General features: G+C 40.5%; 2 protein-coding genes and 2 long non-coding RNA genes across 9 annotated transcripts; 2 read left to right on the plus strand and 2 right to left on the minus strand.

The window, feature by feature from the left end:
• Positions 1-3,117: 3,117 nt before the first annotated feature.
• On the minus strand, positions 3,118-8,712 carry Alg-2 (Apoptosis-linked gene-2). The gene is made up of 3 exons (XM_064685772.1): positions 8,552-8,712; positions 8,005-8,380; positions 3,118-3,959 (listed from the first exon to the last, which is right to left on the minus strand). Exons 1-3 carry the CDS (start codon positions 8,608-8,610, stop codon positions 3,858-3,860), a joined length of 537 nt encoding a protein of 178 aa, XP_064541842.1. The 5' UTR covers positions 8,611-8,712; the 3' UTR covers positions 3,118-3,857.
• Positions 8,713-11,722: 3,010 nt separating this feature from the next.
• On the minus strand, positions 11,723-26,949 carry LOC135430930 (uncharacterized). 3 transcript variants are annotated; one of them, XR_010436699.1, is made up of 6 exons: positions 26,775-26,949; positions 13,659-14,026; positions 13,427-13,593; positions 12,643-13,368; positions 12,391-12,542; positions 11,723-12,316 (listed from the first exon to the last, which is right to left on the minus strand). It is a non-coding gene; the product is annotated as an uncharacterized LOC135430930 (long non-coding RNA). The 3 variants fall into 3 exon arrangements; XR_010436700.1 differs by having other exon boundaries at positions 13,205-13,368; positions 13,444-13,593; positions 26,775-26,943; XR_010436698.1 differs by having other exon boundaries at positions 13,205-13,368; positions 26,775-26,937.
• On the plus strand, positions 14,268-16,075 carry LOC135430934 (uncharacterized). 2 transcript variants are annotated; one of them, XR_010436703.1, is made up of 4 exons: positions 14,268-14,466; positions 14,538-14,590; positions 14,648-14,752; positions 15,028-16,075. It is a non-coding gene; the product is annotated as an uncharacterized LOC135430934 (long non-coding RNA). The 2 variants fall into 2 exon arrangements; XR_010436702.1 differs by having other exon boundaries at positions 14,276-14,466; positions 14,685-14,752.
• shams (glucoside xylosyltransferase 1 shams) lies at positions 25,762-31,530 on the plus strand. Of its 3 annotated transcripts, none has more exons than XM_064685769.1 (4): positions 25,762-25,901; positions 25,958-26,079; positions 30,439-30,701; positions 30,845-31,530. In XM_064685769.1, exons 2-4 carry the CDS (start codon positions 26,019-26,021, stop codon positions 31,502-31,504), a joined length of 984 nt encoding a protein of 327 aa, XP_064541839.1. In that variant the 5' UTR covers positions 25,762-25,901; positions 25,958-26,018; the 3' UTR covers positions 31,505-31,530. The 3 variants fall into 3 exon arrangements, with proteins under 3 accessions (XP_064541839.1, XP_064541840.1, XP_064541838.1); XM_064685770.1 differs by having other exon boundaries at positions 25,788-25,901; positions 25,984-26,079; XM_064685768.1 differs by lacking the exon at positions 25,762-25,901 and having other exon boundaries at positions 25,984-26,079; positions 30,413-30,701.
• Positions 31,531-72,089: the final 40,559 nt, after the last annotated feature.

Consider the following 72,089-nt stretch of genomic DNA (forward strand, 5'->3'; position numbering starts at 1 on the left):
TCATCTTTTACTCTTAACTTATGGTTACAATATTATTATTATTATTCTTAGTATTATTATGATTGTAAAATTTTATTACTTCATTTTTCTGTCCTCTTAACCTATGATTGTGTGCATATATCCGTGCGCGGGCCTCATTGTGACTCCGCGTCACAAAATGTATGTAACGAGCAGAAGAATGCACCTTCAACTTCATAAAGTATCTCTATATATAAAACTGTTTGTCCTGACTGACTGACTGACTGACTGATTAATGATCAACGCACAGCCCAAACCGTAAGAGCTAGGAAGCTGAAAATTTCACTGTAGCTACCTTATGTGATGTAGGTGCACGTTAAGACGGGGTTTCGGGAAATTCCACCCGCAAGTGTGGCAAAATCGCGAAAAACGTTTGTATGTAACTTTTTTGTTTACCATCCGATCGGCCTTAAACTTATTTTCAAAGATCTTTGTTCAAATTCATTTGAGGGGTGTTTCAAACTTTTAGGAAAATCAATTCCTCCTTGGTGGAAATGGAGGTCAAAGATTTGGTGGGTGACGTTTCGCGCTCAAATTCATTTCCAGAGATCTAAAAGAAAAATCATTTGAGAATCCAAGCTTTTTCGGGTGGATTGCGACTCAAAGATTTTTTGTGCGAAGTTTTAAATGGTGTCCGATTTGCTTCAAACTTATTTTCAAAGCTCTACATAAGAATGTAATGAATACGTATTTCAGCGATTTGGGAAATTCCACCCGCAACAGTGGTAAATTGGCGGAAAACGGTTGTATGAAAGTTTTCTGTTTACCATCCGATCGGCCCCAAGCTTATTTTCAAAGATCTTTGTTCAAATTCATTTGAGGGGTGTTTCAAACTTTTAGGAAAATCAATTCCTCCTTGGTGGAAATGGAGGTCAAAGATTTTGTGGGTGACGTTTCGCGCTCAAATTCATTTCCAGAGATCTATAAGAAAAATCATTTGATATGTGTTTCACACTTTTCGCAGAATTCAAACTGCTTCGGGGGGAATGCGATTTAAAGATTTTTTGGGCGAAGTTTTAAGTTGTGTCCGATTTGCTTCAAACTTATTTTCAAAGCTCTACATAAGAACTTAATAGATACGTATTTCAGCGATTTGGGAAATTCCACCCGCAAGTGTGAAAAAATCGCGAAAAACATTTGTATGTAACTTTTTTGTTTACCATCCGATCGGCCCCAAACTTATTTTCAAAGATCTTTGTTCAAATTCATTTAAGGGGTGTTTCACACTTTTCGAAAAATCCGTTCCTCCTTGGTGGAAATGGAGGTCAAAGATTTGGTGGGTGACGTTTCGCGCTCAAATTCGTTTCCAAAGATCTATAAGAAAAATCATTTGAGACGTGTTTCACACTTTTCGCAGAATCCAAACTTTTTCGGGTGGAATTCGACTCAAAGATTTTTTGTGCGAAGTTTTAAATTGTGTCCGATTTGCTTCAAACTTATTTTCAAAGTGACGTGTTTCAGCGATTTGGGGAATTCCACTCACAACACTGTTAGGAAACGTTTGTATGAAAGTTATTTGTTTACCGTCCGATCAGTTTCAAAATCATTTCAAATTTGTTTGAGAACATTGATTTTATAACATACGTGCCACGGGCAAGGCCGGGTTATACCCGCTAGTATATTATATGTATATTCTTGGTCAGGATCAACAGTTTAGTCGACCTCGACATTTCCGTCTGTCCGTATGAATACACAAATCAATCTTAGAGACCTGAATTTTACCGTAGCTTCTACTATTGCCCGCGCGATCAATGTTTTTAATAGTAGATAACTTTCTCCTTTACAGTGATAAAATTTATATCTTAATTCTTTAAATTTTTTAAATAAAACAGTAACGCCTACAACATTTTTTTTTATACATTTTATTTATTTACATTTTGTCTTAAGAGAATAAGTAAACTTAGTTAGTTATAATTAAAATCAACAGGAATAGAAAGTTTCCAGTGAAACGTACTAATATTTTACTTATTTATATTTATATTATATTATTTATATTTTATATGTTAGGTTGAAGTTGTACTTATTTAATTTATCTATCCGGAAGATCGAGAATATGCACTCTTTTAAGTCTTCATACTGCTAGACTTCTTTTTGTTAGATTTAAGGCTAGGTTATTTTGGTGGTTGTTAAGTCTATCAATGTATTTTGTACTCATTTTATTTATTTCTTCTTTTACATTAGGAATTTTTAGGTCTTTGTGAATGTTTGTATTAGAGATGTAGAAAGTAGCATTTACTATGGATCGGAATGTTTTTGACTGATAGTGCTGAATAAAGCATATGTCCACACATGCTTTAGTATGGCTTAATGGAGGCGAACTTCGTTTTCTAGGCTAGTTTGAGATTTTCGGACTATCATCTAGGACATTCGTTGTGCCTTTAACTAAAGTTGCCGTTTTGCCTTGACATAATTTTTCCATGTAAGTCTCCGATCGAGATGCAAGCCAAGATACTTTACAAAGTTGCTTTGCGGAATTGCTGAATTGCCCTTTTTTTTAATGTAAATGTTATTTGAACGGATATTAGGGCGTTTACTTTTATTTTCTAACTGAGAAACCAAGCTTAATTTAGCTTGAGTTTTAACTGCAGATGTTGGGAAGCTACCTAGTTTGATAAGCTAGTTGATATAATGGATGTGTCATCCGCGTATGTTGCAACAGTTGTGTAATGAGAAACTGGCATTTATGGGACGTGGCGACGATTCACTTTTTGGCTGCATGTAGAAGTATCGTTTACCGAAATACGACTTTAATAATAAATAGTATGGTGCAGGTAGACATTTCTTTATTTTATATAGGATACCGTTATGCCAAACGCGATCAAACGCTTGTTGAACGTTAAGGAAGGTACGACGAGAGCTCATTTTCAAGTTTGTTTGGCTTTAGAATCATGATTATCTCTGCACTTTTCCATTGACTTGGAAAGTGGTCTAGTCTGAGTATTGCATTGAATATAAAAGTTAGGAACCGACTGCATTTTGGAGGAAGATTTTTAATGGTTAAGCCATCTATTTTGTCAGAGACTGGTGCTTTTTTATTGTTTATGGGTTTAATCTCTGCTACAACTTCTTCGAAGCTAATGTGACGAATTGGTAAGCTCATTTGACAGGGTGAGTCTAGAAAACTCTACTTCCCTTTCTATTAGAGTCTGAATATATCAGCAAAATCATTTGACTGAAATACTGAGTGTAAATGCTGTCCAAATGCTTCATCTTGCTCGTCATCATTCCTACACCATTCGCCAGTACTCTTACGAGCTATTGTGTTTCTCTTAGCAGGTCGTTTAGGATATTTAGATTACAATCTTTTATCAGCAGGGTATCGGCTTTTATTTTGTATTTGTCGCCGGATTTCAGCCGAAAGATACGGCTGGCTAGCCTAAAACAGTGAACGGCGGCGAATGGCATGCATGGCGCATGGGCTTAAACTGTTAATATGCGTGTGCCAACGAGCGAATACATATGGTTTGGCTTTTTTTTGCATTGATATCAAGTAACTCGCGATTGACTTAACAAAACAACAAGTGAGATTTAAATGACATGTGACTTTTTGTTGAATGGTAAAAATATGCTCTTTCTCACTAAACAAGAGCTCAATCGCGAATATTAAAGTATCGAATGGCATTATGTTGCTAACAAACAAATGCTTTTCTTTGTATAAGCAATCAAATATATTTGATCAGTATTATATATTTAAAAGTATGTGTATGCTTAAGATTGTTATTGAGGTTGGGATATCAATTTCCCAAGTGTCGTCAAAAAGTTTGAGTCACTCTCATTATTTACATTTATATACATATAATAAAGATACATTTTGTGTTATAAATTTAGTCAAAACATTATTATATTTTAAGTGAGAAAACCATGCTTAAAAACTGTTCATAGTGGATTGTGATGATACCATCCATGTCGGTATCATGTTGCCGGAAGGCTGTAGTTAACGTCTGTAATTGGAACAATAATATTCGTTATTAGATTAGAATTTCATATATACTTATAACGCTTTTAAACAACGCTCGATTTAAATGACTATGTGTATATTAAAGAACAAAATTGAAATATACCGACAGTAAAAACAGGAGAGGGTGCTCTAGTCGGGAGTGCACGCTAGGGGATACCCTGAACATTCTTCTACCAACAACAAAAGCAACTCGCGGTCTACGCTTGTTTGCCTTAGCATTAATAAAAACAAATTTAAAAAAAATTTAGATTCCTCAATAGTAATCGAATTAATATTCAACGAAAAAAAATCGAATTAATACAATACACGCAATTGCAAATCTGTTGATAGAATTCACTAAAGACGCGCATGAATGAGTTTGTACATGTATACAAAAATTCTTGCGCTATATGCTAACCACTACTCAACAGCCATACCCAACTCTTAAAACTAACGAAGTTCGCGTAAAAAACAGGATTTCGACGTCGATATTTATTGATTGATTGAAAACGGGACAAGTCATCGATTATCGCAAACAAATTTGTACTGCGCGGGCACTCGGAGGACCTAAGTTCAAGTCTCTAGCTCTTAGAGGATCTGAGATCCTTGCGTTCATACTTACGTATGTTGATCAAGAATATACATACTTAATGGGGTCGGGTATGCTTCCTTCTGCCTGTTACATACATTTGCACAAATGCATTACACCTTTTTTTCCCATTTTTAATGTGCTAGAGGTATAAAAATTGATGATATGCTTCGGCATTAATATATCTCTATATTAAAAACTATTTGTGTTTTTGACTGACTGACTTATTGACTACGAGGAAAGAAGCAAACATATTCACTGTAATTACCTTATCTGATGAAGGTGCACGTTAAGACGGGTTCCAGGAAATTCCACCCACATGTGTGGAAAAATCGCGAAAAACCTTTGTATAGAACTTTTTGTTTACCATCCGATCTGCATCAAGCTCATTTTCAAAGATCTTTGTTCAAATTCATTTGCGGGGTTTTTCACACTTTTTGAAAAATACATTCCTCCCTGGTGGAAATGGGGGTCAACGATTTGGTGGGTGACGTTTCGCGCACAAATTCATTTTCAAGGATTTATATGAAAAACCATTTCAGACGACTTTCACATTTTTCGAAACACCAAAGCTTAATCGGTGGTAAGTGGGATTCAACGATTGTTTAGTGAACTTTTATGTTTTGTCCGACTTGCAACAAACTTATTTTCAAAGCTCTCCATTAGAACTTAATGAATACGTTTTTCAGAAATTTGGGAAATTCCATCCACAACAGTAGGTAATTAGCGAAAAACATTTGTATAAAAGTTGTTTGCTTACCATACGATCGGCTTCAAAAAAATTTTGAATGGGGGTCAAAGATTTGGTGGATGACGTTTCGTGTTCGAATTCATTTCCAAGGATCTATATGAAACAACTAAGAGGTTCTAGTCGGGAGCTCCCGACTAGAGGATACCCTGAACCCTCTTCTTCCAACACCAAATGCAGCTCGCGCTACGCGCTCGTTTGGTTTAGTATTAAAAAAGATAAATTAAAACTCGCAACAGACCGCGCTACTTATCGTCACCTCTATCCAACCGCCTCACCAATTATTAAGTATTAATGAGAAAAAAACAAATTAATATAGCAGCGCAGAAAACAATACAATCGCTATTGCGATGCTGTTGATAGAATTCAAAGAAGACCCTCGAGAATGTGTGTGTGTGTGTACATGTATACAGAATAACGTGGGCAGCCGAAACACATTTTCTTTTGTGTTTCCTACCCGATCTTGATGTAATTTTCATTAGTAGATCTTATTGTACTTTAAAATATTCGTAAATTCTGAAAATGACAATTGCATTTAAATTGTGGCAGCATATGTTAATTGGTTTATTTCCTTGATTTATAACCTTGTGATGGTAGCGGGGAGGTGGCGATAAGTATAAAATGAAAGATACTGATATATATATATACTATTCTAGAAGCAACATATCAAGTTTGGTGACTCTAGCTCTTATTATTTACCCAATTTGCTCAAAAAACAGGATTTCGAAATCGATTTTTATGGATTGCTTGGAAACGATGTAAGTTATCGATTATCGTACATACCTGAACCAATTAAAAATGGGTAAGCAGGGTATAATGTATTTGTGCAAATGTATGTAACAGGCAGAAGGAAGCATCTCCGACCCCATAAATAATATATATTATTTATCAGCATCAAAAGCCGAGTCGATCTAGCCATGTCCGTCTGACGGTCCGTCCATCCGTATGTATGAACGCAAGGATCTCAGAATCTATAAGAGAGGCTAGATTTTAGCTGTAGGTCCTCCTAGTCCCCGCGCAGATCGAGTTTGTTTCCAAGTAATCGATAAAAATCGATATGGAAATCCAGTTTTTTGCGCGATTTTGGTAAATAGAGTCGCCAAAATTGACATGTAGCTTCTTGAATAGTAAATATATATCGAGTATCGTTAATTTTATAGCTATCGCCACCTCCCAGTTACCACCGCAAAGCTATAAATCATGTTAATAAATCAACTTGCATAACCAACTAATTTAAGCCACAATTAATGCAATTGATAATACAAATGCAATTGAATATACAAATATTCTATATTCTATTCTACAATAAGATGTACTGTCGAAAATTTCATTAAGATCGGTTAAGAAACACCAAAGTTATGTGCGCACGTGTTAGCATCAGCTAGCGTAAAAAAAGAATTTCTGTATACATGTACACACACACATTCATTCGATCAACAGCATTGCAATTGCGATTGTATTGTTTTCTGTGCTGCTATTTTAATTGGTTTTTTTCTCATTAAAACACAATTATTGGTGTGGCTCTTGAGTAGAAGGGGCGGCAAGTGGTGCAGAAAGTTGCGAGTTCGAACACTTTTTTTTTTAATATTTCTTTATTACCGCTAAAGCAGACGAGCGCGTAGCGCGAGCTGCATTTGATGTTGGAAAAAGAGGGCTCAGGGTATCCCCTAGTCGGGAGCTCCCGACAAGAACCTCTTACTTGTTTAATATTGGGGGGAATAGGGTATAGATATCAAATTTGGTTAATCTAGCTCATAATAGGCTGCGAGATGTGCTCTAAAACTGCATTTCTGCATTTTATCGATTTTATGGAAACACGCACTTTGAAGATTTAAGTTCAACATTTTAAATCTAACTCCTAAGGTTTTCGAGATCTAAGATTGGGCGGATTTTGCAAAAAGTGTGAAATACTTCTCAAATTCATTTTAACAAACATCTCTGAAAATGAATTTGAAGGAATTGGATGGTAAACAAAAAGCTTTCATAGAACCGCTTTCCACCAATTTCCACAATCTCTGAAACACATTTATTAAGTTCTTGTGTAGGGCTTTGAAAATAAGTTTGAACCTTGAAACACCGAGGAAGCTTAGATTTAAATTTGAGCCCGAAGCATCACCCTACAAATCTGTGACCCCCTTTCCACCAAGGATGGTGGAATTATACGAAAACGGAGACAGCTCTCAAATAAATTTAAACAAAGATCTTTGAAAATTAGTTTGTGTCCAATAGGATGGTAAACAAAAAAGTTTCACACAAACGTTGTGCCTGATTTTTGAACACTTGCGGGGAGAATTTTCCAAAGCCTCGTCTTAGCATCACATAAGGTAACTACAGTGAAGATTTCCTGCCAGCTCTTTCGGTTTGGGCTGTGCGTTGATCCCCAATCAGTCAGTCAGTCAGGACAAACAGGTTTATATATAGAGATCATTTGTGGGGTTAAAGATACTTGCTTCTGCCTTACATTGATTTGCACAAAACCAATGAAAAAAAAAGATTTTAAGGGATTATTGGACATTTTAAATAAAAATTTACAATAGTCTGACAATAAGCCTAGACCAGAAAAATTGTGGTTGTTAAACAATTTTAAATATACTAATAATCACAACTATGTTATGGTACTATTTGTTATATCGCAACAAAATATTTGCTTAATAGTAAACTTATTAATTGTTGAACATATAATAAAATGAGAAAAATAAATTAAGTACTCACATAGAGGACAATACAACATTGTATAAAATCATCAAAAAGAATAGTTCCTCGGCCAAACCGGTCGAATTTTCGAAGTAAAATTTCAATGAGATGATCAGACAGACGATAACCAAAAGAAGTCAGTGCGGTTTTAAGTTCTTGCTTATCAATGTTCCCGGAATTATCACGATCAAACGAACGAAAACAATTTTGCCAATCAGTTACATATTTCCACAGCGCTCCAAAATCCTGAAATGAAACCGTTCCTCTATTTTCCCGATCAAACATCCCAATCATAAGTCGGACTGTTTCCGGGTTGAAAGCAGACCACGTGCCATTAGAAAGGGCCACTTGTAGCTCATCTGCCGATATATGCCCGCTTCTGTCTTTATCAACCCTATAATTGCAAAAAATATTATGAATACATTTAATGCACTTTGAATTTATACGTGTTTGTACATAAGACACATGCATGTATAGACATGCATATGTATCTATACACTTATGTATATGTACAGCTATCACATGAAAGAATGTATTATGTACATATAACCATATCAGCTTATACCTTTGAAATACGTCCCAAAGAAACGTTTGATCTGGCATTCCACTTTGCTGGTATGACATATTTTGTAAATAAGATAATCAATAACAAAAGCCTTTCAATAATTAATCGCAAATTCCTTCGAAGCTTAAATCTATACTAAGAATTCAATATTCAGATATGAGTCACAACTCGTATAAGTCGTAGGGCTACGAAAAAAAAATCGATGAGACAATCTATCGATAACATCGATTTTCTTCGAATTTTTGAAAGCTCGTCGTATGTGCGTCAAATTAGCGGCAGTGACTTAGCGTCGATTTTTGCTACTTTGTGTCGGAAAAACATATCACTCACTTTTATATGCATATATATATGTTTTTAGGCACGAAACCATATCAATTCAAATGCAGAATTGCAATCAATTGAATTATTTATTGTCTACATTCGTACATTGCATTATGGGGATACCCTCAATAAATAGGAGATAAGAAAAGTTACAATTGTTAATAATTATCAGAAACGCAAACAATTATACCAACCTATTAAAGAGGGAAATGTCCCGCTAAGTCTCAATTGATGGGGAAAAAGGGCATGACAGCCGACACGGGCTGATGCAGACCATCTAGTGGCCAAAATGAGGGAGACAAGAGCAAGTGATCGTCTCAGGTAGGGCGAGTACGCTGGCTCCGGAACCGGGACCCGATCTGGAAGAGTAAAATGAATTAATAGTGTTTTTTTTTTGTTAATTTATATTGAGCGTCTCATCTTTGTTGTTTAAATTTTCTTGTTGTTACAGCTGTTAGTGTTGTTCATTTAATAATAGTTCCGTCTGTTTGATGTTATCGATTATATGGTTCATTTTGAATAGTGCTGTGTAGGTCTGTTTTTCTACAGACGTTGTAGCTTTATTGGTATCGATTGTACGGACTGCAGGCCAGGGATGGGTCTACACCCAGAGAACCGATGAGCCAGCCGGCGCGGCCCACAGAGAAACAAGCAGTTTCGTAACACTATGGTGCCCGGCTTCTTTGAAGTCAGGGCGGAAATAAAAGAAATAAATAAAAATATCAATGCAGGTACAAAAAAAAGTTTCCCTTGGCTTTAGGATTCACACTGCTGACGTCTTATGTGACCCGAGTGGGAAGCCCCTAATCGCGCAGCGTGTAACGGAATACGAGAAGCGCGACGGAGGCAGATATTATCAGAATATCGCATGAGCATGAGAAGTTTTTCTTGTCGTGGTTGATGGCGGTAAGTCAAGTTCGCATATTGGCAAAACGTTTGCGACCGTTCATCGTAGCCTGGTGGTAGCCACAATGACAAAGGCATCTTGTGATAAAAAGTGACCCAGGGCGATGTAAAATCGAGCCTGCGCCGCATCTGTCACCCAGCATACCCCAAGAATGGCCAGAAGAGCAACGGAGACGGATCTTGCAATGGTGTCCATTAACATGGAGAGTTTTCTTGTCGCGGTTGATGGCAGTGTGACACGTTCTCATATTGGTGAAGCGTTCGAGACCGTCCACCGTAGCCTGGTGGTAGCCGCCATGACAAAATAGGTAGGTTTTGGTTAGAGTTTATTTAAAGTTTACTATTTGTTTTGTCTCACTCTGTGCTTACGTTTGGTGTGTGCGGGCCGTACTAATATGAGCTTCGGGCACAGGTGACAAAGGACGATATAGATTTGATCCTGCCCCGCACCTGTCACACAGCATGCCCAAAGGTTCCCAGAAGTGCGACAGTCAAACTGACGAGCTGAGCATTTGACGAATGCTTAAATGTTGTCCACTGTCCAGATAATGCGTAGACAAATTAGCCTGTGTTAGGATTTGTTGTCTCTCCCCCGAATTATATGAAACTTAATTAAAACATGGAAAATTATTGTTGTGAGTTAATTCTGTTGTCGATATTTATTTAGTTCTTCAGTTATTTATATTGTAAGATTTGTTGGCGAAAGTGAGTTATTTTGTTGGCGATAGTGAATATTGTGGTTATTTATATATTTATTTATCTATTAATTTAAATTTATGTAAATATTAGCAAGATTTGGTCGGTAAGATTAATATGTATTGGTTTTATTAAAAGTTAGGTTAGTGACTTGTGGTTAGGAGTCATTCATGGCTGAGGAACAGCGAGTTCAAGAGCGAGAGATCCCGGCGAAGGGGCATCTAGGGAGCCTAGAGTTCCCAATACCACCCATCGATTCCCACCAGATATATCGGCAATCCCTACCGTCCGGCATCAGTGAGTCCATCCGATATGAGATACGAGCGGGCTTCCTGAAGATGATGGAGGACATCATCGACGTGCTCAGACCGTTGGGGACCCACGCCAGAGAGCAAAATTCGGAGCCGGAGCCACCGAGACACATCGCGCGTAGTAAGAGGTATCCCCCCAGACCGAGGTATGTCGGAGGCCTCAGGCTAGGAACGGGCGCAGCGCCAACAACCGAAACTTCCGGGTTGAGGACCGTAGAGCTGATGATTTTCCGCCGGAGGCGGTCGATAAAGAATTTGTAGGGGCATACCTAAAGCTTGGAGAGGGGAATAGCGGGTTTGGTGTGGCCTACTTTGTGCGTTCTAATTAGCCGGCTTGGCGAACAATACAGAAAATGCGCACGCAGATTAATTGTAAACACGTCGTCCGTTTGGTTACAATAATCTGCGTGGTTATGCTGCATTTGACGTTATCGGCAGCATCGATAGTTTGCCTAGTTGGTTGCGTTCTTTATTATCGGCCACGCCGATATCTCTTGGTCGTATGAGCAGAGTATCGGGGGTGAAACCGGGCACACAGCGTCGCCCAATTAATTGAAGAGTGGCAACGCCCGGCTTGCGATCCACAGCGCAGAGAGGGATAAGACCATTGAGCGATCACGATTGGGCAACCGATTCGCTCATAGAGAGATTAGGAGGAGAGCGGTTCGGGTGCCCTTGTTAATGCCCTTGGCCTACAACTGGGCCGTTGACCCAAAAGTGCAGCTGTGCAGATGGGCAGCAACCGTGCCCGCCTCGTAAATGTAAGCGTGTGCCGAATTCGGCACCGATGATGTTGTTGCCCAAAGGTACAGCAGGGACTTCAATCTTGTCAGCGGTCAACGGCAGGCGTGCTGTGCTCGAGGCGATTTTAAAGTTTTTTCGTTTTGTATGCCGGTCCCGCACTAAAGATTCTAGAAAAGTTTTCTAACCGGCCAACTAAATTTAACAATGAATATTTTTATTTTGCTGTTTAATAAGTAGACATGAATTTAAGCAATGTGAGAAAATATACAAAAATTAAAAAAACTTAAAACTTATATGCGACACGGGACGAACAAACGGCCCAGGATTCCGGCAACAAATGGACCACCTCTCGGACCAGAGAGGCCAACAGAGTCACACCCAGGCCAGGTTTCGACTCAGCGGCGCACATCAGCCATACCCTCGGCGCACGTGTCACCGACGCTACCCAGAAGGACTGTCTAAGAAGCGACCACGGGAGGGACCACGCCCACATCATCCGAGTGAGTCATGTCGTCCTTCCTCGCCATGAGTAGCAGGCCGCCGATGTAGATTCATGCTCGAGACCCCTGACGAAGAAAAGATTTTGTTGCCATCATTAGAATTATTTCTTTTGTTTAAATATACACCTGCATAAAAAAATAAAAAGGGAAAATAATTATTTTATTATTGTTATTTGTGCACGAGCGAAATAAAATAAATCGCATGAGCATGGGAAGTTTTTCTTGTCGTGGTTGATTGTGCGCAGAAAGGGGAGAACCCAACGGCGATGGTCATTGCCAGGGAAACCCTATAAGAAAGAAACGTAGTGATAGGCGATTGAATTCAAATAAATTTACATATACAAGAATTGTACCAACATACCAATTTATTTTCAACGTGGTAATAAATATATACGTGTATGAATGTCTGAAATGTGTGGAAAGTGCTCAATTAAGATAATTTGTTCTCCAACGTTGTACCCATCGGCGGTTGGCATTAGCTTTCGGTGACGTCCTTTCTTTGCTGGTGTTATGCTATAAATGAGATAAGAGATAATGAAGTCTGAAATTAGGACCAATTGTTAATAATTTTAAGGAAATGCAACCAATTATATGCAAACACTGAAGAACTGACTTGATTTATAGCTTTGGAGTGGTAGCGGGGAGGTGGTGATGGTTATAAAACGAAATATACTAATATATATACTATTCTAGAAGCAACATATCAAGTTTGGTAACTCTAGCTCTTATTATTTACCCAATTTGCCCAAAAAACAGTATTTTGATATCGATTTTTATTGATTACTTGGAAACGGGGCAAGTTATCGAATATCGGAAACAAACTCGTAGGTACTACGAGGACCTACAGCTAAAATTCAATTCTCTAGCTCTTATAGGTTCTGAGATCCTTGCGTTCATACATACGGACAGACGGAAGGACAGACAGACGGACAGGGCTAGATCTACTCGGCTATCGATGCTGATCAAGAATATATATACTTTATGGGGTCGGAAATGTTTCCTTCTGCCTGTTTCATACATTTGCACAAAGACATTATACCCTTTTTACCCATTTTCAATGAGTTCAGGGTATAACAAAAATATCAACGCAGATACTGAGAAAAGTCTCCCTTGGCTTTAGGATCCACACCAACGATATAGATTCGAGTCTGCGCCGCACCTGTCACCCAGCATACCCCAAGAATGGCCAGAAGAGCGACGGAGGTGGATCTTGCCATGGTGTGCATTAACATTGGGAGTTTTCTTGTCGCGGTTGATGGCAGTATGATATGTTCTCATATTGGTGAAGCGTTCGAGACCGTCCATCGTAGCCTGGTGGCAGCCGCCATGACAAAATAACCTGTTATGAAATGTGATATATTAGGGTAGGTTTTGGTTAGAGTTTGTTTAAAGTTTACTATTTGTTTTGTCTCACTCTGTGTTTACGTTTAGTGTGTGCGGGCCGTAGTAATATGAGCTTCGGACACAGGTATCCCAGGACGATATAGATTGCCAGTCAGAGGAGTCCACGCACACAAAAAATGTGGTGTTTGACTCATGAACTTAAGTGCAAACAAACATATAGCTGGAATTAAAGTGTATAAATTACATACGATACTTCCAAACACACACACGCTCACACAGTTTTACATTTAACGGAAACAACAAAACCAAGGTGACCAAATCCCACGCCGAGGGACGCCAGCCAGGCCCACCCAAAAATATTCCCGGGGCCAGAGATCTTTCGCGCGGCCAGGCCTACGGCACAACAAGCAAGACGTAGCAGCGAGTCACAAAAGGCGGGGCTCCAACAGAGAAGAAGTAGTACCGAGTGAGTCCGTTCCGACTAGCATCCTCCGTGTCCCAGACATATGGGGATAAAAATAAGATAGAAAAGTCATAAATATATGCTTGGCATTAGTTTTTTTTTCTGGCATAATTTTACTTTCACCTTAAAGAGATATGGTTTGTGCGCAGAAAGGGGAGAACCCAACGGCGATGGCCATTGCCAGGGAAACCTGAAAAGAAAAAAAAAACAAACAAATATGTATTTTTGATTCCACACCATCCATACACATATATGTTGGTAAACAAAAAAAAACATATATTTTCATCGGCCTTAGCGCCCTAGGGGGCTCTTTAGGTAGGCTAAGTGTATTTGGGCGCTGGAATTCAAATTATTTTTTATATATTAGAATTTTACAAACATACAATTTTTTTTTCAGCGTGGCAATACATGCGTATATACGAGCATGGATGTGTGGAGAGATAAGGGCTCAATTAAGATTTAAGATCGGGTCCCGGTTCCGGATCCAGCGTACCCGCCCTACCATGAGACGATCACCTTTACTCGTCTCGCTCGTTTTGGCCACTAGATGGCCTGCATCAGCCCGTGTCGGCTGTTATTCCCCCTCTCCCCATCAAGTTAAACTTAGCCGGACAATTCTCTTTTCAATATGTGCGTATAATTGGTTGCATTCCTTATGATTGTTAACAATTAATGTTTCTTATCTCTTTCTAACTAATAAGGTGTCTCCATTCAGATAATTTCGTTATCATGCGTGTGAACATTTGTTCACCAGGTGCGTATTATTGGTTGCATGTGTATTAATTTCTAAAATTGCATTTATCTTACAAAGTGCGTTTTATTTACTTTAACAACATTAAATGGAACAGGCGACGAAAAACTACAAAGTTATTGCCAGTCAACAAAAAAAAAAAAGAAGGAAAGATATAAATACCAGGTAATTATTGCACCAATGGGGGAGCAAGTGCCCTCTGAAATAAATACGTGTATATATATGTGCCACAAAGAAAGTAGTTGAATGTGTGTCAAAAACGCTTATTATACCATGCTTGCCTAAAGAGCTCTCTGGGTAGGGGCGGTAAGGGCCACCATAATGGATATTCTGCACATATGGTGCATGACATATATAAATATATATACATATAAACGGGTATCGCTCGTGCACAAATAACAAAAATCTAATTATTTTCCTCTTTTATTTTTTGTATACAGGTATATCTTTATATAAAAGAAATAATTCTAATGATGGCAGACTGGCAAGAATACCAAAAGCCTCGCAGACAGACACACCGGCACACAGACAAACAGACAGAAAGGCAGACCAATAGACCCGCAGACAGTCAGATGCACGGGAAGACAGAGAGAGGCAGACAGACAGGTAGACAGACACGCAGACCCACAGACTCGCAGACATACAGACACACAGGAAGAGAGCGAGAGAGAGAGAGATTCACAGACAGGCAGGCAGACAGATAGGCAGGAATACCTACAGCCTTGCAAACAGACATACCGGCAGAGACAGACAGGTAGACTAACAGACAGACAGATACGTGGACGGAGAGACAGGCAGACAGACAGACAGTTACACAGACAGACAGACAGAAAGGTAGACAGATTGACAGATAAGCAAACGGTCACACAAACCCATAGACTCGCAGACATACAGACCCACAGGAAGAGAGAGAGATACACAGATAGTCAGGCAAACAGAAAGACAGGAATACCTACCTCCTCGATGACAGACACACCGGCAGAGACAGACAGGTAGACTTACAGACAGACAGATATATTGACAGAAAGACTGGCAGACAGACAGACAGGTACACAGACAGACAGGTACACCGACAGACAGGTAGGCACACAGACCGGCAGACAGACAGACCGGCAGACAGACTGACAGATAGGAATATAGGCAAACGGCCACACAGACCCACAGACTCGCATACATACAGATACACTGAAAGAGAGAGATACACAGACAGTAAGGCTACAGATAGGCAGACACAGCGGAAAAGACAGCAGGCTGATATACAGACAGGCAGAGCAGACAGATAGAGTTACAGACAGACAGATATGTCGACAGAGAGACAGGCAGACGGGCAGACAGACAGACAGGTACACAGATATACAGACAGAAAGGCAGAATGACAGACCGGCAGACAGACTGACAGATAGGAAGGTAGGCAGACGGTCACACAGACCCACAGACTCGCAGACGTACAGGCGCACAGGAAGAGAGAGAGAGATACACAGACAGTCAGGCAGACAGATAGACAGAAGCACCGGCAGAGACAGACAGGCTGATATACCAACAGACGGGCAGACAGGGACACAGATAGACAGACAGAAAGGCAGATAGACAGATCGGCAGACAGACTGACAGATAGGAATATAGGCAAACGGCCACACAGACCCACAGACTCGCATACATACAGATACACTGAAAGAGAAAGATACACAGACAGTAAGGCTACAGATAGGCAGACACAGCGGAAAAGACAGCAGGCTGATATACAGACAGGCAGAGCAGACAGATAGAGTTACAGGCAGACAGATATGTCGACAGAGAGACAGGCAGACGGGCAGACAGACAGACAGGTACACAGATATACAGACAGAAAGGCAGAATGACAGACCGGCAGACAGACTGACAGATAGGAAGGTAGGCAGACGGTCACACAGACCCACAGACTCGCAGACATACAGGCGCACAGGAAGAGAGAGAGAGATACACAGACAGTCAGGCAGACAGATAGACAGAAGCACCGGCAGAGACAGACAGGCTGATATACCAACAGACGGGCAGACAGGGACACAGATAGACAGACAGAAAGGCAGACCAATAGACTCACAGACAGTCCGACGCACGGACAGAGAGAGAGACATACACAGACAGTCAGGCAGAAAGATAGAAAGACGCACCGGCAAAGACAGACAGGCAGAGACAGACAGGTAGAGTTAGAGTCAGGCAGATATGTCGACAGAGAGACAGGCAGACGGGCAGACAGACAGCCAGGTATACAGATAGACAGACGGAAGGGCAGACGACAGACCGGCAGACAGACTGACAGATATGAAAATATGCAGACGGTCACACAGACCCACATACCCATAGACATACAGGCACACAGGAAGAGAGAGAGATACACAGACAGTCAGCCAGACAGATAGGAAGATAGGCAAACGCACCGGCAGAGCCAGACAGCCTTATATACAGACAGATAGACATGCAGACAGAGAGAGGCAGACGGGCAGACAGACAGATAGGCAAACAGATAGATAGACAGAAAGGCAGACCAATAGACTCGCAGACAGTCAGACGCACGGGCAGAGAGAGAGAGACAGACAGACAGGCAGACCGACCGGCGTACAGAGAAGAAAACAGGCAGACAGACACGCAGACCCACAGACTCGCAGACATAGAGACACACAGAAAGAGTGAGAGAGATACACAGACAGACATGCAGACAGGCAGGAATACTTAAAGCCTCGCAGACAGGCACACCGGCAGAGACAGACAGGTAGACTTACAGACAGACAGATATGTAGACAGAGAGACGGACAGACAGACAGACAGGTACACAGATAGACAGACAGTAAAGCAGACAGAAAGACCGGCAGACAGACTGACAGATAGGCAGACGGTCACACAGACCATCAGACTCAAAGACATACAGAAACACAGAAAGAGAGAGAGAAAGATACACAGACAGGACGGCAGACACACCGGCAGAGACAGACAGGCTGATATACAGACAGCCAAACATGCAGACAAAGAGGCAGGCAGACTGGCAGACAGACGGACAGGCACACAGATAGATAGACAGAGAGGCAGACCAATAGACTCGCAGACAGTCAAACGCCCGAGCAGAGAGAGAGACAGACGGACAGGCAGACCGACCGGCGGACCGATAAGAAAACAGGCAGACAGACACGCAGATCCACAGACTCGCAGACATAGTGACACACAGGAAGAAAGAGAGAGATACACAGATAGGCAGCCAAAAAGATAATCTGGAACACTTACAGCCTCGCAGGCAGACACACCGGCAGACCCTGACAGGCTAATATACAGAAAGACAAACATGCAGACGGAGAGTCAGGCAGACGGGCAGAAATACAGACAGGCACACAGATAGGCAGACAGAAAGGCAGACCAATAGACTCGCAGACAGTTAAACGCACGGGCAGAGAGAGAGAGAGACAGACAGACAGGCAGACCGACCGGCGTACAGATAAGAAAGCAGGCAGACAGACACACAGACTCGCAGATATAGAGACACACAGGAAGAGAGAGACAGAGAGATACACAGACAGGCAGGCAGACAGATAGACAGACACACCGGCAGAGACAGACAGGCTGATATACAGACATGCAGACAGAGAGGCAGACAGACAGAAAGGCAGACCAATAGACTCGCAGACAGTAAGACGAACGGGCAGAGAGAGAGAAAGACAGACAGCCAGGCAGACCGACCGATGGAAAGACAGACAGAAAGGAAAACAGGCAGTCAAAAACGCAGACTCACGGACTAGCAGACATACAGAAACACAGGAAGCGAGAGAGAGATGTACACAGACTGGCAGGCAGACAGATTAACAGGAATACCTAAAGCCCCGCAGACAGACACACCGGCGGAGAGAGACAGGCTGATATACAGACAGACAGACATGCAGACAGAGAGACAGGCAGACGGGCAGACAGACAGACAGAAAGGCAGACTAATAGACTCGCAGACAGTCAGACACACAGGCAGAGACAGAGAGATACACAGACAGGCAGACAGGCAGATAGGCAATAATACCTATATCCTCGCTGGCAGACACACCGGCGGAGAAAGACAGGACGACTTACAGACAGACAGATCTGTAGACAGAGAGAGAGGCAGACAGGCAGACAGATAGGAAAACAGTTAGACAGACACGCAGACCCACAGACTCACAGACAAACAGACACACCGGAAGAGAGAGAGAGATACACAGACAGACATGTAGACAGGCAAGAATACCTACAGCGTCGCAGACAGACACACCTGCAAAGACAGACAGGCAGACTTACAGACAGACATATATATAGACAGAAAGACGGGCAGACAGACAGACAGATACACAGATAGACAGATAGACCGGCAAACAGACTGACAGATAGGAAGATAGGCAGACGGTCACACAGACCCACAGACTCGCAGACATACATAGACACAGGAAGAGAGAGACACAGACAGTCAGGCAGAAAGATAGACAGACGCACCGGCAAAGACAGACAGGTATAGTTAGAGACAGGCAGATATGTCGACAGAGAGACAGGCAGACAGGTATACAGATAGACAGACAGAAAGGCAGACGACAGACCGGCCGACAGATAGGAAGATATGCAGACGGTCACACAGACCCACAGACCAGACATACAGGCACACAGGCAGAGTGAGAGAGACACACAGACAGACATGCAGACAGGCAGGAATACCTAAAGCCTCGCAGACACACCAGCAGAGACAGACAGGTAGACTTTCAGACAGACAGACATGTAGACAGAGAGACGGACAGATAGACAGGCAGGTACACAGATAGACAGACAGCAAGGCAGACAGACAGACCGGCAGACAGACTATCAGATAAAAAGATATGCAGACGGTCACACAAACCCACAGACTCGCATACATACAGATACACTGGAAGACAGTTACAGATATACAGACAGTCAGGCAGAAAGATAGATAGACGCACCGGCAGAGACAGACAGGCAGAGCCAGACAGATAGAGTTACAGACAGACAGATATGTCGACAGCAAGACAGGCTGACAGGCAGACGGGTAGACAGACAGACAGATACACAGATAGACACACAGACCGGCAGACAGACTGACAGATAGGAAGTAATGCAGACGGTCACACACACCCAAAGACTCACAGACAGACAGATAGACAGACGCATTGGCAGAGACAGACAGGCTGATATACAGACAGACAGACATGCAGACAGAGAGATAGGCAGACGGGCAGACAGACGGACCGGCACACAGATAGACAGACAGAAAGGCAGACCAATAGACTCGCAGACAGTAAGATGCACAGGCAGAGAGAGCGAGAGAGAGAGAGACCGACGGACAGACAGACAGATAGGAAATCAGGCAGCCAGACACGCAGACCCACAGACTCAAGATATACAGAAACACAGAAAATGGAAAGATAGAGAAAGAGAGAGAAAGATACACAGACAGGAAGGCAGACACACCGGCAGAGACAGACAGGCTGATATACAGACAGCCAAACATGCAGACAAAGAGGCAAACAGACGGGCAGACAGACAGACAGGCACTCAGATAGACAGACAGAAAGGCAGACCAATAGACTCGCAGACAGTCAGACGCACGGGCAGAGAGAGAGAGACTGACAGACAGGCAGACCGACCGGTGGACAGACAGAAAGAAAGGAAAACAGGCAGTCAGACACGCAGACCCACGGACTCGCAGACATACAGAAACACAGAAAGAGAGAGAGGAAGATACCCAGACTGGCAGGCAGACAGATTGGCAGGAATATCTAAAGCCCCGTAGACAAACACACCGTCAGAGACAGACAGGCTGATATACAGACAGACAGACATACAGACAGAGAGACAGGCAGACAGTAATACAGACAGACAGGCACACAGATAGACAGGCAAAAAATCAGACCTATAGACTCGCAGACAGTCAGACGCACGGGCAGAGAGAGAGGCAGACAGACAAGCAGACCAACCGGTAACCAGACAGACAGATAGGAAGATAGGCAGACGATCACACAAACCCACAGGCTCGCAGACATACAGACACACTCGAAGAGAGAGAGATACTCAGACAGTCAGGCAGACAGATAGACAGGAATACCTACAGCCTCGCAGACAGACTCACCGGCACAGACAGGCAGGTAGATATTCATACAGACAGCCAGACAGGTACACAGAGAGACAGACAGAAAGGTAGACCACTAGACTTGCGGACATTCAGACGCACGGGCAGAGAGGGAGACAGACAGACAGACGTACAGTAGGAAGATAGGCAGACAGACACACAAACCCACAGTCTCGCAGACATACAGACACACTGGAAGAGAGAGAGATACTCAGACAGTCAGGCAGACAGATAGACAGAAATACCTACAGCCTCGCCGACAGACACACCGGTAGAGATAGACAGGCTGATATACAGACAGACAGACATGCAGACAGAGAGACAGGCAGACGGTAAAACAGACAGACAGGCACACAGATAGACAGGCAAAAAATCAGACCTATAGACTCGCAGACAGTCAGACGCACGGGCAGAGTGAGAGGCAGACAGACAGGCAGACCGTCCGGTAACCAGACAGACAGATAGGAAGATAGGTAGACGATCACACAAACCCACAGACTCGCAGACAAACAGACACACAGGAAGAGAGAGAGATACACAGTCAGGCAGATAGATAGACTGGAATACCTACAGCCCCGTAGACAGAAGCACCGGCAGATATAGATAGGCTGATATACAAACAGACAAACATGCAGACAGAGAGACAGGCAGACGGACAGACAGGCACACAGATAGACAGACAGAAAAGCAGATAGACAGATCGGCAGACAGACTGACAGATAGGAAGATAGGCAGGCGGTCACACAGACCCACAGACTCGCAGACGTACAGGTACACAGGAAGAGAGAGAGATTCACAGACAGTCAGGCAGACAGATAGACAGACGCATCGGCAAAGACAGACAGGATGACATACAAATAGACAGAAATGCAGACAGAGAGGCAGGCAGACGGGCAAACAGACAGACAGGCACTCAGATAGACAGACAGAAAGGCAGACCAATAGAGTCACAGACAGTCAAACGCCTGGGCAGAGAGAGACAAACAGACAGGCAGACTGACCGGTGGCCAGACAGACAGAAAGGATAACGAGCAGTCAGACACGTAGACCCACGGACTCGCAGACATACAGAAACACAGGAAGAGAGAGAGAGAGAGATACACAGACTGTCAGGCAGACAGATTGGCATGAATAGCTAAAGCCCCGCAAACAGACACTCCGGCAGAGAGAGACTTATAGACAGACAGATATGTAGACAGAGAGACAGGTACACAGATAGACAGACAGACCGGCAGACAGTCAGACAGATGGGAAGATAGGCTGACGGTCACACAGATTCGCAGACAAACAGCTACACAGGTAGAGAGAGATGTCAGGAAGACAGATAGGCAGGAATACCTGCAGACTCACTGACAGACACACCGGCAGAGACAGACAGGTAGACTACCAGACAGACAGATATATAGTCAGAGAGACAGGCAGACGGGCAGACGGACAGACAGGTACACAGATGGACAGACCGGCAGACAGATAGGCAGACAGTCACATAGACCCACATACTCGCAGACATACAGACACACCGGAAGAGAGACAGACCGGCAGACAGATAGGCAGACGGTCGCACAGACCCATATACTCGCAGACATACAGACACACAGGAAAAGAAAGATATACCCAGACAGTCAGGCAGACAGATAGACAGGAATACCTACAGCATCGCAGACAGACGCACCAGCAGACGCAGACATTCTGATATACAGACAGACAGACATGCAGACAGAGAGACAGGCAGACGGGCAGACAGACAGACAGGCACACAGATGGACACACAGAAAGGCAGACCAATAGACTCGCAGACAGTAAGATGCACGGGCAGAGAGAGAGAGAGACAGACAGACAGGAAGACCGACCGGCGGACAGACAGACAGATATATAGGAAAACAGGCAGACAGACACGCAGACTTACAGACTTGCAGACATACAGAAACATAGAAAGAGAGAGAGAGAGATACACAGACAGGCAGGCAGACACACCGGCAGAGACAGACAGGCTGATATACAGACAGCCAACATTCTGGGTAGCGTCGGTGATACGTGCGCCGAGGGTATGGCTGATGTGCGCCGCTGAGTCGAAACCTGGCCTGGGTGTGACTCTGTTGGCCTCTCTGGTCCGAGAGCTGGTCCCTTCGTTGCCGGAAGCCTGGGCCGTTTCTTTTATTAATTGTCTTATCGTCTTTATTTGTTCGTTCCGTGTCGCATATAAGTTTTAAGTTTTTTTTAATTTTTTATATTGTCTCGCAATGTTTAAATTCATGTCTACTTATTGAACAGCAAAATAAAAATATTCCTTGTTAAATTTAAATTTAAAATACCTCAAAAAATAAAACAAGAAGGCAAACATGAGGCAATCGTTGCACCGATTCAGGAACAGTGTACCCACGCAAATACTTAGAACTGGGTATGTCACGACAATCAGTCGTGCAACAGGTAGGTGATATATATACATATATTAAATCGCTTAGTCCTACCTTGCCCTACCTAAAGAGCACTCTGGGGTCGGTAAGGGGCGATTGAAAGGGGTAATTCAAATTAGGTATATATGTGGGTATTGTTCACACAAGTACTAAATTTTAAACTTTTATATTTTATAAGCGAATATGCATAACCTTTGGGGTTATTCCCTCACTGTTCGCACTCTAAAGTGATGCTTGGCGTAAGTGCATAGGTATATATATATAATTTATAAACAAAAAACTAAATTTAACAACTGCAAAAAATCTGCTCTCTTTCAGGGAGCACAATCAGGAGTCTATGTCTGGTTCTGCCATGACTCGAACGAGGAGGGGCGAAATGGAACAGACTCACGCGGAGGATGTGGGCGTGGTCTCGCCTGTGGTCGATTCTTCACTGTTGGAGCCCGGTCGTTGGTGGCTCGTCCTGCCGTCTTCAGGGTTGCGCTGATGCTTGGCTGACGGGCGTCGCGGATATGGCTGGCGTGCGCCGCTGATATGGCTGGCGTGCGCCGCTGATATGGCTGGCGTGCGCTGCTGAGCCCAACCCTGGCCTTTGGGGTGAACTTCGTGGGCTTCTCTGGTGCGAGAGCTGGTCCCTTCGTTGCCGGAGCCGTTTATTTTGTTAATAGTCTTTTGATTTTTATTTGTTCGTCTCATGTCGCACTTAAGTTTTAAGTTTCTTCTAATTTTGTATAAATTTGAAACAGTGTTTGTTTAGATTGTATTAATAAACGGCAAATAAATAATTTATTGTTAAATTTTAAATTGCGGAACGTTTTTCTAGAAACTTAGTTTTTTATGGGCCGACAGTAAAATTATAACTTTAAGCTCGCTTCGAGCTGACACGCCCGCCGTTGACCGCGGATCAAATCGAACTCCCGGCTGTACATTTGGGCAGCAACATCGGTGCCGAATTTCGGCACACGCATACATATGCGAGGCGGGCACCGTTGCTGTCCATCTGCACATCCGCATTTTTTTGGGTCAACGGCCCAAATGAAGGCCAAGGGCATATCCAAGGTCATGCGATCCACTCTCCTCATAGTCTCTTTTAGGGCGAATCGGGCGGCCAATAGCAATCGCCCCTTTTGGCGCCGTGGATCGCAAGCCTGGCGTTGCCACCCTTCAACAAATTGGGTTCCGCTGTGGACCCAGCTGCACTCCCGATACCTTGGCCATATGACAAAAGAATATAGGCGTGGCCGATAATATCGCACGCAACCAACTAAGCAATCCTTCGATGCTGCCGATAACGTCAAATGCAACAAAATACACAGTAATGTTAATTTTCGACACCGGAAATGGAATTATGATAAAAACTACGTTGACTTTTGTGGAGTGATCAGAACGAAGAACTAGCGAAACATCGTGCATCAGGAAAAACATTGATGTTTGACATAAATTTAAAAACATCGATGCATCGATGTTTCGTCCAGCAATAACAAGCTTTTTTTTTTGTAGGGATGATCAATAGGTTTATTTCTGTGTCACAGTGACAACTGTGACAGTTACAAAAAAAATATTAGCGACAAATACTTTTTTTAGGCGTGCAGTTTATTATGAAAAAAATTATATATATGAACCAAATAATATCTAATTATGTTATGATGTATAATATGAATATTATATTTTTATTATATTATATTAATTTTATATGATATTTTTAGTTAATTTAGTTAGTTAGTTTGTTTGTTAAAGGGACGTATAGTGTAAGTAAAAAATAACAACAGTTAAACATTTGCAGCCAGAACGAAAGGAACAGCCTGAATACTGACTGTTACCACTAACCAAATAACATATAGACCGGACAAACCGTACTTTTGATGGTGACATTCGTTTTTTTTTGCGGCTGGTCCAAACTCGCCTTCGTTTTTGTTCGGGTTCGAGACATGTCCGCATGCTCTCAGAGCAAGAGAGTAAGAATACATATGGCCTGTGTCGTGGAACGGCAACGCTGTCTTTTTACTCGCTCACTCTACAAGAAACTGCTTTGGCTTACTCTCATCCATATGATTTGTGCGATAGAACGGCATCGCTGTTTTTTATCTCGCTCTCACTACAGGAAACTGCTTTGGCTTGTTATTTGGTTAGTGCTGGCACAGTACTCAGCTCTTCGAAGAGTACGAAAGGAACAACCTGAGTACAGGCCAGTGACACAGTACTCAGCTCTTCGAAGAATACGAAAGGAATAGCCTGAGTACAGATCTGTTATAAAGACTTTAACTATACAACAAGTATAATAATAGGCAGCAATACAAATTAAAAACTGTGCAAGTTTTTGAAATGTATAAAATATGCTGAAAAGTATATCTTCGTGTGAAGTGTATATAAATTTCGCCATCAACATTGATCCACTCATTTGTCATATCGTCCTAGTAATCTCTTAGTGTAATTTTCGGTGTCAATCTTTTGAGTAAACAGCGACCGAAGAGTAGACCCTTGCTTTACTATCCGTGCATGTCATAGGATGATTCTTTGTTGCTGTTACTTTTGTAAGGTGTAACAGCAGTAACTAGTTACTTTTAAGTACTAGTAACTTTTAACGAGTTGAGTAAATATCCCTAGTTCTTCGTAGTATTCGATTTCCAGGACTTACTAAAGATTGGTATTTATATGGCTAACCAATGTTGGTTTGCTTATGTGTAGCCGGGGAAATAAATTAATTTTCAAAATATATTAGTGCTAAAGAAATACATATGTATGTACGTACATATGTATTTACTTTTTAGAAAACAAAATGGTATATGAAAATCATATGATATTTTAACCAGCTTACCTAACTATAGCATATTTTAGCGCCATTTCCAAATGTTTTTTCTTAGTATTATGGCACTCACTATGATTTTCTACATATTAAATGAACGTCCACATTGGGACTATAAACGATCATTTAAATCCGACACTGGACACAACGAAATGTAAGTATTTTTGTATACGTACAGATATATGAACATACATTCGTATGTATGGACGTATGAATATAGAAGATAAACCCATTTTTATACATATTTATGGTAGAAATATCTATTAATTTAAAAGTTATTGCCCTTAGGAACCGTTTTTTTCGGCAATAAATGCTGCTGAATGTATAAATACCGTTCCAAGTAAGAGAATAAGGCACAGACACGCTGTTTTTTTTTATTTTGGCGCATCCGTCTAGCTATAACCTTATCCAAAGCTAATCCCATTTTCACTCTTGTTTAGTTAATTCGGGCTTCTTTGTCAGAGCAAGAGTCACCAAATTGAATTTCTCAAATATTCAATTTCAAAATCATATAACAAGCGGAAGATATTAAAGAAAACATGTGGTGTATGTGAGCTAACACAACTGGCGTAATTCGTTCTTAGTCTCTAGTCTGGAGGGTAGCTGGACAGTAGCTAATTCGAGGCGAAAGGATAATTGGGAGTTTATTTGTACCATGCTATACACCTTTTAGAAGCTCTTAAATTTAGTATGACAATTCCTTGATTGTGGTTGGACAGAAATGGGATTGGACTCAATATATACCCAGAGGACGCTGAGCAAGCAGTGTCTTGGGCATAGAGTACGACGGTAAGATACTATGGTTGCATCCTGTGGGGTAAAGGACATGTCAGGCAAATGTAGACTTACTATGTGACCAACGACAATATATATGTATATTAAGATGAGTAACGCCCATCCATTGTTGATGACGCAAAACGTCAAGCCTGACTTTTCGCTCTACAAACGATAAACCAGCAGACTGCATTTGATTCTCAAAAAGCAACACGAACTTGAACTTGAAAAGTGCATGCTGGGGAGGAAATTTCTTGTGTTATCCAATGGAATGCAAGCACCTATGTTTTTATCTGTAAGTTATGCATTTTTGAGTACATCAAAATATGTATGTATATATTGAAATTTGTTTCAATGAATCGAACACATAATTAAACCCTGAACCCATTTAAAATAGGTAAGAAGAGTATAAAGTATTTGTGCAAATGTATGTAACAGTACTAACCATACAATGCATAGACATGTCAAACAGCAGAATAATCGAATCACGATAAATCGCAACGAGTGAACCTCATGGGTGCCTGCGACCATTTTGTTATGCCCAGAGAGAGTACTATTGCTGAGAGTGGCAGCCGATCGCCGGCCTCTAAAGGCGAACAATCAGTATGAAGCCGCATCTCGCTCAGCGCGCAACGTCGCTACGGCTGATGCTTTTTCTTAATATATGTATGTTAGTTTTTAATCCTTACAGCCCAAACACATATGTGTGTATGCATGTGCAGAGTATGCCTCGCTCTCACTTTGCTTCTCTTTCTCCCTGTTTGTGCTTGTCGCCCAAATTTTACGCACCCATTGAAGAAAATATCTCAGTCTCACGACAAACCCTTTATCGGCTAATTCTCACACATGTGTGTGTGTGTAGAGCTCGAAATTCAGAAATCACAAAAACTTCATATCTTGCCAAATTCGCATCGGGCAGGAAGGCAATGTACAGGCACACAAACGCATAAATGCTTCCATCCATATAGAAGAGTGTGTAAGTGTGCGTGCTTAGCCGGCCCAAAGAGTTATTATGCACACATGCCAACGTTCAGGTAGCCTTACCAACAACAAGCATGAAAAATAATAATTTTGCACATGAACAGGCCAAACCCTTTTATAATATGACACAAGTAGCGAGTCGCAAAAATTGAACATGTTCAATTTTTGGTCTCTTAGATTTCTTCGAAAAGCCGGCGATGAATTACCCTTTCCGAAATATGACTTAGTTTGCTTTTTTATTTTAAGCAAAATAGGTCCCCACAGTAAACAAAGATATTTGAATATAAAATATAAATATTTCATTTAGGTCATTAGTTTTTATTAAATAACTAGTAAGAGGTTATAGTCGGGAGCTCCCGACTAGCGGATACCCTGAACTCTCTTATTCTAACACCAAATGCAGATCGCGCTCGTTTGCTTTAGTAGTAACAATGATAAATTTAAAAAACAAAGTTCCCTTGACATGGTTCGAACTCGTAGCTGACCGCGTTACTTGCTGCCGACTCTACTCAACAGCCAGCCAAAAAAAAATGAAAACAGTTTCCTCCGTAGGGTTCGATCTCGTAACTGATTACGCTACTTTCCGCCGCCTCTACTCAACAGGCACACCAATAATTAAATCTTAATGAGCAGAAAACTAATTAAAATAGCAGCTTAGAAAACAATACAATCGCAATTGCAATGCTGTTGATAGAATTCAAAGCAGACGCGCATAAATGTGTGTGTACATGTATACAGAAATTCTTGGAGTGAGCGCTAGCTGCCGCAAACGAGGCACAAATGCATGTTTACATTTAAGTTTTGTTGTTTTGGCTAGCTCATAATTGCATCAATGCTTGGCTACGTTGCAACTGTTTCAACGGACTCATATTAACGGCCGGTGTCAACGGCCTCTTATTAACCGATCTGTATTAATTTGCTTATGTTAAGAAAATAAGTTTCTTCGGCAGCAAAAGCCACTGCAGTGCAACAAATAACAAACAAAATTGCAGTGAATAAATACATCTATAATAACATCGGAATCTTCAAATAGAAAACCTTATATCATAGAGAGTATTTTGTTAACTTTTGTTTAACTTATTTAAAATTACTTTAAAATAATATATTTTTATTTATTAACCAAATGGGCAGCCAAAACACATTTTCTTTTTTGTTTCTTAACCGATCTTGATGAAGTTTTCAGCAGTAGATCTTATTGTACTTTAAAATATTCATGTATTCTCAAAATGACAATTGCATTTAAATTGTTGTTTATATTGGTGTGCAAGGATCTCAGAACTTATAAGAGCTAGAGACTTGAAATTGAAATGGAATGTAGGTCCTCCTAGTGCATGCGCAGTACGAGTTTATTTCCGATAATCGATCTCTCTCTCTCCGTTTCCAAGTAATCAATATAAACCGATATTGAAATCTTGGGTTGTAAGAAAATCTCATAATTAAAAAAGCTTGAGATACCAAATGTTAAAAGTAGATTATTGAATGGTAAATATCGACTACACAACATAGCTATAAATCAAATAAATAATTCAATTGGAACTACCCACCTATTGAGACCACCGTTTTTATGCAATTTTTTGAGAATATACGAATGTTCTATAGCATAATAAGATATACTGTTAGAAATTTCGTCAAGATCGGTTAAGAAACACAAAAGTTATTAAAGAAAACGCGTGGTTATATAGATATAAATATATATATTGGCAGCCCACGTGTTAGCGGCAGCTAGCGCAAAGCGCAAGAATTTCTGTATACATGTATACACATACATTCACGCGCGTCTTTATTGAATTATATGATTGCAATTGCGATTCTATTGCTTTCTGTGCTGCGTGTATGTGCTGCTATTTTAATTTTTCTTCATAAGAGCTAGAGACTTAAAATTTTAGCTGTAGGTCCTCCTAGTCCCCGCGCAGATCGAGTTTGTTTGCCATTTTCGATAACATGCCCCGTTTGCACGTAATCGATAAAAATCGATATCGAAATCCTGTTTTTTGAGCAATTTCGGTAAATAATATGAGCTAGAGTCACCAAACTTGACATGTAGCTTCAAGAATAGTATATACTTATATATCAAGTATCTTTCATTTTATACCTATCGCCTGTTGGAAGAAGAGTGTTCAGGGTATCCCCTAGTCGAGAGCTCCCGACTAGAACCTCTTACTTGTTTTGAGTTTGAATTCTATCGAGGGAACTAATTTTTTTTTTAAAATAAAAATTTTTTTTTGGAATAAAAATGATAAAAATAAAGTAGCTTATTTGATTTTTGTTTAGCAGCTGGATAACTTTTCTGTTAGACCAGGAATCAAGAACTTATCTGTGGCTTCGCCATTGGTTTGTAATTAAGTCTTTGGTTTTGTGTTTACATTTTGGATTTCGAGGCACAAATGCATGTTTACATTTAAGTTTTGTTGTTTTGGCTAGCTCATAATTGCATCCGTTGACACCGGACTCATATTAACGGCCGGTGTCAACGGCCTCTTATTAATCGATCTGTATTAATTTGCTTATGTTAAGAAAATTAGTTTCTTCGGCAGCAAAAGCCACTGCAGTGAATAGCAACAAATAACAAACAAAATTGCAGTGAATAAATACATCTATAATAACATCGGAATCTTCAAATAGAAAACCTTATATCATAGAGAGTATTTTGTTAACTTTTGTTTAACTTATTTAAAATTACTTTAAAATAATATATTTTTATTTATTAACCAAATTTGTATACAATTTCATAGGCGTCACACCTTTCATATTGTTGCAGTCGCCTGTGGCCAGCGAGCCCAAGAGACTTTAGTTATGATAAAGTCGGCTATCCTTTTTAATTATTACCACGAATGCCTAAAGTTTTTAGTATTTACGGAAGATCCATTAACTGAAATAATAAGAGAGAAGCTGACGGACTGGCGGGATACACTCCCCCAACCCTTTGAATTTGAGCTTCTGCCATTAAAATTTCCAAACCAAAGTGAGATGGAGTGGAAATCCCTTTTTAAGCCATGTGCCGCACAACGCCTTTTTTTGCCGGTAAGAACTTGTTGCAGGAAGATAAATATTGTTTTGCTTAAGCAATTTAAGTAATGTTTTTATTTTATGCAATAAGGTTCTAAAATGTTATATATTTTTTAGAAAACTATGAAGATAATTTCTATATTTTAATTTATTTCAAGTCCCTATTGACGGAGGTCGACTCGTTGTTATACGTTGATACAGATATTTTATTTTTATCTCCGATAACGGACATTTGGAAATTTTTTGACAAATTTAATGAAAGTCAAATCGCTGCTCTAGCACCTGAGCACGAAAATGGAAATGTTGGATGGTATAACCGTTTTGCACGACATCCTTTTTATGGTCAACTTGGAGTAAACTCTGGAGTCATGCTGATGAACCTCACACGCATGCGAAACTTCAATTGGGAACAACATGTATTTCCTATTTATAAAGAATATAAGTTACGCATAACATGGGGTGACCAAGATATTATAAATATACTTTTTTATTATCATCCCGACAAACTACATATCATTCCATGTGAATACAACTATCGCCCAGATCACTGCATGTATATGAGTATTTGTAATACTTCTTATTCAGGAATAAAATTAATACACGGTAATAGGGGTTACTTCCATTCCAACAAGCAACCATTATTTAAAATAATTTATGATGCTATTGAAAGTTTTCAATTTAGTTCTAGTGTATACACCGATTTTTTGCTGCCGCTTCGTTCAGCATTAAGGTCCCAATCTGTTAATGAATCGAGTTGTGGAAAAATTGCTGGTGATATTCTCTTAGTAGCGAATATTCTATTCGGCGCTAATTATTAAATAAAAAGTATTAACAATTTTTAGTACTCGCTTGCCTTATAGTCGATAGTGAAAATTCCAGCGAAATTAAAAGACTTTAAAATGGGATGTTTTAGAAAATGTATTGCTTCGCATTATCCATCCCCATTTACTTATTACAGGTTTTTCATTTCATATTTTAACTGAATAATATGAAAATTGTTGCATTTCCTTATCAACTTTATCCAAGGTATTTCTCTTCTCGCATCTTTCCACTTTTCTTTTTATTTGGTGAAGTTAAGAACTTCAGACAAACAGGTAAATTTTGCAATATATGGTGTTTCTGGAAAACCATCTAAATTAACGAAGTATGGCAGCCAGCTTAACACGAAGAACAATTGGGACAGGAAAATAACTAACACGTCTAGACAACAATTTAAGCTCGAATAGTCATTTAAAATAATTAGCTATCGAAAGGTTTGTTAATCACATGGAACATTTTATGTATGGTCCCAATTAATTAATTAATTTATGGAAAATGACGGCACACTCGTAAGATGAAAAGTTGATAAACTGTTATTTCCTTCTTATGTAATACCATTGTACTTGCCCTATTATTGCCCTATATTCACGGTATAACAATCCATTTATGAAGTAGACAGTTTCTGCTAGATCAATTAATTATTTTTTTTTTGTGGGATCTTTCAGCCGCTAAGACTTAAGTGTTTTTCCAGATTCATCTATGTAATTGATCCTGCGGAAATTTACTATATAGTACACTAATTTATTAAATCAAGATAATTTTCAAAATAAATACACACAACTAACAGATCAACGAACAGATATACGTAGCTGTATCGACGCGGCTGCTGTATTCAATATTTTCAGACAATTCGTGACAAATTTGTTATACAAGAGTACACAGAGTATAACATAACTGCCACAGGTAAGAACCCTTTCATAGAGTGCGTTTTACTACTAACCATACTTTCTCCTTTTGTTAATTGTTTCGATGCGTAAGCTACCGGAAGTTGAATTCCATTGTGGGTTTGTGTTAACACTGCACCACAAGCCTGCTTACTTGCATCCGTGATTATACAAAATTCTTTTGTAAAATCTGGGTATTGTAACAGAGTTGGTTTTATTGGTTGAGCTTTAAGATATTCAAATGCATTTTGACATTCATCAGTCCATTCAAATGGGACATTCTTTTTATTTAGTCTTGTTATATGCCTAGAATAATTGGCAAAATTTTTGATGAATCGTCTGTAGTAATTACAAAATGCAATAAAACGTCTAGCGCTGTCCGAGTCATGAGGGACTGGATAATTTAATATGACATCAAATTTTTTGTCACCTGGCAAGATTCTTTTATCTGTGCATTTATGTCCCAGGAATGTGACTTCATGCATGAAAAATGAACATTTTTCAGGATTCAGCTTTAAGTTGTATTTCTTACACATGTCGAAAACACTAATTAAATTGCTAAGCATGTGTTTTTCAGAACAACCGATTACTATCAAATCATTCATATAAAGGAATGCTTGTGAGGGTTCAAGTCCAGAGAATGCAATAGTCATCATTCTTTGGAATGAATTTGGCGCTATTTTCAAACCAAATGGTAATCGCGTGAAGCGATAAGAGCCATTGCTCGTTGAAAAAGATGTTATATCTCTAGAGTTTTTGTCTAGCTCAATCTGATGGAATCCTGACATTAGGTCAAGGCAAGAGAAATATTTTGCTCTACCTAGTTGATCTAAGATATCGTCGATCCTAGGGAGTGGGAATTTATCGGCTAATAATTTTTTTATTAATTTGACGATAGTCAATTACTAATCGCCATTTTTTCTTTTCGTTATCTATTGATTTTTTGGGTACTAGTAACAATGGGCTGTTGTATTCTGAAACGGAAGGTACGACTATTTTATCTTTAATTAATTTGTCGACCTGAGCTTGAATCTCGTCTTTTTGACTATGAGGATTTCTATAATTTTGTATATACACAGGTTCATCATCTTTTAATCTTAGTTTCTGTTTATAAAAATTATTTGTTGTAATTGGTTCGGTTTCAAGTCCGAATATGTCTGTATATTGACAACAAAGTTCTTTTAATTGTTTATTAAAAAGTTTTGGAAAATTTTTTGGTACTTCGACATAACTTTTCTGGTTCTAGTTTCATTGTTTATTTCGGATATTCTATAATTTGCTAACGGTTCATAATTTAACTTGTTTATATTAATCATTTGATCGGTACTAGTTGTATTTAGTAAACGGACAAATGCATTTGCAGTCGTTACGACTGTGTTTGCTGCATATATACCAGGTTGAATTTCCTGGTTCGGAATTAGAATGCTATCTTCATTTGAAGTTAGCTCGATTTTCCGGACAACTTCGGATCTTGCCGGTAACACTATTGTATTATTACCGGAGCTGTAAGTTATGGGAACATAGATGGGATAATTTAGATTATATTTTGAAGGTGTAAAATTTAATTGACAATTATATTTTTTAATAAAATCTATGCCCAAATTCCATCACGCGGTACAGAAAAAGTTGAATCGACAATATGGAAGTTGTGTGGAATTATATATTTAGTTGTTTGTATTTCTAAAGATGTTAGTCCTTTGGATTGAATTAATGCTTGATTGATTCCCTGAATATTAACTTTATTATTAATGTTTATATCATTGAAAGTTTCGGAATTTTCTTTTAACAAAGATATATCTGCACCAGTATCTATCAATAATATTAGTTTCTTGCCTGTAGCTACATTTGTGAATGTTACGAATATATTTACACTAAGATTAATCGAATGAACCTTTTTACTATCTATTGCTGTGTACCTAAGGGCTGTTGGGAGTTTCCCGAAGTATTTTGGGCTACTCTCACATTATTGTTATTGTTATTGTTGTGGCCTCCGTTTGAGTTACCACGGCCTCTAGAGTTTCCTCTAAATTGGCCTCTCTGTCTATTGTTGCCATTATTATTATTATTATTATAATATCTATTTGCCATTATTTTTACAGCAACTTGTAGGCTAAGTTCTTCAGCGTATTCTTGTGATACACCGTTTACCATATGTGCTGCTTGCAAAGCCTTTGTAAACTGTTCAACTTCTTGAATATATTGACTTGCTGTCTTTTGCTTTTGCTGCAGATTAAACAATTTAGCGGATAATGCTTTTGCTGATTCGCCTTTTATGCCGCTTTTAAGTTTGTCTATTATAGCCATAATTGTTTGTTCTGTATTGATTAGGTTTCGAACATGGCCTTTGAGTCTAGTTTTTATTAGGCTTACTGCTGTAGTTTCATGTGAATCCACTAAATTAAGAGCATCAATGAAACTTTGTAAATTCTCAGACTTTCCACTAAACTCAGGTATGAGTGAAGAGGCTAGTTTAAGGAATTCTACTTGTGTCATGGCCATATTTACAGTTTTGTCTTCAATTATAAACTCTTGTTCAGACTCAGATAGCTCGGGTAATGTGATTACCGCTGGTATCGTAAGATCGTGTCGATCTTTTTTTATATATTGGTCTGAACCGCTTGCGATTTCAGAATCGCTTAATGTCTCTATGTCTGTGTTTGTATCTTCTTCAACTAATACTGGGGTATTCAAAATCGAAGGTATTGTTATGTCTAGTGCATATTTTGATTTAATGATATTTAGGTTTGTTTTCAACCTATGTAAAAATCTTGATACATACGACCAATGTTGGGTATTTAATTTTTCTTTATTGTCGTGTATCAGTGAACGTGCTTGGTTAAAACATGCAACTAGTGTTGTTGCGTGTCTACTTATAGTCTCATTGGAAATATTCCTATTTTGTGCTAAACAAATGTATGATTTGTCGAATTTTTCTTTAATATTAATTATTTCGGCATTAATCTTTTACAATTCCATTTCATTTTTTAAAAAAAAATTGGTTGGTCTATATTATTTTTGAATGTTTTCAGGAAATAAAAATAAAATCTTACTTTGCAGACAGATTTATAAAATAACCAATAAAATATGCAAACACATATATAAATTTGATAAGCAAATAGTCATATATTTTAATTAGTTTTTTTTCTCAATAATGTTTTTAAGCAATCTTTGTTGCAGATTACTAGTAATTTTATTTTAAATTTTATCCAGGTCGTTTGCCTGGCTTTGATATCGCTTCTTAATGCATTTATTATAGTACTTATACAATTTGTATAATAGATGTGCTAGTTTTATAATAAAAATTATAACAATAAGTATTGTTATTAGTTTTAGATCGGTGTTATCGACTTCGACTTTGTTTATTACGTTAGCTGTCGAGTCTACGGTTTTTACGTCAACAATGCCCATTTTGGCAAAATTTTCAAAATTTTCCATCAATTTACTTATTTTATTAGTTTCTATAGACATATATATTTCATTAATTTTGTTTATTAATTGTTTATTAATTTTTTTTTGTTTTTACTGGCTTTTTGAAAAATTGTTTGGAATTGTAAAAAAAAATTGTTTACATGTTTTCCTGCCTAGTATTTGCGTGAGCTTTACGGGCAGAAAATGTTTCCGCTCGATTTTACAAGATTTTTATTAAATATTAGTGTTATGCATCGCAGTGCCTAAAACAAATTCTGTTTTTTTTTTTTTTGGGGCGCTTCGCTACGGTCTAGCTTGGTGCGCTAGACGGGGCCGGTACTGGCTGCACAGGCTGTTATTTCTCCGACGCGTTTCTTTCTGTGACACCGGTGCTGGATGTGCACGTGTACTCACAGAAGGGGGATTCCAAGGGTCCTCCGCAGTCGTTGGGACATCTCTTCCTTAGTTTAGGCAGCTTCTTTGGGGTAGTCGGTCGATTAATATTTTGTATATATGTGGTATTTATATCTACTTGAGTGAGTAGGTGTGATGGGAATTTTTTTTTTTTTGATTTCAATCAAAAAGTCGAGCTCAGCTTGCAAGTTTTGAGCCGTCGACCATGCGGGTGCTGGAGTTTTAGTATAAAGTAGCCATCTCAGATGCGCTATTCTTTGTTTTAATTTCTTTTGAACTCCACCGCGTTTATTGCCCATCACATCACTCTACTCACTCAGAATTCTTTTTGTCGCCGCTGCACCCTCGATTGTTCAGATCCGAGTGGTTGTTGTTGTTGTTGGCGCAACTTTTGTTGTTGCAGCCGCCTTTGCTGTTATAGTTGTTATTTTTCCAAGGTCCTCCGGGGGTCCGGTCCTGCAATCTTCTGATCCGGGTCCGAAGTCCTGTCACGGTCGCCATGTAAACTCGATGCGTACGAGTTAAAGGATCTGACACGTCTGAGCCGTTTGAGTTCGGTTTTAATAATGCTTTATTCAATATCTCTTTAAGTACGCTTAACCTACGTACATAAGTGCGTAGGCTAAGGCCGCGTAGCTGCGCTGCCGGTTACGCTAGCAGCGGAGCGGCTGCATATATGTATATGTCTTAACAGTATAAGAGAGCGAGAGAGTCTTATACGCATATATATATGATGTTATTGGCGTCACGTGGTCACTACAGTCATGGGTGATCATATTTCACGCTCACTTGAATTGGTTTTGTTTAGGTAATGCAACAAAGTGTTGCTGTTATATTTATGCTGAGTTCTTGGTACAGTGTACCCTCGATATATGCGCATACTACAGTTCAATAATTGCCTTGTAGACAGGGAGCTTTGACCGAGTAGTTAACTTGGATTTGCGGACAATAAGCCTGTAATAGGACTTTAGCTTGTCCTTCGCTTGTTTCCTATTCTTTAAAAGGCGAGTTCTCCATGTAAACCTCCTGTCGAGAGTCATGCCAAGGTATTTTGCTGTCGTCTCTACTGGTATTACAGCTCCGCCTAGGTAGACAGGAGGGCAGTTACCAGGCTTGAGAGAGAAAGTGGTGGCTGTGGACTTTTTGTTGTTCACCATCATGTTTCATGTCCTCTGCCATTCGTTAAGTGTGTCCAATTGGCCTCGCATGACCTGAGAAGCCTCTTCAGGTGTCTCAGCAGTGGCGAGGAATGCCGTGTCATCGGCATTGTGTTAGCAAACTGATCGGACGGTATGAGGCAAGATTAGCTTCGGGTTTGCCAGGCTTAGGTATCATAACTACTTGCACCCTTTTCCTTTGCGCTGGAAAGTGCCCAAGCTCGAGGCATCTGTTGAAGAGCTTAATAAAAAGTTCCAAGCAAAGTGGAGGGAGTAGTTTTAACGCAATTGCGTTAATACCATTATCGCCTGGCGCTTTGCTATTTCTCAGCGCCTCAATGCTGTTGCCTTCGGCCGTTTCCTCAGGAGTGCATCTGGACAAAGGTGTGAAAACACCTTCCAAATGATTTTCGAACGCATTGGCCCTGGTTGCCATAGGTTGTGGTGGGGGTCACCGGGTTTCAGTTCCTCCAGGAAGGAGTTAAAGGCACTCCTCCCTAGAATTAAGAGCGTCTCCTTTGAGTCTCCATTTTTTGTGGAGAAGTTCAGTAAATTGGGGTCTCCAAAGATGGATTTCCCTGTATGGAATCCTAGGGCGATGGCTAAGTTTGGGGGCTGCGTATGCCACTGCGTTGTGGATATTTTTAGTTAACGTGTCAATGGCAGTCTCAACGTCAAGACAGCTGTTCAATACCGGATTTGGGTTGGTGTTGCTATCAAACCAGCTTTGAAATTTGGCAGTGTCAGTAGTTTTGTATATCAGCTTATTGCAGGCTGACTTCGTCGCTACCGGGGCGTTAATTCGGCGTGACCGCGCTGTGGTCAGAAAACAGATTCTCTTCCGGTATCGCCTGAATCCTCCCTGGATTGACTCCTCGGGATATGGCAAAGTCCAGCACGTCTGGCACCTTCTGGGGATCGGAAGGCCAGTATGTAACAGCGCACCAGTGGAGTGGCAGTTGAGGTTTTTGGTCTGGATCTGCCTGAACAGCGCTTGAACCTTCTGGTTGTTTCTTCTTGATCCCCACCAAGAATGTTTGGCGTTAAAGTCACCGCCTATAACATATCCGAAACCAAGGGTTTGTATCAGCTGGCCAAGCTCGTCATCTCTTGCATTGCGTCTCGGTGGACAGTAAGCCGCAGCAATTATCAGATCACCCAGCACAGTACGGATTTTAATAGGTGCACATTGGACCCAATCCTTCTGTATGGGTGCGAGCTCAATGTATTTTAGGTTATTCTTGATAAGAATTGCCGCTCCGCCACGAGCTCTTCCATTGGGATGGTTGGAGTGAATGCGGTCGTACTCTTGAATTTATAAAAACGACCGTGAAGAGAATGCGTCTCGGAGATGAGCAGCATATCGATTTGGTTGGTCTTGCAGTAAAGCTCGACCTCGGGCCTGATTGTAGCCAGCATCTTAGTCATCTGGCTAAACATTTTGTCAAGCATGCGCACAATCATCGCCTCCATACGCGCGACCACTGAATCTAGCTGATTGTCATGCTTTGAGTCCAGCCGAGGACCCTGATTAGCCACGTTGTTGATGCCACCACTAACCACATTGGCGAAGCTATTATTGGGGCTGACTTTTGGCGATATATTGCCCGTTGTTGCCCTGTTTACCTTGCTAAGTATCCTGGCCGTCCTTGGGGCTGCAAGGTGCCCTTTTTATACGCAGGGCACCTTCGCAATGAAGGCAAAACGCCGGCTCACTGCTGTGCTTGGAGCATTGTTGAGTAGAGTGGCCACCTCCGCTTTTGACGCATCTGTGCTCAAGCTCGCAGCGACAGCACTGCACCACGTCATCAAATTCAAGAGGGGGCTCTACAGTAACGACAGATCGGCATAGCCTTTGGATGTTAAATGCTTCCTTTTTGTTATTGGCCGGCTCCAGGTTGGTAAATAAAATGTTGAGTGGTTTTTTGGTCACCTTGCCGACTAGGTTGTGTTCATCAATGGTGATATGGCCGTTGGTATTCAAAGTTGTCTTGATGTCGTCGATGTCAGTGGAGTAGTGCAGTCCTTTTATGACGATTTGGTACGGCCTCTCGTCTCTGGGCTAGAAGGTGTAGTACCTCTTGTTGTTTTCATTAAGGAAATTCTTCAGCGCCGTGTAACTAGCCTTGTCCTGGGTCATAACCCGACTATTGTTGTTTTGGTCGCCTTTTACGTAAAGCCTTTTACGTTACCCTGACCAAGGGCTCTGGCAATGGCGCTGGTGTTCGTTACGTCAGGAATGAAAATTGATGGAGGCTTGATTATTTTGGGTATCTGGTACTTGCATTCGCTTTCGAGTTATGTCTTCGGTCTCTTTGGAGCTGTTGTATTCCGTGGAGGAGTCGTCGTCATCCTCAGACAGTGCCGCAAACCTGTTGTTGCTGAGCCTGCACTAGTGCTGGGTCCATCTTGTGTTCGGTTACAAGGAATCTGCTTTCGGGGAATCTTTCTTTTTAACTTTCCAGGCCCAGGTCCTGAGCTGCAGTCGTCAGATTCAGCAGCGTTAGTTGATGTATTAATCTTCTTCGACTTGCTAGAACCATCTGTCTTTCCTAATTTGTTAGCTTACGGAGGGGCCTGCGGACCATCTTGACGGAAAAAAAATCAAAATCAAAAACCACCCGCTTATTTTTGTTACGCGCGTGTGATGAGTTGGTGAGCGCACCCAACAGCAACGGTTAATAAGCGATTGTTTTGCTCCAGAAAAATTATTATTATTTATTTTTTTGTTGATAAGCATTCCTCTGTTCGTCAATTCTCAACCGAATGGTCGTAACATGAGAGTCGAATTTAAGTTTATGATTAAAAACTTCATTACTGGTACTTTACACACGCTCGTGTGGTAAGATATCAAAAATCCATTTGAGGAAAGAAAGAATTTACCTTGCATATGGAAACGTTTAAATTTAACAGGTTAAATTTTTTGATTACGTGCGGCCATATATATATATATATATGAAAGGTACAACTTAACATTATCAGCGTACATAAGTACACGAGAGTGAGACAGTATCTAGTATCATTGATTAAAAGAGTAAAGGGTAGCGGGCCAAGATGTTTACCTTGAAGAACAACAGAAAACACCTGAATACATTTAATAAAAGAATCCTTTGGGTTCTTTTACGCAAAAACAGTTCAAAAGATTGGCCGAAGCCGCGAAGGCATAATTTCTGAAGCAGTAAGGAGTGATTAACGGAGTCGAAAGCCTGACTAAAATAAGAATAGATGATGTCAATCTGCATTCCTTTCTTAAAACCATAAAATACCAGAGACGTCAACTAAAGAAGATAACTGGTAGCAGATCTACACTTCACTAATCACTTCACTGGGATAATAGATCTTAATAAATGTTGCAGTTCTCTCAAAAGCTGTAGGTGGTTTCTTATAGTGACGGATGTGCTGCAGCACCGTACCTGAGTACACAAGCGGGAAGACCATCGGGGCCCGGTGAATATACCGGCTTGATTTAAGGTCGCTGAGTAACGAACTATTGGCAATAATAGGATCCTCTGTAACGGATAAGGATAAAGCTGATTTTAATTATGCCTAGATGAGGAGTAGGTAGTTGAAAAATTTTTTCGAATAATTAGGCAATGCCTGTATCGTACTAACGTTTAGAGTTAACAATGTCGAATTGTAGCTTGGAATTATGAGAAAACTGAAGGCGACAATGGCGATGGCATATGGACTTTTGCATAAAAAAGTTTAATCGGGCAACTGCATAACGGGAGAAATCAGAGTGATGTCCCGATTTCTTAAACTTTGTATAACACTTCGACTTCACATTTTGTATTCTCATTAGTTCTCTTGAGAACCAGGGAGCCCTATTAGACCTAGCTCTCTGATCTAGAGGATCATAAAATAGTTTTATGGCAACATCAATGTCAGCACATTTGTACATTTGGGACCAATCGACTTGCAGAATACGATCATTAGGGTTATGAAAATCAGCCTTACAAAAGCAACGGACACTACCAGCTTATTCCGATTTCTTGACAGGCAGTCGGGCTGGTAGATCAATGACCATATCCAGAGTTCGATGAAAAGGGACTTCAGGAAGTGTAAGCGAGTCTATCCTGTGCACAATACATTCGAACATTTCTTGAATTACGCACCCGATTAACCTGCCGTAAGGACATTTCATGTATACCATCAATAAATTCATTTATGAGATATTGTTAAACAGTCATATTAAAATACCAGTATCTTATTAAAATTAAAAAACAAAACGGAGAGCACAAAGAACACGTAAGTTAGAACTCCGTGTTCTACAGTTACAGAACCATTTTAAATCCCTTTATTATTGTCTGTCCTTGTATAATAGACGTTGTTTATTTGTTTTACGCGGATAAATGTGCTGCGGCCATCCCGTTTATTTTTACACTGACGCAATTATACCCTAATGAGTTCTTTGCAGCTAGCGCTTCTTTCGCACATAAGTCGCTACCTATCCCTTGTTATCCCTTTCTGCCCATTTATATTGCTATTTACATTCTTTCTGGGAGATGCCAATAAATAAGATGAAAATAAATGTTGTCTTTTGCCTTCTTTGATTTCTTATGTGCGAAATTCAAATAAAGATATCAGTTAATGCTGAAGCCAAGTGTGCTTGGTGTACAACTGACACTTGCCGCTTAGTTATTAACTTGTGGTTATCTCATCCCGATTTTTATATTCTTTTGATTAGTTGATCGGTTAAGGGGCTAATACCAATTGTTACCTTTTCATGAAAGTGACCGCACGACATCAATATTTGTTATTTTTGCATTTCGATTCAGATCAGTATCGTAAAGAAAACTTTTTATGAATTATTAATTTATTAAGTATTGGAGAGAAATGTCCTGCTCTAGAAGTCCTGGAAATTGGACAAATCGCGAAGACGCTGACACAACTATCTGTTTGTGCTCGCAAGTCATTTTAGGCCAAGGTCAGATATTAATGACCAGTTGCGGCCACGCCTTTCACAACGATTGCTTTAACACCGCAAGTGCAAAAAAAAGAATTATCCAGTGTGTAAAAAGGTTTTACAATTTGAAAGTTCCCAGTCTGTATCACATTTAAATTTAGAACGCTCCTCCAATCACTCGATCACTTCAACTAGATCGCCGTCCAAGCAAATGGATATACCCAACATGGCTGACCCCCGAATGAATTACTAGCCGTTAAACGCGTCCACCCCTGTGGGCAACAGAGAAGCAATTGATGTGTTGCCAACAGTGATGGCGGGCATAGTATCCGCTGAGATGGCAAAGAAGACCCTAGAGATGACATCAGCATTGGCCCAGCTTTCCGAGAGGCTAGTCCAAGCAATTCTTCAGAGCTACAATTTGGCTCCGTAGCTCCAACAGGAGCAAGATCTGCACTTCCAACGGAATCGATGCCAACACTGGCAGACATTGAGCAGCAAAACTTGAAACAACTTTTGTCCAGCTCGCAGACGCATGCAGCATCTGCTCAAGCGAGTGGGTCCGAACAAACTTCAAGCCAGACTCCAACTTATTTCGATTCGCGTCGCGATCTTATAAGTCAAATAATGGCAAGCTGGAAATTGTGGTTCAGTGGTAAAGGATCAGTTTCCCTAGATAATTTTAGTTATAGAGTACAAGCATTGATTTATCAGACCCTGGATGGTAATTTCGAATTAGTAGCTCGGTATGCCAGCAGTATTTTGGAAGGTAATGTCACTGAATGGTTTTGGCGATATCATAAAAGTGTGCCACTCATTCGTTGGAATGAACTTTGTGAAGCAATTAGAGAACATTTTAAAGATACGCGCACTGATCGAAATATTTGCGTTGAAATAGAGCTACGAAAACAACACTCAAAAGAATCTTTTGATGAGTTTTGTGGAGCGAATGCAGCCTTAGCAGATAAACTCGCGCAGTCCATGTCTGAATCCGAGATTAGCAAGGATGATGCATATAGAATAGGATTTGATACATTTATTATAATTGAAAAAATTTATTATAATAAAGTTATATTATACATCTGTAAAATTAAGCAAATTTTCATTCATTTATCATTAGTGTTTTTAAAATATCAACAACAATAACTTTAACTGGTAAAAGTCAATTTAATAGCAAATTATAATCATCCTATTGAATTGCCAGCAGAATATGAATGCTTTCGAGTTGACTGTCATATGTACAAGTGGATTCCGAATGTAGACCGGAATAATAATCTATTTCAACGAAAACTGATTACCTACTCTGGGCTCACTATTGAAAGCAATAACACCGAGAAAGAATAATGATTTCTTTGTATCCACGAAGCAAAGGGAAAATAGTTCATGCCGAGTATGGTTAGTATATCTTGAAAAACAAAAAGGTTTCATGCAAGAACCTCATTTTCCACCGATCGTTCCTATTGCAGCTATATGATATCGTGGTCCGGTGTTGATAGGATATTGCTTATATATGAGGAGCATAGTGAAATTATAAATGCCGAGTTTGGTTAAAATATCTTGATAAACAAAAAAATTCTTCATGTAAACACTTAATTTTCGATCGATTGTTCCTATGGAAGCTATATGATATAGTGATCCGATGTAAATAAGATTTTGCATAAATATAGAGAGCATAGTGAAACTAATAAATACCAAATTTGGACAAGATATCTTTATAAACAAAAACATATTGCATACAGAAACCTTTGATCCAGCCGGTTTCGAGATATTTACTCCGTGCAATAGAACTAGGGACGTATTCAAAGTTTCAAGACGAGCTTTAAAACTAAGAGACTAGTTCGCATAGAAACAGATAGACGGACAGGCGGACATGGCTTTATCGACTCGGCTGTTGATACTGCACAATAATATATATACCTTATGGGGTCGAAGGTGTCTCCTTCCATGCGTTCTACATTTCGAGACAAAATGATAATACGCTCTGCAGGGGTATAATAAACTTCAAGTGAAGATAATCAGGAAAAGTTTGCCAATACATTTTAATAAAAATCGTTCGAATCGGCAATTATTGGGGATTAAAAAAAGAGTATTTTATAAGTGAATTCAATTTGATTGGAGGGTAATATTATTAACGGCTCATATATAAACAACGTCTTATCTCATAACCTTAATAAATTTGCTTTCAACGTTCCACCAGGATATTAAATAAACAAGATCCCAAACAACCTCGTTTACTTGTTTACTGCGATTAAACACCAGAGAGATAAACACATTAACAATACGAATAATTGATCAGGACGGTGATTTGCTTAACATGCGCGAAGAAAACGTAAGTCTTTGCTTACATTTAAGACCACGATAATGATAATTTACAATAATAACAAGTAAGAGGTTCTAGTCGGGAGCTCCCGACTTGGGGATACCCTGAACCCTCTTACTCCAATCCCAAATGCAGCTCGCGCTACGCGCTCGTTTGCTTTAGTAGTAATAAAGATAAATTAAAAAATAAAAAGTTTCCTTGGCAGGGTTCGAACTCGCAACTAACCGCACTACTTGCCGCCGCCTCTACCCAACTGCCACACCAATACTTAAGTCTTAATGAGAAAAAAACCAATTAAAATAGCAGCACAGAAAACAATACAATCGCAATTGCAATACTGTTGATAGAAGTCAAAGCAGACGCGCATGAATGTGTGTGAGTACATGTATACAGAAATTCTTGGAATTTGCGCAAGCTGCTGCTAAAATGTGAGCACATAACCTTTGTGGTTTTCTTAACGGATCTTAATGAAATTTTCGACAGTACATCTTATTATGCCATGTGTATTCTCAAAAAGTAAATTGCATATAAATTGAGGCTTAAATTGATGGGCTATACTAGTTAGATTATTAACGTATAAAATGAAAGATACTTGATATATATATACTATTCTAGAAGCTACATGTCAAGTTTGGTGACTCTAGCTCATATTATTTACCAAAATTGCTCAAAAAATAGTATTTCGATATCGATTTTTATCGATTACTTGGAAACGGGGCAAGTTATCAAATATCGGAAACAAACTCAATCTGCGCATGGACTAGGAGGCCTTACCACTAAAATTCAAGTCTCTTTGAGGTTCTGAGATCCTTGCGTTCATACATACGGACGAACAGACGGACAGGCAGACGGGCATGGCTAGATCGACTCGGCTGTTGATGCTGATCAAGAATATATATGGGGTCGGAGATGCTTCCTTCTGCCTATTACATACTTTTTCCAATGGGTTCAGGGTATAAAAATGTTATGGACAAAACTTGCTAAAATAGCGGATAAAATGCTTGACACAGGTAATGCACCTGTATGTTTGCTATCGGTCCCGACTCGCAGACCACTACTGTAAGTGCTGTTACTACCACGGACTAAAGGACATTGCTGACTCCTGTCGCTCACACTCGCAAACATTGGAGTACCTGCAAAAGGATGTCAAACGACTGCAATCGCCTTACCGTTCTCGTAGCAAATCGCGAGATCAATTAAGCCTGCAGTCACGCAGCCAATCAACTGAACTATCACGGCAAGCTAGCGGCGAACAAGATAAATTATGCTACTAACACCATCACTATAGCGACAAAGCTCAAAAATGCAAGCCCGTGCACAGCCGTTAAATTAGAATTGCTGTCGTCAAACACGCTGCTCGACGACAGCTAAACCATCGACAGCGAATTCAAACCGTCTCCACATCACCGATCGCAAATCGTTCATCGACTCCGGATCAGTGCTATCTGTCATACCCCGCTAAACAAAGCGATTTACTCATTTACGTGGCAAATCATACGATTATCCACAATAATGGTATACATGTGGCACAGCTGAATTTAGGGCTTCGTTGCTGTCTAACGTGTCCATTCATAGTTGCAGACGTTGCAACAATTATCATAGGTGCAGATTTCCTGTCCAAATATGAACTGCTCATTGATCTCAAAAACAAATGTCTCATGGACTCGATCACTGGCCTTACAGCACCCGCATACCTCTCTACTACGAATCACGCCTCAGTTTCAACAGTCAAATGTGTGCCTAGACTTAAAAATCTGTTTCACGAATTTGTCAACGTGACAATTCCCGAAAGAAAATCGTCAAGTCGCAATGAATCTAACGGCAGCCCAATCTCGGATCGTCCTCGTCGATTGGCCGGCGAAAAGCTAAACAAAGCCAAGTCTGAAATAAACTTCTTGATCGCAGACGGTATATGTCACCCTTCAAAGAGCCCTTGGAGCAGCCCATTGCATATAGTAAGCAAAAAAGGTTGTGGTTGGCGCTCGTGCGGTGACCATCGTAAGCTCAACGCAGTCACTGTGGATGATCGGTATCCAATCGCCCACATCCATGATTTCACTGAGCAGCTGCATGGTAACAAAATATTTTCGACACTGGATCCCGTAGAAGCTTTTTATCAAATACCGATGGCAGAAAGTGTCATTTCAAAGACAGCGGTAGCTACTCCTTTTGGACTTGTTGAATTCCTATACATTACAAAGGTTTATGGATGACATTTTTTGTGGAATTAGTTTTGTATATTGCTGCATTGACAACATAATAATCATGTCTAATTCAATTGCAACCGTCCTACAGATTTTGCGAATATGGCCTTTCCATCAATTTCTCAGCTACGTTGTCAACGAACACGGAATCAAACGACCCATAAGCCGAATTGACGCCGTTCTCAACTACGCTCGTCCTGATACAATTAGCCAACTGGCTTGGTTTCTTGACATCATCAACTACTACCGTAGATGCCTGCCACATTCGTCGACCACTCAGGCGCCCTTATCTGAGCTGCTAAGAAATGTAAAAAAAAAAAGACAAACGAAAAATTCAATGGACAGCGCAACTCGTAGTTGCTTTCGACGCCTGTAAACGCAGTGTGGCTGACGCAGCGATCCTGTCTCATTCATCTCCAAATGTAAAACTTTCTCTGTCGTGTGATGCGTGTAATGTTGCTTTTGGAGCCGTACTAGAGCAACAAGTGAATGACAGCTGGCAGCCACTTGGTTTTTACTCATATAAGCTAATCAACGCAGAAAAAAGCTAAAGCACATACGATGGAGGGCTACTGTCAGTATTTGAAGCCATCAAATATTTTAACAACTGGCTCGAAGCACGAACGTTTATTATCAAAACTGACCACAAGCCTCTGATATATGCTTTTAAGCAACGACCTGATAAAGTCGCACCTCCTCAATTTCGCCAGCTAGGTTTAATTTAACAATTTTTCATGTTTTTTCGCGGTTGCAGACACCTCTTCGCGACTTTGCACGATTTCCATACCATCGGCCGTAAAACTAGAGCAGATAGAGGAAGCGCACGCCGATGACCCAGAACTGGCAGACCTATTGCAAGGAAAGTCGTCACTCAAACTCCAGAAAGTCGCTACGATGTCAATGTTAATTTATTCTGCGATGTTTCCACGGGATTCATGCGTCCGAATGTACCGAAAGCTTTGCGACAGCAAGTGTTCTCCTTCGTACACAATCTTTCACACCCGAGTGGCAGGGCAACTCTACATCAAATTCGGCAGAAGTTTGTTTGGCAAGCCATAAACAAAAACAGGAACTGTTTGCCATAATCATCTGGTTCCAGAGAAAATCATAGTTCCCAACGGCAGATTTGATCATGTCCATCTAGACACAGTGGTCACGCCGCCGCACCAAAACTTTCTGAAACGATTGCACAAGCTTTTTGGTAACAATTGATATTGCGTTTTGGGGCACCAGAAACCATAACCACGGATCAAGGCACTCAATTCGAATCCTCTTTGTTTGAGGAACTAGCTAACCTAGTCCGTAGCGAACACATTCATCCCACTACCTATCATCCATAATCAAACGGACTTCTAAAGAGTTGGCATCTTTCTTTGAAAGCAGCCCTCATGTGTTACTCGGACACTTCATGGACTCAACTTCTGCCAGTTACGCTTCCGATTCGTATACCAAATTAATTTTTTGATATCGCAGATGCGACCACGTTCCCTTTAACTTTTTCGTTATCCCATGCGAAAAATTCGTCCAACTCAGACTGCTCATCATGTCAGCCAAAAGGTGTTGCTTCTCATCATGTCAGCCAAAAGATGTTGCTTCTCAACGGATTAGATAAATGTTTGTATGTCTTCATTCGTACAGACGCAGTCAAGCGAGTCGCAGCGAAACGCACCTCGGACCTATGAAAATCAGTTCCGTGTACGCTTTTCAACTTCGTGGCGTAGTCACTCGAGAGAGAGTACTTCGGTGGCACTTTAATACGCCATCTGTTGTTCGTAGCTTAACATCATGTATGTTTAATATTAAATGAAATCGAGGTAGTCTAGCCGATTGTTATCCCTGGCCTCATTAACTCTCATCCCTACGATTATGGTGAAATGGAGGGGACAGCTAGCGACTGCTCAAGCTTAATATACATATACATTGGAACAATAAAGAACAAACACAAACTCTTTTTGAGTAATACAAATATCAAGAGAGTATTTTACAAATACTCCATCTATGAGTCACGATCAGCGGTGCAAGTTAGTAAAATGTGGAAATAGAGAAAGTGGTGTTCATATTATGTTAATTAATTGGAAATGGCGAATGTTCCACTATTTCCTGTATATATTTTTCGTTTACCCGAACCTAGCCTCTAGCAGCCTGTTTTTCTATTCTAGTCTAATCTTTTTACAAGTACGAAGAGTTTAAATCGCGCAGTCCAGATTAAGTTGAATAAATTGTTATAAAATAATGAAAAGGGCCAACCCCAAAGAGCGGCAATTTGGTAAAGACTTTTTATGCCCTGAACCCATCAAAAATGGGTAAAAAGGGTATAATGTATTTGCGCAAATGTTTGTAACAGGCAGATGGAAGCATCTCCGACCCTATAAAGTATATATATTCTTGATCAGCATCAATAGCCGAGTCGATCTAGTCATGTCCGTCTGTCTGTCTGTCTGTCCGTCTGTCCGTCCGTCCGTGTGTCCGTCTGTACGTATGTATGAACGCAAGGATCTCAGAACCTATAAGAGCTAGAGACTTGAAATTTTAGCTGTAGGTCCTCATAGTGCCCGCGCAGATCGAGTCTGTTTCCGATATTCGATAAATTGCCCCGTTTTCAAGAAATCGATAAAAAGCGTTATCGAAATCCTGTTTTTTGAGCATTTTCGGCAAATAATATGAGCTCGAGTCACCAAACTTGACATGCAGCTTCTAGAATAGTATATATATATGAAGTGTCTTTCATTTTATAGCTATCACCACCTCTCCTCTACCACCTCAAAGCTATAAATCAAGTTAATAAAACCAACTTGTATTGCCCACTAATTTAAGCCACATTTATTGCAATTGAGAATATATAAATATTCTATATTCGATTCTACAATAAGATGAACTGTCGAAAATTTCATTAAGATCGGTTAAGAAACACAAAAGTTATGTGCGCACGTTTTAGCAGCAGGAAGCGCAAATTCCAAGAATTTCTGTATACATGTACACACACACATTCATGCGCGTCTGTGCTGCTATTTTAATTGTTTTTTTTTTCTCATTAAAACTCAATTATTGGTGTGGCTCTTTAGTAGAGGCGGCTGCAAGTGGTGCGGTTAGTTGCGAGTTCGAACCCTGCCAAGGGAACAATTTTTTTTTTTATTTTAATTTTTCTCTATTACTACTAAAGGAAACGAGCGCGCAGCGCGAGCTGCATTTTGTGTTGGAAGAAGAGGTATCCCCTAGTCGGAAGCTCCCGAATAGAACTTCTTACTTGTTTCGTTTTGTTTGAGTCTCAGAAAGATTTTCAGGATAGTACTAGACTTAATTTTAGTATGAGAATAAATTTAGTACCAGGCTGAATTTAGCACCAGACTAAATTAGTGCAGGATAAATTGCTGACGGAAACCGTAAATCATTGAGTTCGCCTGATATTCTAGCAAAAACTAATCAAATGTTCCTTCTGGATATCAATTAATGCGCCTTAAGGCGAATTCGCCGACTATAGTGGAGCTTAGCAGCAAACGTCGGCGGTGAAGCTGCACATTTTACGGATTTTTTTTTTGTGTGTGATTTTTTTATTGGCTGGGTCCAAAAACAAAAAATATGCGCATATTTAGTGGTACCGTGTCTGTCCTTGTATAGTAGACATTTGTTATTGGTTTTACGCGGAGAAATGTCCTGCGACCATCCCGTTTACTTTTAAACTGACCCAATTATAACCTGTGTGCTCCATGGAGTTAACGCTACTTTCGCAATTATGTCGCTACCTAGGCAACTGTTATCCCTTACTGTCTTTTTAAGATATTTTAGAGATATTCCTGGAGTATTTGTGCACATCAATAGGATCAAGCTATTGTTTTTTGCCTTCTTTGATTTCTTATTAGGACTCAACATATCATTGTAATCCGAACCTCAATTTAACAATCATCTATCATTGAGAAAGCAAAGTAAAGATATTAGTTAACGCTGGAATCAAGTGTGCTTGGTGTAGAACTGACATCTGCAGCTTAGTTATTAATTTGGAATTTCCTCATCCCTATTTTTTTATCTTCTTCTTTTTACTAGTTGTTCAGTTACGTGGCTAATGCAAATCGGTACCTTTTTATGAAAGCGATCGCATAGCATCAACAATTTTTATAAAAATTTCTAATATATCAATATTATTTTTTTTTTTAATTATGATTCAGATCAGTATCGTGAAGAAAACGCCTTCACAGAGACTGTTTAAAATCCGCAAGTGCGCAAAGAATCAATTGTTCAGTGTGTAAACAGATTTTACAAATTGAAAGTTCCCAATCTGTATCAAATTTAGATTCAGAACGACCGTCAACCTCGCATGAGCGAGCCCCTCCGATCCCTCCATCACTTCAAACGTCCAAACAAAAGGATAGATCCAACATGGCTGACCCTCCAATGAGTTCCGAGCCCTTAAGAAGCAATTAATGTATTGCAAAGAGTGATGGCGGGCACAATATCCGCTAACATGGCAAAGCAGACTCTAGAGATGACATCAGCATTGGCCCAGCTTTCCGAGAGGCTAGTCCAAGCAATTCTTTAGAGCTACAATTTGGCTCCGTAGCTCCAACAGGAGCAAGATCTCCACTACCACTAGCAGCAAAACTTGCAACACCTTTTGTGCAGCTCACGGACGCATGCTCAAGCGAGAACAAACTTCGAGCCAGACTCCAACTTATTTCGATTTGCGTCACGATCTTCTAAGTCAAATAATGGCAAGTTGGAAATTGCGGTTCAGTGGTAAAGGATCAGTTTCCGTAGATGATTTTAGTTATAGAGTACAAGCATTGATTTATCAGACCCTGAATGGTAATTTCGAATTAGTAGCTCGGTATGCCAGCAATTTTTGGAAGGTAATGTCACTGAATGGTTTTGGCGATATCATAAAAGTGTGCCACTCATTCGTTGGAATGAACTTTGTGAAGCAATTAGAGAACATTTTAAAGATACGCGCACTGATCTAAATATACGATCTGAAATAGCAAATGAACTCGCACTGTCTATTTCTGAGCACACGCTCTCAGAAACTTTGTGAGCAAATCTTCTTCCAGGGATCGTGTTAGAACTGTGGGGGCAAAGGGCATAGGTATAAAGATTGCGTAGCAGAAAAATGTGTATTCTGCTATGGATGTGACAAGGCAGCCACAAATCAGCCTGCCTGTCGCCGTTGCAATACATACCCCACAAAAAACTCCGCATTTCGTGTACCGCCGAAAAGTGCACGCAAACAGTTTGCTACGAAGGGGACGACCTCAGAATAGTAGAAAATTACACATTTTAAAATAAAATCGTACCTGCTTTTTTAACCTTCCTGGACTTAAGCTTAACTAACAAGAGTAAAAATCTCTCATCCTCATTGTCTCGTTCTCGATTGTGTAGAAGTGCGCTTAGATAAAGTTATAAGAATGAACGAAAACTGTTGTTGTAATTGGAAGACTAAATGATTTCAGTCCGTAAGCTCAGATCTACCGTCTAGGTAAGTCCGTAGTAGGGGAATTGCATTCCGGTGCTTCAGTAAGCTATATAGGTGGCCAATTAGCCAAGGAAATATGCGAGACGACACCTGTACGAAAATTAGCTGCTTCGATGAAAAATGCGGATGGCAAATCACATGACATTATTGGCCGACTGACGGTGGACGTAAAAAAAAGGACGAGACACAAAATTGACTTTTTTGGGGTTTCGCTATTATCCGGAGACCTTTATTTAGGCATCGACTTTTGGACCAGTTTCCACCTATTGCCTTCTCATCTTTTAAATTGGGGACAAAGGATTTGAGCTTAAGATGACTCATTACTGAGGTCCCTGTCTACCCATGCAGAACACTTTCTTATATACGATGAGGTTAGATCGATCGCATGCTAGAGTTTGGAGCCTGAAGAATCAAATAGTTCTTGATCCTCGCCGGCAGTGTTAGTCCAAAAACCTAGAAAATTTCGACTGGGCATAGATAGTAGAAAAGTAAACGACATTACGATCAAATATCCAATGCCTCTAATTGATGGCATCCAAGGAAGATTACCAAAGACCGAGTATATAACTAGTCTAGATTTAAAAGATGCCTTCTGGCAGATTCCTCTTGATATAAATTCTCGAGATAAAGACGCTTTCACTGTTCCTGGTAGACCTCTATACCAGTACCCAGTAATGCCATTCGGATTAACTAATGTTTCCCACACCATGTCCCGACTTACGGATAAAATAATTCCTGCGCAGCCTCACATTGAGGTATTTATCTACCCCAATGACCTCTTAATTGTATCAGGTGCGTTTGATCGTCATTTATATTGGAAATAGTTGCAAGTCAGTTGGAGCAACCAAATTTAAAAATTAATGTTGAAATGAGCCAATTTTGCTTGAAAGAGGTGAAATATTTGGGTCTCGCGATTGGTCATTAGTACAGATTCAAAAAGGATAGCGGTTATTACAGATTTTCGACCAGCTCGATAAAGCAAGTTCGTCGATTTCTCACTAGGTGGTATCACAAATTCATCCGCAATTATGCTGCTATAGCTCACCCATCACAGACACCTGGAAACAGAAGCGCAATTCAACCTGGAGTAATGAGGCTGAAAAAGCATTTGAATCCATAAAATCACAAATGAGTGCAGGTCCTTGATAGTCCGAATTGGAATATTTCCTTTTCCATCCATTGCGAAGCAAGCAACAATAGGTTAAGTGCCGTATTGATGTAAACCAATAACTATGGGAATGAAGTCCCGATAGGCTTTATGTCTCAGGAACTAAGCCGGTGTCAGCGAAATTACACGGTTTCAGAAAAAGAGTATTTCGCCGCCGTTTTGGCCGTAAAGAAATTCAGGGCATATATCGAAGGGCAAGAGTTCACTATCGTCACCGACCAGGATTCGCTAAAGTGGCTCATGTCACATGCTGATTTTAGCTCGCGGTTAGCTAAACGGGCATTGAAACTTCAAGGTTTCAATTTAAAAATATTACACAAAAAGGGTAGCCAAAATGTTGTTCCTGTTGCGCTTTTTCGTACACACACCAATAATCTTTCAGAACTCTGGATAGCCAGAATGGTAGATCTTCAGTCCCATGACCTTAAGTCCGCCGACGATGTCGCTCTAAATTCCAAAATTATGGAGAACAAGTCCGAAATGCCGGTTTTAAAAGACAAAAGTGAACGGACGTGCTCGCGGAATAAAATTAGAAATCAAAATTCGAGTGCACGCCCAAACGGCCACACGCGGCTGTTGCAATACCGCACAAAGATAGCAGCGCATCAAGTATCGCGACAAACACAAAAATAAACACATTAACGGCAAAAATTAAAACAAAACTAAAATCAAACCGAATATTAAGATGGTCAGAAAATTGAACAAGTCGTCTGCGCCGCCGTGCTGACATGCAACCAGCCAGTGGCTATGCCAATAGAGCCACCATTCCAGTGCGTACTGAGAACAGCAGCGCACCTACAATGGGTCCTCTCGAACTCATGAGGTAGGCCAATTAAATGCCGCTTAACAACAGCTGCCAATAAATTCTCCGTGCTGATGTCTGCAAGAAGTACTTCACCTTTCTACCCTTTAATGGACTCCGAAGACCCTTGCAGCAGACCACATGCTGGTGCTAGTGTTAATTGAGACCCCGTTGACGCCCTAGTGCGTATAATAGATATCGTCAAACCCAATTCACACGCCGCAGCCGTGGCTCGACTGATTCAATCATGGGCGAAAAAATACAATAATCGCAAAGTCTTAGACAGCAGGTCCCCACCCGCCGGGCGGCGAAAACAGAACAAGGCTGGCACCAGTCCAGATCGCATACATGCCTCCATATATATATGCTCTCTTGGCACCACACGGATCCGAGGCTGAGCAGATAAACTCAGCTCAAGAAGGGAACTAGCCCTCCTCAGTGACTCCTCAGGTTGGGGGCCAGCATCAGCTCCTCCTTGCCCGGAAAAAGAGCCAACAACAATGTCCCCGTCGTCCTAAATGACATCGATGACATCAACTTGTGGCTCATACTATCCGAATTAGTGGACCTGGAGAGCCTGACCATCAAATCCAACCTAGTTAGGACTATGCAACTCCTATCCAATGATGTGCCCACATACAGGGCCATCATACAGAAACTGGAAGAACAAAAAATTGGGAAGCCCTGCCGCATAGTAATCAAAGGCCTCCATCACTCCACAATCAACCGAGAGCTCATCGACGAACTTCGGAGCCAGGGCCATACCGTTCTCCACGTACAATCCGAGCAGCAAAGTCACCATGGAGCCCATGAATATTCACTTCATTAACTTGCAGCCGGCGGCCAACAACAAGGAGACTCTTATCATCAGGAAATGGTCAAGGTGTACACTGCTCGAAGAAGCCAGGATGTGGTGCAATGCCATAGATGTCAGGATTACGGCACATGGTCACTTGCTATACAAAGCAACACAAATGCGATTACGATTTTGCCGATGGCATTTCAAGTTAAGTACTGGAGCTGGAGGCCCTAGTACAAAAACACGCCATCGGAATAATTTTGCTGTCACAAACTGAACAAAACTGACACCTGTCCAGATGGCACTGATGCTTCCAATAGATATGCACTCTTGGCCCAACCCGATACCGTCGAAGACATGGATACTGACGAATCTGAGGCCGAGCAAGAAGAGAACTTGCATGCCTCAGCGACTCCTCAGGTTGGGGGCGACAGCCAGCCCAACGCTGTAGCCCATGACAGCACCAGCTCCTACGTGCCCGAAATAAGGGCCAACAACAATGCCCCCGCTGGAGGAAAGAAGCCACCCCCCATCGTCCTAAATCGCATTGACGATATCAACGAGGTGTGGCACCTACTATCCGAAGTAGCGGATAACTTGACCATCAAATCCAACCTAGGTAGGACTATGCGACTCCTAGCCAATGATGTGCCCACATACAGGGCCATCATACAAATACTGGATGAACACAAAATTGAGTGTACCGACTCAGTACCGGCAACATGCGTTCACTGCGGTGGTAACCACCCTGCCAACTATAAGGGCTACGAGTGGTTCACCGAATATACAAAGCGTGCGGGAGCCCCAAAGCCCGCCAAAATGAAAAATCTCCCACCGACTCAAGCTAACCGAAGCCGCAGCAATAAAGTTGTTGTCTTCCTCCGTACAGCACCCACTGAACAAGTAGAAGGGCTTTCATACGTCGCTGCCACCAGAATAGGACTGCATTCAGCAAAGAGAACAAAGGACCAGCGCAAGCTAGGCTACATAGATTGCTGAGGGAACAGCAACAGGAGAGGCTGACTGCGCAACAACAGCAACATCAGATATCTGGAAACAGGGAAGGACTTTCCTCTGCCATCAAGGACATGAGCCAAGCTATCGAGAGGATGACAGAAATGCAACAGCAGGTTTTGGGTATGCAACAGCAAATCCTTACCCTTCTAACTACGTTACTATCCAAATGAACACACCACTGAAGGTGCTAATCTGGAATGCCAATGGCATTTCAGGTAAAGTACTAGAGCTGGAGGCCCTAGTACCAAAATACGCAATCGGAATAATTCTGCTGTCAGAAACTAGAACCAACGGTCCAACTTTCCTTAAAATCTTTGGCTTCGAGGCATACCCTGTACACTGGACTCAAAATCGCTCAGCTAGCGGTGGCTGCGCTGTCCTCGTTCGGAGTAACTTGGTTCACTTTCCGCAACTGAGTATTACTAACCGTGTTTACCAATACTCGACTGTGAAAGTCTCAACTGATGCTGGTAACGTGGACTTTGGAGCAGTCTATCGCAGACCAAATGAGCAGACGTCGACTGACGACTTCAACGTCATACTCAACTCGGCTGGAAGCAGATATCTGGTGGGAGGCGACTGGAATGCACATCACTGGCTGTGGGGCGCAAATAACAGCAATGCGCGCGGCCTTCAACTAGCTAGCAGCCTAGCGCACCGTCAAGCGAAAGTACTGTCCACAGGATCTCCCACAAGATACCCGTACGGCAGCCGAGGAACTCCGTCTTGTATAGACTTCGCCATCTACCAGGGGATCCCTGACCAGTGCCCCTCAATCGCTGACGATTGGGATCTCCCCAGCGACCACCTGGCCCTGATAGTTACCCTGGAGAGCAGCACAATACCGAGGCTGATCAACGCACGCATTGATCTCGGTGTCTTCCAGAGACAGATGAGTTAAAGTATTCACCTCAACACCGAAATCTGCACTGGACGGGATGTTGAGGACGCCATCGAGCTGCTTAACGCAAAGATTCGTGCAGCAGCAGCCGAAGCCACCTCCCCACCAGTTGCCAGGCGTCTGGACAATGCTGGCAACGGACTGCCCGCAGACATAGGCAACCTGCTCAGGATCAAAAGGCGGAGCAGACGCAGGTTCCAGACGACACAGCATCCGTGGGACAAGGCGGAGTGGCAAAGAGCGGAGCGGCAACTCAAGGAGGCCCTTCGCAGACACAAAGACGCATATGATCCATAAGTCGGGCAAGCCGGAATATGACCCAGAGTCATATCGGCCGATCAGTCTCCTGCCTTCCTTGTCGAAGGTCTGGGAAAGACTGATTGTCGCCCAACTTTCAAGGCCGGATCACATGGCCATCCTTCCTGATCACCAATTTGGATTCAGGGGAGGGCATGGCGCTGTTGAACAGGTTCACAGAGTGATTAACCATATTCTTAAGGCTTACGACGACAAAGACAACTGCTATGGAATCTTTGTAGACGTTAAGCAGGCCTTCGACCGAGTCTGGATTGATGGATTGCTCCAGAAAATCAAGATGAGACTTCCCGCCCCCTTCTTTCTACTTCTGCGCTCTTATCTAATTGAGCGAAAGTTCGAAGTCAAAGTTAGAGCAGCAATTTCCCCTGCCCGCAAAATGAGGGCGGGTGTCCCTAAGGCAGCGTACTGGGCCTCTTTCTCTACAACTTGTACACGGCAGACATCCCCACTCCGGATGCTACACGAGTTTGCCACCACAGGCAAATACTTGATGGCCACATTTGCCGATGACGTGGCAATATTTTACTCAGCCCACTGCGAGTACGAAGCCACTGACGGTGCCCAGGAATACATCCACTTGCTTGAGAGCTGGACACGCAGATGGAACATCAAGCTCAATGCCTCGAAGTGCCAGGCGGTCAACTACACACTGAGGCGTGGCAAGGCTCCAGCAGTCTGGATAGACGGTAGACCCCTTCACCCTGGCAGAAGCGCCAAGTATCTTGGAATTGTACTGGATAAGAGGCTTAGTTTTCGGGCGCACATCGACGGCCTTCTTTAGCAGTGCCGTTTTAAGATGGCCAAGGCCAACTGGCTACTAAACCCCAACAGACCATAGCCACTTCGCTACAAACGGGCAGTTTACAACGTCGTGGTGGCACCAACTTGGAGATACGGCATTCAGGATTGGGGCATTGCATCTCGGACAAATCGAGGACGGATTCAGACACTCCAAAACTTTGCCTTGCGCCGAATTACGGGTGCTGACTGATACGTCAGAAATTCTACCTTGCACAGAGACCTCAAAATGGAGACCATAGACAGCCAAGTCGGAGCATTCGCTAACCGGTACAACGAACGCCTGCAGCGACACTGCAGTCAGGTAGCAAGAGACCTCGCTGGGAGGTGTGTAGTCAGGAGGCTCAAGAGAAGATCGTTCAAGGACCTCGTCTAACCACGACATAGGAGACGCCCCAGAGTCCCCCGACTACCTACGTGACGATGCAGCCTTACTCAAAAAGCCGCCTTTGACGTTTGTCCACGATAAAGCCTGAGGATCCAACCAGGCTTGGCGTAATATCACCTAAGTCAACTGTGTTGTAATAAAAATGTATGCTATTTTTGATTCAATACACTAAACAAACAAAAAAAAAAAAAGAAACTAGAACCAGCGGTCCTACTCAGCTAGTGGCGGTTGCACTGTCCCCGTCGGAGGTAACTTGGTTCACTTCCCGAAATTGAGCATTGCCAATCGTGTTTACCAATATTCGACTGTGAAAGTCTTAACTGATGCTGGTAACGTGGACTAATCCCATGAGTCAAAGATACTCCCTCTGGCGAGCAATTTAAAACCTGAAGCGCCAACCCTGGAGAACCGTTCCCTTCTTCGCCACAATGGAAAATACTGCCTTACAGGCAAAGAGCAAGCCGACACCTTCGCCAGCCATCAGGAGGAACGGTTTGCACCTTACGATTTGGCCTCCCCAGAAGAGGTCGACGAGACTATCCGAGCGTTGGAGACTCCGCTATCGGCCCCATCCGCGTGGAGGAGGTGATCAACATTATAAAAGTCCTTCCCAGGGCTAAAGCACCGGGCTATGATGGAATATGCTACACCACCCTAAGGGCCCTGCCAATGTGCGCGCTTCTTTTTATAACGTTGATTTTCAGCGCCATATTAAGGTCGCAACATTTCCCTGCCCAGTGGATCCATAGAATCCATTATTCGGGCAAGCCGGAATATGACCCTGAGTCATATCGGCCGTTCAGTCTAGCGAAGGTCTGGGAAAGACTGATTGTCGCCCGTTTTGCGAGTCTCATGGATCTCATGACCATCCTTCCTGATCACCAATTTGGGTTCAGGGGCGTCCACGTCATAGGAGACGCCCCAGAGTCTCCCGAATATCCACGCGATGATGCAGCCTTATTTAAAAAAAACGCTTTTGACGTTTGTCCACGATAAAGGCTGAGGACCCAAACAGGCGTGACGAAACATCACCTAAGCCAACTGTGTTGTAATAAAAATGTATGCTAATTTTGATCTAATACAGTAAACATTCATAAAAAAATATAAAAGTCATTTACGAATAAGCGTTTCGCCGAGCCGATCACGCAGCCGACCATAAAGTTGCAAACGATTTTTGCTGGAAGCTTTGCTCACCACGAGGTCTAGTGGCAGAAGCATTAAAAGTCGCCATGTAGACTCTCTTTGTGGTTTTCAAATTATGTTAATTTGTAGTGTGTATATGCATTAAATAACACCCTGTATTTAAATACATAAGTACGCGACACTTTGTTGCATACAATAACAAACATAAAGCCAAAAGTGCAGAGCCACTTGAGTTTATTAACTCAGGCTCATATTACGCAGCGCGGACCGCTAGTACTCTAGCTGCCCGTTTAGTTGAAGGCGCATATCCCACGCTATACTTATATACCAAGAGTACCATATACATATGTACTCACTAATGCATGCACATACCACACACTCTCTCTTTGAATTATGCTCTGCTGCGACAGAGCTATACATATAATAATACCTATATCTTAGGTTTTGAAGCGGACAGAGTTCCGAATAAAGAACATTCTAAAAATGATTATAAACCAGCACTGACGTGCACCTTGAACTTTTTTTCTCCATGGCGACCGTGACAAGTGTCACCCAACGAGAGAATATTCTATACAATACCATCAACTACAATAACAACAGTAACATGATGGAACAGAAGCAGCAATAACAACAGCAAATAAAACAAACAACAATACAAAAGGAGCTGTCGCCTGGCAACAACGCTATCCGGAAACAAATCAGTACTTTGTATGCATTAAAAATTTACACTCAACATACACCCACCAAGCGCAGCCACAATAAGCAGCAACGATAATATCAAAAGGAGCTGCAGCTACAGCAGCAGAAACAACAACAGCAACAACGTCACATGGCAAATAACGAATCAAAAACACCGACGTTCGCAGAGGGAACACCAATAACGTAAACGGATGCACCAATAACTAAGGAAGTGCTGGAGACTAGCCTGCGAGACGGGCCCAGGCCTATAACTATAGAGGAGTACAAAAGAAGGACTGCTGCGAAGGAGCGACAGCGTGCCAGCACCGGCGACGCCAAGCTGACGAATAGGAAACAACGAGGAGGCGAAAAAGCCAAACTCATCAACAGGAGGCATCTGGTCATCGTGCTGTTGAAGGCAAGGGTCGAAGACAAGGCCCGCCAATAGCGACTACAGGAGGAACTGAAGCAGATCAACACCCTAACAAATGTTAGTGCCTCGCTTAATTTTTTTCAGTCCCCATCTTGCGCTTGCGCTAGGTACGGAAACTAACAATTTTCTCAGTTCAAATAAGAAACATACACTTTGTATTCTAAGTAAAATATTGTAAGCTTGACATTTGCTAATGTAAACTACAAAGTGTTCCCCTGTTGATTTCATAAAATTCATTTATAACACAAATAGAAGAAGAAAGATAAAGTTTTGATTTAAATATCACAAGTTAATTATTCAAATTTTTATATTTCAAGCCGTTAAAACGGAGGTATTATTCACACTCCATAATCATTTCCCTTGGACCACCATAGGATTAATAGACACAAAGACGGTGGATTCCACCGTCAACGCCAAAGTTGAGGTGGAAACACCAGACTAAAGAATAATTATAGTTCTCCTTGTAATTATCGTAGTGATATTGTGCATTAACATTTTCTTCAAATTATGCAAAGTGCACAATAGGTGCTTAAAGAAAAAATAAATGAGTCGTGCAAACGACTTTAAGCCTCTGCCCACTGGCTTAAGAAATGTCACATTTTCAAATTTCACATATTGGTGTCCCACCGGTTGTCGGTAACATGTGAGTGGCAAAAGTACCGCTTCTTTAAATAAACAGCTGATCGAGTTGCTTTAATTTACCTAAGCGCCGCAGAAATTTCCTTCCAAAAGTCTAATAATACGGCCACGAAGTGGGGGCTCCATTTAATGGACTCTTTGCGGGATTTGGCCAACTTTAAATGTTACAAACTGTGGGATTATTCAAATTTAAAATTATAATTTAAATTTACCGCTTACCTTTATTGATATATCAGCTGTTTATGGTTATGATACTTTCACATTTTTCACAACATCGATAGAAATCTCGATTAATCATCGCAAAATACACGAAATGTTCGTTAGGAACGGTAGGTTTTGTAGCATTCAAAAAAACACACAACAATTAGAACACCCTATTTTAGGACCTACCGACATTATTATTGTGCGTTTGCACAGATACATTAAAAATGCCTATAAATGGACGCAAATTGTTACCATTCTTAGGGAACAACGTGAGGAGTTTAATAAATCTTTCAAGTGCCTTAACAAGAACTCACCTGTTTCAAACGAGACAAAGTAGATTCCTACAAAATCAGCCGTCAACTTATATGTGACAGTGCAACAAATCTAAAAGATTTGCATTTAACACAGACAGTTGATGGATTAAGCACGTTAAGAGAAAACATTAAACGATTTTCGGATAGGCATAATATAACAATATTCCTTCCAAATTCTCTTAACACTTCAGCGTCATTCGACTACTTTCATTGCCAGCTGATACTAAACCAAGAAAAGGCAGAAAACTTACAAAGCTTCAAAGATGCTTTGAGTCTTATAGGCTCACTAAAAGAAGATCATGAAGCAACAGCTGTCAGTCTTATAAAGACAAAACTAAAAGGCCATGCAAGAAACTTGATAAGCAATGAGCAAACTATCGCTCAAATCATTGCAAAATTATTAAGCACAGTAAAAGGCGAATCAGTCGAAATTTTGTCAGCCAAACTCCTTAATTTGCAACAAAAAATCAAAACTGCAAACCAGTACACTCAAGAGGTTGAGCAGTTAACAAAAGCTTTAGGCGGAGCTTTAATAAACGATGGCTTAACGCCAGAATTGGCCAATAAATACAGTATAGTCCAAGCAGTTAAGGCCATGACTAAGTACTGCGCTATAGATAGGGTAAAACTCATCATGCAGGCAGGCACATTTAATAACATGAATGATGCCATATCCAAATTTGTCGATAGTTGCAGAAGCAACCGAACAAAGTAATACTGTCCTTTATTACCAAAATTACTCTCTTGTGGTGGAAACCGCGACAGAGGTAATTATAGAATACGACCATACAACAGAAATAACAATAATAATAGTAATAGAAACAATGATAACAGGAGCAATCCTCGAGGCGGCTCAAGCAGAGGATCCAGACAGCAAAATCATATCCGAGTTTCACAAGGCAACTCGGAAAACCAACAAACCCCCTTGAGCAGCGAATAATAAAAATTTTGCCTATAAATCTAAGTCTCAGTAGTCTCATCAAAATACAGAATGGGAAAAATAATATACCATTAACTCTGCTAGTATATACAGGAGTAAATGTCTCAATTTTAAAGAACAATAAAACAGATTCAAATGTAAATCAAGACTACAAAACAAGTTTCACAGGAATCAGACAGGGAACAATAGAGTCATTTGGACAATCCACAATTGATCTACTTTTCAATTACTTCGTAATCAGTCACAATTTCCAAATAGTTCACAATGAATTTCCCATACCATGCGATGGAATTCTTGGACTCGACTTCATCAGAAAATTCAATTGCATAATAGATTACCAATAGATTACCAACATCATCATGAACCCAGAATCACTTAATTATCAAATACATGTACCGCTATTACATAATGATATTGATAACTCAATTTTATTACCAGCTAGATCAGAGGTAATGAGAAAAATTACGCTTCTGACAAATGAAGATACAGTTCTTATACCAAACCAGGAAATACACCCTGAGGTAATAATAGCAAACAGTATCGTAAAAAGTAATAGCGCAATAGTCCGTATTTTAAATACAACTAGTAAACATATAACAATTCAAAATCCCAAAGTAAAATTTGAGTCACTACAAGAATATGAAATCAAAATAAATAACATGAATACCGGCAATAGAACAGATGAAGTCATAAATAAATTAAAATTCCCTGACCAATTTAAAAACAAGCTTACTGAATTATGTACCAAATTCAGTGACATATTTGGTCTAGAAACAGAAGCAATTTCAAGTAATCATTTTTATAAACAAAAATAAGGATTAGCAGACAAAACACCCGTATATATTAAAAACTACAGAAAATAACAGGCAGGTCGAAAAACTAATAAAAGATGGTATATTAGAACCATCTATCTCAGAATACAATAGCCCACTTCTCTTGGTACCCAAGAAATCTCTCCCAAATTCAAAGGAGAAAAAATGGCGTTTAGTAGTTGATTATCGCCAAATTAACAAAAAACTTTTAGCAGATAAATATCCACTGCCAAGAATTGTGGAAATACTGGACCAATTACGACGAGCTAAATATTTTACATGTCTCGATCTTATGTCAGGTTTTCACCAAATTGAACTTGATGAAAAATCTAGAAATATAACATCATTTTCAACGAGCACTGGCTCTTATCGCTTCACGCGGTTACCATATGGTCTTAAGGTAGCACCAAATTCATTTATGCGAATGATGACACTCGCATTTTGAGGCCTAGAGCCATCCCAAACATTTCTTTATATGGATGACCTAGTAGTTATCGGCTGCTCAGAGCAGCACATTTTCAAGAACTTGACAAGCATATTTGACCTTTCTCGAAAACATAATTTAAAATTTAACCCAGAGAAATGTGCGTTTTTCATGCACGAGGTAACATTCCTTGGGCATAAGTGCAAGACCATGGCATCCTTAAAGATGACAAAAAGTACGATGTTATAAAAAACTATCCAACCCCTACTGATGCGGATAGAGCACGCATATCCCATGCTTTACTTACCATATATGTACTCACTAATGCATGCACATACCACACACTCTCTCTCTTTTAATTATGCTCTGCTGCGACAGAGCTGTACATATAATAATACCTACATCTTAGGTTTTGATGCGGACAGAGTTCCGAATAAAGAACATTCTAAAAATGATTATAAACCAGCACTGACGTGTATGATCTTTTTCTCTACAAATTAACTGCAAATGGCGTATGTTTCTATATCCCCTGACAATAGTTTTCGTTTACCCGCACATCGTCTACTCGTCATTAGAGACAGTCATATTCTAAAAAAAAAAAAATGTAATATTCTTTTTACATGAGCAAAGATTTTAAATCGCAGTCCACAGAAAGCTCATTTTTTTTCGCCCAAATAAGTGCAAGATCCAGATTACGGACAATAAATTTGTTATCAAATAATAAAAGGTGCAAGCCCAAAGAGCGGTAAGTTGGCCAGGACTTTTCTACATTTTGTTTGATTTTTAGAATAATATATTTTCCTGTCTATTTGTTTATTGAATTCGCCTAATATGCTAGCAAAAACCAATCAAATGTTCCCTCTGGAGATCAATTAAAGCGCTCCCAGCATTTGCTGCATTTTCGCCGAATTAGTATTACTTCGCGGTGAAGCTGCATATTTTACGGATTTTTTTTTTTGGTGTGTAATCCTTTAGTGGCTTGGTCAAAAATAATACTATGGGCATATTTCATAGATACCGTTTAAAGCAAAAGAAAAAAATTATCTTAATATCAATCAATTGTTACTTATACCGTCACAAATTCAGCCAGAAAATATTGTATCGCCATCGGCGTAATTAAAGTCGCTTAGGCACATCACGCTTGAAAAATTTAAAAGTGTCTTAAGTTCCAAATTTTATTAGTTAACGAAAACCGCATGTACATTTTCAATCGGTTCAATTTTGTATCAATTCTTTTTCTCATGTTATCTAGCAATTTTTTAAATTGTAGTTTAGAAATAATATGTGGTGCTTAAATTTGAAAGCGAATACAAATTAAAAGAAATCGCAAAGAACAGACTTCTAAAGTAATTTTTTTTTTTTTACTTTTAGCTATTTAAGTTAGCAACTAAGTAACTCGAAATGCCAACATTTGGGTAATCAGATTTATTACATTTGGTTTCCGCACGTGGCAAGTCAACGTGCTGGGAAAAGCTAACATAAATGTGTTGCGTATGCAACTAAGGTGCATACGAGGTCAACGCGTTTGCTGGCCAGCTACTGTGGGATTTCAAATTCGGCATAATGATTGCACAAGTGCATAATTGTAGAATCAGCGGAACCAATAAAGCTCGTCTTAGTCCCAGCCATAGTGAATGAAAACACAACTAATCACATAGTGAAAACAAACAACAAATAAAGAGTTAACATAGTGAATAAAAACATATCTAATCAAATAGTAATAACAAACAAAAAATGAAGAAGTTCAACAAGTGAATAAAAACTTAATAAATCACAGTGGTCACAAATAAAAGCCACAAAGTGAATAAACTCAATACACCAGACAAAAAAGAACTCATACAACCTAAGAGGAGCAAAATATAAAACAACTCAATAGCAAATCAATAAATTAAGTAGACATCCGAAGACATCCTAATGGAATATAGGATAGCTATAACATTAATGTAAGTCATTGTTATCAGTTGTAATATAAAATCTGAAAATATTCAAAGAAATAGGAAACAAGTAAGAGGGTCCAGTCGGGAGCTTCCCACTATTGTATACCCTGAACCCTCTTATTCCAACACGAAATGCAACTCGGGCTACGCGGTCGTTTGCTTTAGTATTAATCAAAATAAATTAAAAAAATTGAAGTTGCAACCGACCGCACTACTTGCCGTCGCCTCTACTAAACAGCCACACCAATAATTGAGTCTTTATGAGAAAACAACGAATAAAAATAAAAGCACAGTAAATAATACAATCGCAAGCGCAGTGCTGTTAATAAAATTCAAAGGTGACAGGCATAAATGTGTGTGTGTACTTGTATACAGAAATTCTTGCAGCGCTAGCTGCCCCAAACTCGTTGGTGTGTTTCTTAACCGGTCTTGATCAATTTTTCAACAGTAGATCTTATTGTTCTTTGGAATATTAGTATATTCTCAAAAAATCAATTGCATTAAAATTGTGCATTAAATTGGTGGGCAGTTCCAATTGGTTTATTTATTTGACTTATAGCTATAATGTGTATATACTTTATGGGGTCGGAGATGCTTCCTTCTGCTGTTAAATACATTTGCACAAAACATTATACCATTTTTACCCAATTTCAATGGGTTCAAAATATAAAAATAAAAACAAAACCAAAAAAAATATAATTTATATAAAAGCGGAACACCTTATAATAGAATACTTATCAACAATGTCACTAAGTAATGTGCCCACTATTACTCACCCCTTTGATTCCTCTCCGGTAACTCTTTTATCTACATCCCAAAAAATAGAACTAACGTATCTGATTGAACAGGTTATTAGGAATGTTATTTATTCGGACATAGAGAAAGATGATGAGCAACAAATAGATTTCAGCAAAAATGTTTCGGATTCCGAGAAGGCACCAGACTTTGTACAATGTCTCAGGGTATTTTCAAGGAAACCAAATGAGCTTGCTCATGGAGAAAATCAGTTGACAAAATATTAAAAACGTACGATAGCCAAACAAAATCACTAAAATACTTCACCATTTTGCATACAATCAGACATTAGATTATCGGAATAGCCGAAACTACGCTAGAGTCGTACCGTACGCCTCGCAACTAGGCAAAAATCAGACGCAGCCTAATGCAAGTTCGAGGCAGAGATAATAGTAGTGTTTTCTACCATGAGATTCTTTCATTATTCGACTAAACACTATGCATATCACTTTGATGCCTAACGCTTAAATTGTTCCGCACCCAACATATTTAAACAATGGAGGCAGACAAATACCTCAAAGACCAGTATGTAATCACAACTTTTTCCCAGAATTAGCACACTTTGGACGGGGTCAGCCTAGATTCGTACAACAGCAATAGCAACTCACACCTGCATTACCGCTAAGGCATCAACTTCCACCCTCACTGATGGAGGTAGATAGTTCCTTACAAACGCGTCAAGTTAACTACTAAAAGAGGCCTCAAATAGCAGTTCAGCGTTTTAATACGACACACCCAAGCTATAGACAGCTCAGCAAACTAGACACAGTAATCAGCAAATTAAGCGACGTCTTTTTTCAGGTCACACACCAACCCAACAAACAATAGAGTGTTTATATTACAGAAGTTATCATGGAAAATGAACAGGATTATGATGAAGAACAAGATACTAATGATCAGGAATATGCTATGATTAATAACTATGAAGTAGAGAAGAGTACGTATACGAAATAGACGACAATGTTCATTTTGTAGACGAAGTTCATCCTCATTACCTTTCCCAGCGGTTGAAATGAGGAATGGAAAAAAATACATATGTTCAGAAGACACTGATTGAAATAAAAAGTATGTCACACCTTCACTCATTCCGGTACCCATACCGAATGAAATATGTTTTGCAGCAAAATCAATAGGAGGCAAAACCTACATTACTCATTAAGCAAATATCGACATTGGCAACGGGATACAATACAATTTTTTTTATACCCTGAACCCATTAAAAATGTATAAAAAGGGTATTATTTTTTTGTGCAAATGTATGTAACAGGCAGAAGGATGCATCTCCGACCCCATAAAGTATTTATATTCTTGATCAGCATCAATAGCCGAGTCGATCTAGCCATGTCCGTCTGTCTGTCCGTCCGTCCGCCGTATGTATGAACGCAAAGATCTCACAACCTATAAGAGCTAGAGACTTAAAGGCTGTAGGTCCTCCTAGTCCCCGCGCAGATCGAGTTTGTTCCCAATATTCGATAATTTGCCCCGCTTCCAAGTAATCGATAAAAACCGATATCGAAATCTTGTTTTTTGCGCAATTTTGGTAAATAATAAGAGCTAGAGTCGACAAACTGTACATGTAGCTTCTAGAATAGTATATATGTATATATATATATATAGTATCTTTCATTTTATCGCTATCGCCACCTCCCCGCTACCACCACTATAAATCATGTAAACCAACTTGTATTGCAGTTAGTTAAGCCACAATTTAAATGCAATTGTCATTTTGAGAATACCTTAATATTTTATAGTACAATTAGATCTACTACTGAAAATTTCATCAAGATCGGTTAAGAAACACGAAAGAAAATGTGTTTTGGCCTGCAAACACGTGCAGCAGCAAGCGCAAATTCCAAGAATTTCTGTATACATGTACACACACACATTCATGCGCGCCTGCTTTGAATTCTATCAACATCATTGCAACTGCGATTGTATTGTTTTCTGAGCTGCTATTTTAATTCGTTTTTTTTCTCACTAAGACTTAATTATTGGTGTGGCTATTAAGTAGAGGCGGCGGAGAGTAGCGCGGTCAGTTATGAGTTCGAACCCTGCCGAGGAAACTAATTTTTTTTGTTTTTTTGGTGTGGCTGTTGCTTACAATTGCATTTGTGCATACAATCAGAAATTCAATTACCGGTGAAGCCGAAACTACGCTAGAGTCGTATCGTACGCCTCGCAACTGGGCCAAAATCAGACGCAGCCTAATGCAAGTTCGAGGCAGGGATAATATTAACGCTTTCTATCATGAGATTCTTTCATTAATCGGCTAAACACTATGCATAACACTTTGATGCCTAACGCTTGACGTGGTCCGCACCCAACATATTACAACAATGGAGGCAGACAAATACCTCAAAGACCAGTATGTAATCACAACTTTTTCCCAGAATTAGCACACTTTGGACTTTGGTCAGCCTAGATTCGTACAACAGCAATAGCAAGTCCCACCTGCATTACTGCTAAGGCATCAACTTTCACCCACACTGATGGAGGTAGATAGTTCCTTACAAACGCGTCAAGTTAACTACTAAAAGAGGCCTCAAATAGCAGTTCAGCGTTCAAATACGACACACCCAAGCTATAGACAGCTCCGCAAACAAGACACAGTAATCAGCAAATTAAGCGACGTATTTTTCAGGTCACACACCAACCTAACAAACAATAGAGTGTTTATATTACAGAAGTTATCATGGAAAACGAACAGGATTATGAAGAAGAACAAGATACTAACGATCAGGAATATGCTATGATTAATAACTATGAAGTAGAGAAGAGTACGTATACGAAATAGACGACAATGTTCATTTTGTAGACGAAGTTCATCCTCATTACCTTTCCCAGCGGTTGAAATGAGGAATGGAAAAAAATACATATGTTCAGAAGACACTGATTGAAATAAAAAGTATGTCACACCTTCACTCATTCCGGTACCCATACCGAATGAAATATGTTTTGCAGCAAAATCAATAGGAGGCAAAACCTACATTACTCATTAAGCAAATATCGACATTGGCAACGGGATACAATACCATTTTTTTTTATATCCTGAACCCATTAAAAATGGTTAAAAAGGGTATAATGTTTTTGTGCAAATGTATGTAACAGGCAGAAGGAAGCATCTCCGACCCCATAAAGTATATATATTCTTGATCAGCATCAATAGCCGAGTCGATCTAGCCATGTCCGTCTGTCTGTCCGTCCGTCTATAAGAGCTAGAGACTTAAAGGCTGTAGGTCCTCCTAGTCCCCGCGCAGATCGAGTTTGTTCCCAATATTCGATAATTTGCCCCGTTTCCAAGTAATCGATAAAAACCGATATCGAAATCCGGTTTTTTGCGCAATTTTGGTAAATAATAAGAGCTAGAGTCGCCAAACTTGACAAGTAGCTTCTAGAATAGTATATATATATACTATATAGTATCTTTCATTTTATCGCTATCGCCACCTCCCCGCTACCACTACTATAAATCATGTTAGTAAACCAACTTGTATTGCATACCTAGTTAAGCCACAATTTAAATGCAATTGTCATTTTGAGAATACCTTAATATTTTATAGTACAATTAGATCTACTACTGAAAATTTCATCAAGATCGGTTAAGAAACACGAAAGAAAATGTGTTTTGGCCTGCAAACACGTGCAGCAGCAAGCGCAAATTCCAAGAATTTCTGTATACATGTACACACACACATTCATGCGCGTCTGCTTTGAATTCTATCAACATCATTGCTACTGCGATTGTATTGTATTCTGTGCTGCTATTTTAATTTGTTTTTTTTTTCACTAAGACTTAATTATTGGTGTGGCTATTGAGTAGAGGCGGCGGAGAGTAGCGCGGTCAGTTATGAGTTCGAACCTTGCCGAGGAAACTAATTTTTTTTTTTTTTGGTGTGGCTGTTGCTTACAATTGCATTTGTGCATACAATCAGACATTCGATTACCGGTGAAGCCGAAAGTGCCCTAGAGTCGTATCGTACGCCTCGCAACTAGGCCAAAATCAGACGCAGCCTAATTCAAGTTCGAGGCAGGGATAATAGTAATGCTTTCTTTCATGAGATTCTTTCATTAATCGGCTAAACACTAAGCATAACACTTTGATGCCTAACGCTTCACGTGGTAGATAGTTCCTTACAAACGTCTCAAGTTAACTACTAAAATAGGCCTCAAACAGCAGTTCAGCGTTCAAATACAACACACCCAAGCTATAGACAGCTCCGCACACTAGATTCAGCAAATGAAACGACGTCTTTTTCAGGTCACACACCAACCTAACAAACACTAGAGTGTTTATATTGCAGAAGTTATCATGGAAAACGAACAGGATTATGAAGAAGAACAAGATACTAACGATCAGGAATATTCTATGATTAATAACTATGAAGTAGAGAAGAGTACGTATAGGAAATAGACGACAATGTTGATTTTTTAGACGAAGTTCATCCTCATTACCTTTCCCAGCGTTTGAAATGAGGAATGGAAAAAAATACATATGTTCAGAAGACACCGGTTGAAATAAAAAGTATGTCACACCTTCACTCATTCCGGTACCCATACCGAATGAAATATGTTTTGCAGCAAAATCAATAGGAGGCAAAACCTACATTACTCATTAAGCAAATATCGAAATTGGCAACGGGATACAATACAATTTTTTTTATACCCTGAACCCATTAAAAATGTATAAAAAGGGTATTATTTTTTTGTGCATTTGTATGTAACAGGCAGAAGGAAGCATCTCCGACCCCATAAAGTATATATATTCTTGATCAGCATCAATAGCCGAGTCGATCTAGCCATGTCCGTCTGTCTGTCCGTCCGTCTATAAGGGCTAGAGACTTGAAGGCTGTAGGTCCTCCTAGTCCCCGCGCAGATCGAGTTTGTTCCCAATATTCGATAATTTGCCCCGTTTCCAAGTAATCGATAAAAACCCATATCGGCGGAGAGTAGCGCGGTCAGTTATGAGTTCGAGCCCTGCCGAGGAAACAATTTTTATTTTTTTTTGGCTGGTGTGGCTGTTGCTTTGAGGCGGCAGCAAGTAATGCGGTCAGTTGCGAGTTCAAACCCTGCCAAGGGAACAATTTTTTTTTTTTTTGTAATTTTTCTTTATTACTACTAAAGCAAACGAGCGCGTAGCGTGATCTGCATTTGGTGTTGTAATAAGAGGGTTCACGGTATCCCACAGTCGGGAGCTCCCGACTAGAACCTCTTACTTGTTTTGTCTGAACTGAACTAACATAGGTCATATCATGTAAAAGCTAAGAAAAACACACAAGAAAATTATTTTATGTTATTAAAATAAAACAAATGCAAAACAAAA

The sequence above is a fragment of the Drosophila montana genome, unplaced genomic scaffold, assembly GCF_035044405.1.
Source record: "Drosophila montana isolate Dmon_TW-CO22-7 unplaced genomic scaffold, ASM3504440v1 contig_310_1, whole genome shotgun sequence".
NCBI classification, from domain to species: Eukaryota; Metazoa; Arthropoda; class Insecta; order Diptera; family Drosophilidae; genus Drosophila; species Drosophila montana.

What these genes read in the sequence shown, in the direction of transcription:
- Alg-2 (XM_064685772.1), bottom strand. Translation starts at nt 8,610, where the DNA reads ATGTCATACCAGCAAAGTGGAATGCCAGATCAAACGTTTCTTTGGGAC. An exon ending in CTTTGGGACGTATTTCAAAG is followed by an intron (nt 8,381 to 8,551) that starts GTATAAGCTGAT and finishes TTGCAATTATAG; the next exon opens with GGTTGATAAAGACAGAAGCG. An exon ending in AATGTTGTATTGTCCTCTAT is followed by an intron (nt 3,960 to 8,004) that starts GTGAGTACTTAA and finishes TTCCAATTACAG; the next exon opens with ACGTTAACTACAGCCTTCCG.
- shams (XM_064685768.1), top strand. Translation starts at nt 25,988, where the DNA reads ATGGCACTCACTATGATTTTCTACATATTAAATGAACGTCCACATTGG. An exon ending in GACACTGGACACAACGAAAT is followed by an intron (nt 26,080 to 30,412) that starts GTAAGTATTTTT and finishes ACAATTTCATAG; the next exon opens with GCGTCACACCTTTCATATTG. An exon ending in CACAACGCCTTTTTTTGCCG is followed by an intron (nt 30,702 to 30,844) that starts GTAAGAACTTGT and finishes ATTTATTTCAAG; the next exon opens with TCCCTATTGACGGAGGTCGA.